Raw genomic sequence first — 72,089 nt, forward strand, 5'->3', positions numbered from 1 at the left:
TGCCTCGTACTGCAGCCAATAAGTGCAGGACGCCTTTGCCCGGCCATGCTAGGGTCCATAGATTGCAGCAAAATACTGGGCAACATTTTGACCAGTATCTTGACCTTACAATTCACTCATGGGGAAAAGCTGCCTCACGAGCCATTGCAAAGGGGAATGCCTATATAGGGTTGCTTCCAGGGTCCTCAGGGCCATTTTGCCCTGAGAGCTTCCCGCCTGCCTGCAATGTACTCTTGCATGAGCTTCTCTCAAACCATTGTGTACTGGGGTCTGAATGGGACTTCTGCATGTGGTCTGCTGATGTGCTTGTTATCCTTTCCAGATCATGATCATGGCAGACCTTCTCAGCATATTCACAGTAAGTGCACAGGAGCCTCATTCAGACCTTCATGCTAAACATGAGAAGGTATGAGTGGAGCTCCAACATTGAGAGGGGCTTGTTTGTGTGCTGCTGTGCCTCTATACAGTTTTAATTCTCTTGCGCTCAGAAGGATACCTAAATAAGGCTTCCATTTCATTTCAAATTCAACTCGGAGGAATTTGCCTATCAATAGCAATAATTAGATATCACATCTTATAGACCTTGATGACCTTCTGAAAAAATCATTCCCTGTGAGTTTATGAACCTTGCTACATCTCTGTTTAAAGCCATGCCCCCCCCCCACTTTAAAAAGCCACCCAGCCTTGAGTTCACCTTGATTTTCTTGCTTTCCCCTGCATTTATCTTTTGAGTTTGACACGGCACAAAATCAAACGTGTATATCTTTATACTTCTTAAGTGGACATCTTGACAAACATTTGTTCCTGACTTGACAAAGCTCTTTTCCCCATGTATTGATAAGCAATCATCATTTGTCTCACAAATAGGCATTTGCCCTACAACTCATGGCGCATCTTGTATCCTCTGAGGCTCAAAATAACAAAGAAACTTTTACCAGCCTCATGGACTCCTCACCTAATCAATGACAAAATAGTTCAGTGCACATTGTATTAGAATCAAATACAGGAATTAGGCACATCCATTTTCAAGCCTTTGAAAATATAAGCTTGGGTGAACTTGACTGTAATGCCAGCAATGTGCAGGGAAAGGCAATGTATGCATAATAAAAATAAAATATATTGAGAGAGAAAATATGGATATTTTAAATGTATACATAAGGAAAAATTGATACTTTGATGTGGGCATAATCCAAACACCAGGATCAATGTGTTTCTTTTTCTCTTCTATGGAAGAAATATATTTCATGCACTCACATGGATCTCTCTCTTGCAAATGTTTACTCTTTCTCTGTATGTCTGAATCTGAGACTTCATATGCTGATCAGATTGTAGGAAAGACAGACTTCCACTGATATCATTTATTTATTTATACACCAGCCTTTCTCAAAAAGAACCCAGTACATTGAACTTGTGAACAAAATCCATTAAATAGTTCTTTTTCTCTATCTATCTATCTATCTATCCACACAGTAAAAAGTGTACAGCTCCATTGAAATAGAAATATGTAACATGACATACCCTCTAACATGTTGAGTCCCAAAAATGGGAGGTGTGTCTTCCCATCCATGCTCCCATGCATGTCACGTGACCTGAGCGAGATCGCAGAGTCCAAAAGATGCACTTTGGGGGGCTGTGCCCCCAAAACACACATTTTGGGGTGCCAGATAAGATCACAGCCCCCTGTGACATCATGCAGAGAAATTGTGTGAGATCGTGCCAACCAAAATGGCCACTGTGCTTCCTGGGGACACATGTGGGGACATGAGGAATACATGTCTTACTCCTCAAACTGTGAAAGCCTAAGCAAATAAAAATGTTTTCCTTAGGTATCTGAAGTCCAAAAACATCCAAAAACGCGGAAGATTATAATCTTATTTCTTTTTTCCATCCCCACCCCCACACCAATCTGCACCGCATGCAAGATATTCCTGACCAAGGGGTATGTTCTGCCTCTGAATACCAATCACATGTAGGCAGAATGCTGTTGTGTTTCCCAGAGGCATCTGGTTGGCCACTATGAGAACAGAATGGGGGGTGAGATGGGCCATTGGCCTGATCCAGCAGGTTCTTCTTAACTTTTCCCAGGACATGATTCTTCAGCAATTATATGGCTTTCTTCAGCTCAATGAGCTATTGCTGAACCTTGTCAGCCTCCACCATTCTTGTTCTGAGCCCATCCCCATGAAATGCACATATTTTAAAAGAGAAAATATGGTGGCTATATTTTTGAACTCAATTCTGTACAGGAAAAGGTAAAGGTAAAGGGACCCCTGACCATTAGGTCCAGTCATGGCCGACTCTGGGGTTGTGGCGCTCATCTCGCTTTATTGGCCAAGGGAGCCGGCGTACAGCTTCCGGGTCATGTGGCCAGCATGACTCAGCCGCTTCTGGCAAACCAAAGCAGCGCATGGAAACACTGTTTACCTTCCCGCCAGAGTGGTACCTATTTATCTACTTGTACTTTGACATGCTTTCGAACTGCTCGGTGGACAGGTGCAGGGACCGAGCAACGGAAGCTCACCCCATCACGGGGATTTGAACCGCTGACCTTCTGATCGGCAAGTTCTAGGCTCTGTGGTTTAACCCACAGTGCCACCCGCTTCCCTTTCTGTACAGGAATACTTGGTGTTAAATCCACCCTAAAAGTAAGGTTCCCAAGGGCAATACCTTTATTGGGTCAACCAAACTTTCACAAAATAGTGTGCCAGCTTGCTTTCTTTTCTCACAAAGGCTTCCACTGTGACCATAGTTTTGGTCACAAACATGTATTTTGGAGTCTTTCTTGTGAGCCAAAATGATTACCATTATTTTTCCATGACCTTCGGTGTAGTTTCATGTTGACTGAAATGAAAAGCATCTCACAGGCTCAAACTAGGCTGACTTTTCAGTCTCCCCCAAGAGGTATTTGAGTAAGTATTTCATGACAAGCCCACATCAATGGAGAGCCAATATTAGTAGTGTAATGTTGACACGTTGGTGATTGCATGATTACCAACATCTGTGGATGGCCATTTCATCAGTTTCACATTCAATCTAAACTATAACCAAATAGAAATGTTGGATTGTATGACTGAACTTCAAACTTAGATGAAAGAGATCTGGGAAATCCAATATGCAAAATGCACTATTTATACGTGGAGAACTTGTCAATCTGGCATTTCCTGAAGAAGTTACTGATCCAATTCAATCCTGAGAAATTGTAAGAGTGTTGTATGGTTCTTCCTCCATTTAATTATATTTGATCCATAACGGAACAGTTTGAGGAAGTGGCTGGTTTTCTCCTTTGTCTATATACAAACAATTCTAGGGGATTTTGCACATCTGGCTGCACTGGGCTTGCTAAAGGCAACAACAGGTTGAAAAAGTACAAATGTATTCAGTTCCATTTACTCATTTATATTTGTTAGGTGGGTTTCAGCTGTTCGTTAATGGATTTACTGCTAATGTTGTTAGTCTCCTATCATAAACACTTGCATGGGTTTCACAAAGTCAGATAGCTACATAATAAATTTTAAAAGATCCATAATGCTTTTCTTTTTATACAGTGAATACTTCTGTCTAAATAGGGCTTTGATTATTTTACTTTATTTTTTCAAAACAACAGCTCTGTACTGATATGACCAAATATATGTACTGATCCAGACAATAATGATAAGTAATTATCTCATTTGCAAATCAATGCACACGTAAGTGCAGCAAATAATCTATATTCCCCAGTTAGAAACATCTGAAAGATGATAATATCCTCTTGACTCTGAAAATAAACCCAATCAGCTATAGTGGTAAGGGCATATTACTCTGGCTTTGATAAGGTGCTTTCTACTGAACGAAAACTATGATAACCTCCTAGATCTGGAAAAATGTTAAAATGTGATTATGCAAGAATTCTTCACTCTTGTACTTTAGTTTCTGGCTCTAGAGTTCAAACCAGAAAAGAATTTTCAAAGACAGATGACTAGATTGAAATGTTGATGAGTGATCATAAGTTTCCCTGAAGCCTGCTTATTCATCTCAATAGGGAGAAGATCACCAAGGGAAGCTGTAATTGGTCCAGGGGCATTTGTATTAACTACAGATTATTACTTCCTGATGTAAAAAAAATTAAAAATTAAAAAATCATCAGTTTGCCCTGTTGGATATAGAGAAAGCTAAACCCTGGGTAGAAGCATTATATGTCTATAGTTACTCATTCTATTTATTCAGTTATGGGAAGAAGATGTGCCATTACTTCAGTAAACTGAACAATAATAAAAATATCTGCAACTTGGTGATTATGCACTTTGACACTGAGCGAAGGTCTTCATTACTGCAGATCAAGACAGTGCCCAAAGCAAGAAAGAAAGGAAATGAGACAGGCCAGACACAATTATGCCCACTTGAAAAGAAGTAGGGTAATTATAAGTCTACCAGTGTACATTATCCTACACATTCCACCCGACTTTGAGCACTGGATGTGAGCCAAATGCAGACCACCATCAACCCTGCTGTGTCTTTGTAGATCCAGAAGATTTTACCATCTGGCTTTGGATCACTGCTTGATCAGGGACTTGATAGTTAGATCTGGAATACGAAGGAACTAATGGGTGAGATCCAACACAGTGTGCCCAGGCATCCATTTGTGCAATGTGTCTCCTCCTTGCTACTCTTCCCCCTTCAGCCCCCCCATGCACTCTGGAACAGGTTTGGGGAGCACCTGTGCAGACTGGAAAGGGGAGAAAAGAAACTGGAAAGCCCATTGTGCAAGTGGAGAGGCATCATTAAATATCATGCCAGGTATCTTTTAATGCAGTTGCCTTTTCCAAGACTGCCTTCAGTTCTGGATTTGATTGCATTGAGAGTATATTCAAGTTTGGTGACATTTAAACTAAAGTAATCTGGAAGAACCTAAAGTTGTTTCCACAAAATGTAACTGTGTAAAGTGGGCTTACCTAACTAGAATTTGCAGAGTTCAACGTAAACCACAATATATTGTTATAAGCATCCAAAATTATTGGTTATGTGAAGCTGTTTATATCAAGTAGTGACTTTGAATTAACAGCCCAAACTGCAGTCTGCCTGTGCTTTGATTGTGCAAAATAAGTCCTCGTAGAGTATAGCACTATACTGTCAATTCCAATTTATTATATTTTACTCTTTGGTCAGTTGAATAAAGTGGTGAGCTTCCATTATAGTATGTACCATGTTATCCATTTTTATTTTTTAAAAAAAATACAATAAATTTGCTTTCTTCTGAATATTCAGATGCTTCAAAAGGTACCCAAAGGATGCAATTAGACCCTAGGGATCTTCACCAAAATGTGCATATATCATATTCAGCATAGACTTTCCATCATCTACATAATTTATGTTTTTCTGCATAATTCCCCCTTTTAATGTTTTATATGTGCGAGAGAGATAATGTAGAAGCCAACTTCCTACCACCAAAAATACAGAAATAAGTCAGTATTCTTACTTCGCCCAATCTGCTTGTGATATACTATGGGGGGGGGGGAGTGCCCCTTGAGAGATCCTTTCATATGCACCAAACTTCAAGGCATGAGGGGGGAAATGTAGAAGGTTCAGGAACCCTTCAGAAATTAAACAGAACCTTGTCCATTCTCACATTCATTTGGGTATTCACTAAAGTCTCTGATGAATAAAGTTAAAATGCTACAGCTTTTAAACTGTTTATAATCCCCTTTTTGGTTTGAAATAAACAAAATAATGTTAAAATCCTGGGATTTTTGAAGCTTGCAGTGGAAGTAGCTTAAATACAACTTTTTTTCTTTCATTGTTAAAAAAAACCAGAAGAGATTAATTACTGGAAGTTTGCTTGTACTTTATCATTAGTATTACTTTATTTGTGGGCAGGCAATTTCTTAGGTTGGATATTATATTACGTGGTAATTTATAAAGCCATGCAATTGTGTCCCCTCTTGGATCCCAATTCACAGAACCCCATGCAAAGTTAACAGACTGTGTATTGTCACACTGTGATATTTGGTAATCTCCTGCAGCTTTGACAGCACCACTTACTTGTGGCGGGATAGGTGGGACGGAAGCAAATGACAAGTCTAGATTAAGAGTTGATCTGCAGATTTTGATAAACCATTTGGCATCAGTTTCCAGGCATTGTAGAATTTGGGACTGCAGGCATTTCATGTGCAAATGCTTCTCTAGATAACAGCAGTCATTCCACCTGTAGAAAGCTGAAGAAATAAACAATTTTTTCTATGCAGTTTTAATGAATGTACACATTTTGCAAGCTTTTCCCGCTAATATAATGCATTTTTGTATGTTCTTTTCACACATACACACATACTGCTTTTTTGCGCATTTCCCCTCAATATAAAGATTTTTGTTTTGTTGGAGAACTGCAACATGAATTTCAATGGATAGCTATGCTTCTGTTCATGTATTGTTCCTGTTTGGCTTTCTAATTGTTTCCAGATTTGGTTCAAAGTGCTGATATTGACCTTTAAAGCCTCAAAGACCACCTTCTCCCATATGAATCCGACTCTTTCTTAACAGAGGCACTAGAAGCCCTGATCTGTGTCATGTAGAAAAGCAAAAGAGTCAGGCCTTCTTGGTGGTGCCACAACTATGGAACGTCACCCTTCTGGTAGAGAATCACCAGCTGTCCTTTGCCATAAGGTAGATAACTCTAAGCCATGATGGCTATGCTTAACAAGGGCCTTCTCTGTAGTGGCTCCCTGTTTGTGGAATGCTCTCCCCAGGGAGGATTGCCTGGCACCTTCATTATATATATTTTAGGTGCCAGGCGAAAACATTTGTCCTCAACCAGGACTTTGGCTGATTAATATTTGACAGCCTTTTAAATGTGTTTGTGGGAAGTGGAGAGTGATTGTTTTGCTATTCATTTTAATTATTTGCTTGTTTTATCCTGTATTTTTTTCTGAGAACCACCCTGAAATTTTATGATGAAGAGCTATCTAGGTATCTATCTATCATCTATCAAATCATCCTCATCAAACCAATGTCATCTAACCTCTCCACAAACTTTTTGCAAACAAATCAGAACAAATGCTCAATAAACAGGTGATTAGCATGTGACCAAAGTATACTTTAGATGCAGGAGGTAAACAACTGTGGAAGTTACTATAACCGCCATGCTCTGTCAGTTTCTCTGAGGCTTCTGCTTCACAACTGTTGGCAATGCAGTGGTGAGCTACATCCAATCATTTGTCCAACCCATCAGGACAATCTGTGTGTTTGTAGGTAAATCATGTTCTCCTCCCAGAGAGCACGCGTTGTGGTGACATCATCAACACTGACCTCACTGCTGTTGTGGGTTGGAGTGATTGGATAGCCACAACAACCCGATTGGTGGTCCCTCGGTTGCTGGGGTAAATCTGGCCAATGGGATCATTTTCATGCATTAACCGAGGGACCTTTATATACCGCTACATGTTGCATTGAACTTCCTCTTTTTGCCTCGTGCATTGGATCACCCGCCCACCCTTCCCTATATTTAGGGTTCATTATGACCTTGCTATGCCGTCATGGGTCATTTGCTTTTGGGGCAGGGTCCCGGTAGGAATTTCCCCATTTGGCTGATTGGCTGTTGTCATTTGGGTTTCACCTGCCATGTAGAAAATTGTCACAATTTTGTAAGGTTTGGCGGTTAGGCATTGGTTCAAGGTGGAGGGGAGGGGAGGGGAGGTTGTCACACCTGCCCCTTCCATGTGCAAAGGGTATTCCATTAAAGGAATCCAGGGGCTCGCCTTGCTTTTGTCCGATCCCCTTCCAGGGGTTAGGGCCACGCCAGAGCCCCTGGGAGCATTTGGGGTGAGCTTGAGTCTGAACCTGGTCCAATGCTCCTCCAGGATGTTTGACTCTGCTGGAGTCCAGGCATCAGTACTGCCCTGCTGAGGTCAGGTGCAGCTACTCGGGAACCAATGCCTAAGCAAACCACTCACAATCTGTAATCAATAAAGTTGTTGCCAAAATTATGTCAATAACCTTAAACTAAATTCCATGTCAATTGTGTCTTTATTTATTGAGGAAGGTCTTAGGGTCTTAACACACAACACTTACAAACATAAGACTATTCTCTAACAAACTAGACATTCCCAAGCAATCACAGGCATGAATATATTAAACACCTTGCAGGGTTAGCCCTAGGATACTGGACTTTTAACTTTCCCACGTGAAGAAGAGACTTGCATTCAGTGATAATGTTAATTGGATGGATAATTATCCAACTGGTTTTTTTAAAAAAAATGAATTGAAGGCAAGGAAACTCATAAGGAAACTGAAATTTTGCCTCTAAGATGTTATTGAAACTCAGCACAGGTTACCTTTCATCTATTAACCATCTTCTGTCTATCATCCCACATAATAAGACTACAGGGTCAAAAAATAATGTGCAGCATCTGAATGCCAAAAGCAGAATATGTTAGCATATGCTTTTAGCAATTTTGGTTGTAAATGATCCTTGTTGTATCTTCTACGCAGATGCTTTTAAAACATATGTCAATGGGCTTTTACGGCATGATATTCTGTTCTGATTAATTAATCATACACTTTTTTTCAACTTCAAATGAACTTTCTAATGAAAAGTATTCATTATTTCTTCTGCTGTTTGTTTATAATGCATCTGTATGCTGCACGGTTTGAGCATATTAATTATAATAAATAAAAAATAAGGAAAGCAGCAGGTGTTCTTCGATGCAGTCTGAAAAGAATTTTATTTTTGCAAGTTTTTTTCCAGAGTTGTTTTGTTCCTGCTGTTACATACTGTACGTTTTGCGATATAAATATTTTTTACGGAAATACATGCATAAAACATAACTAATATATTATAATTGGTGGCCGTACAAAATTGCTCCCTGCATTTCTGAGAGACTGACCTTTGAACACAGAAATGAATATATGTTGCACAGAAGGCTGTGCCCAAAGTTTTATTGCAACGGCGGCTGAAGAAACCATAGCTTCAGCTAAAGCAGCCACTTATAATCTATGAAGCTGCCTCATACTATCAGATCGTTGGCCTACCTAGTATTGTCCAAAGTGGCAACCAACCCCTGCTTATAAAATATAAATCTGCGCAGCAACGGATCATTTTTCTATACTCAGATGAAGGGTGGTATAGAAATGTAATTCATAAAACAACAACAACATCTAGCATCATTTCCAAAAGTGGTGACACCAGCTTCCCAAAATCTTAGGCAAACAGTAGGGGTGTAGTGGCAAATTTGGAAATGAGAACCCCCACAATCATACCCCCAAGAAGAGTCCAAATATGTAGGTGATTGTGTTGATCTGTTTTACACAAACAAATACATTACAGAGCCTCACTACACAGCATAAAACCCAATTTATTAGGAGCAGAATGACTGTGGACTTGGGCATAGTTTCCTGGGAATAAGCTCCATTGAGCTTAATGGTACTTAATTCTGATTGCATAGGTTTCATAAATGTCTTCAGTCAGAGCTGAAATCCAACCTATAGCTAGAAATGCAACTTTGCAAAGAAGTGTTGCTATTTAAACTGCTAGCATGAAGTGTGGGCCCTGTCACAGAACAGGAATCCAGCACTGTTTGACTGTTTTCTCCATTTCCTGTGCCAATCTATCCCAAACAAATGCGAAAGCCTCATTATCTCCACATTCACGTTCCAGGCTATCAATGGCGACGAGCCATGATGGCTCTGCTCTGCCTCCGTGGTCAGAGGCAATAATGATTCTGAATACCAATTGCTGGAAAACCCTCCCCTCGAGCTACAATTCCCAGAATTCCCGGGGAAGAGGAGTTGACTGCTAAAGCACTCTGAAAACTGCACATCTGTGTGAGAAATAGGACTCCCCTAGCAACTTTCAGCATCCCCAAACCACAGCTCATAGGATGTCTTGGGGAAAGCCATGACTGTTTTAAATGGTGTTATATTGCTTTAAATATATATTTTTATTTTCTATAATAGTGTAATTGTTGCATTATATATGTTTTAAGAGAGAGTGAGGATGAGACCTGGGTTTCTCTTTTTTCAAAATTTAAATTTAGCTGTCCATATTTCTGAAGCAAAATATGGCAATTCTCATGAAAATTCACCAGCATTTCAGTGCAAATCTCTCTTTGAAAACATATTTTGTATGCAGTTTTGTCTAACGTATAAGTTTTTGCAAGCAATTCCCCCCAGCACACCTATTTGTATGATATTTTCAGTGATGTGTTCATTTTTATACATGGTTTCCTCTTATATATGCATTTTTGTACATACTGTTTGGTTGGATAAGAGCACTGCAAAATTCAGATAAGTATGAATTCAGGAGGATGGCTGTGTTTTGGCTTTCATATAGTTTTGGCAAGTGTGTGTTTGATCGATTTGCCTCTGTTGCTATTTCTATTTTCTTTACAAATTTATGCGCTGCACTTTCATTAACAAAAAATAACAAGGTGGGATACCTCCGCCCTCGATCCCTGGGATGTATGCTACCACCATGTAAACAGGATCACATTTCTCCTCCATCTCTGCCCAGGAGCAAACAAAATGAGCAGCAAATTGGTGTGGAAGCTGTGCCTGCTGCAATCACAGTGTTCTCAAGAAGTGGACCTCCTCATGAAGTAAAAGGTAGTCACAAGGTTTCAAAATATAGCTAACTATTAATCTCCCACTGATTAGAGTATACATTGCACAGATTTGATGCACTGATACAGTGAAGAAATCCATGATCAATAATGGGCTTCTTGTTGAACAACCCCTTCCTCACTTTTGCTGCTGGGTCCCCTTCTTTTCTTTTTCTTAGCTACCTAATTGCATCTCAGATAAAGTCCATTAAAGCAAAGTCTATTCTATATCCTGTCATTTATATTCCCTTGCAAAGCTGATTGCACCAATCATGTGTACCCCTCCCCGTCTTGCTTTCACTCTTTTTCTCATAGAAAGGCTCGTTCTCTGTTTGTCTGCGGAACATTAGGCGGTTGCTTCATTTATTGCAATCTAAGAATGCATTATTACATTTCTCCATCTGAAATGTGATCTTAAATAACAGCTTGTACAATAATTAAATGTAACTGTGAGAACATTGTTAAAGCCAATGACCCAGCGCATTAGCAGTTTAAACACATTTTAAGCTAAGTGGATTATGGGGAAAGTAATTCAGGAGATGTTAAATAAGCACAAGCAATGTCTATAAGTGTCCAGGAGCAATAAAGTCACTGCTTTCAGTAGCTGCAGTGGTGGGGTCTGTTGTGGTGTAAGGTATCTGGTGTTAGGGCTGAAATCATGGCAGCTTAGCTTCAGTCATAAAGCTCAATGGCTGACTTTGGGCAAGACATTATCTCTTTGCACGTTGTACCTCACAGGCTTGTTGCAATACCTTGAAGTATACGCATGAAATACAAAGTGTTACAGACAAACACTCATTCTGAGGACAACAGCTTTCCTGATTCACCCATAGCTGTGGTAGGAGGGAATATGTCCCTGTTACCGAACCAACCAAGTTTATGTCCCCTGTCTTGGTGCAGTAAACTGGCAAGCATTGAAACTCACCAGAGTGAGATGAATATGAAGCATTAGCATGGATTCCTTGGCAACAGGGATGCATTTGCTTATTTCCCACATACGTACCTCAACACCACCACACAGCATTCTGGAAAAGATAGCTAAAAACAGAAACTCAACATGGGTGTGTGTATGAGAGACAGAGAAGGTTGGTACAGTTGGATCAGCCCCAGTCAGGATTCCTTTAAATAAATTGGAAAGTTCTGTTTTGTGTTAAGTAAGTGTGAGTCTTACGTTTTTCTCCACAGTAGTATGTTCTGTCTCCCATGTCCTCACAGGGAGTTTGTCTTCTATATCTCTAAAAGCATAATACTTACAGAGGACACCAAGAGTTACTGCTCACAATACCTTTTTGTTCTTCAGCAGAGGTACATGAAGGCTGCATGTGCAGTGTGGAAGATACAATGGGAACTTGTTGTGGAAGTCGCGGCACATTTCTGTTGGCTTTTTTGTAATGGCATAGGTAAAGATATGTGGAGGTTCTGGGAATTTTGCCAGACACAAACTTCTCAGGGTCACATTAAACCTATTTGGACATTCAGACTCCTCACATGTAAGTAAACACATGAGAATTTGGGGGAAGCTGAAAAACCCTGCCCTCTCAGTCACATCACAGTTTAGAGTCCTCCACTACTCGCAAAGGCACCCACACTATTATTGTGCCGTGAAAGAATACATTCCACAAACATCCTACTTCAGCACAATGTAACACAACATTATTCAACCAAACATCAGGAGGTCCCCAAATCCTGAATGAATAGGTGTGTCTTAAGTGGAAGATGAAACTGAACTACACATGATGCCTGACACACCTCCATGGGCACCGAGTTCCACAAATAGGCTTTTACAGCTATTCTGGGTCTTTTGAGCCCCAGCCAATGGTGGCACCACAAGACGGGCTCCCTCCACAGATCTTATTAACAAGGTTGGAGCAGCCCAGGAGAGGCAATCCTTCAAACGTTCAGGTCCCAAGCCATTAAGGGGTGACTTTAAAAATGGGGGCTATATCCAGCCAACGTTAAGGCACTGATGCCCCCACGATGGTAGGAAGTCAAGTATAAATGCCTCCAACTGAAATCAATCTGTCTCAATTTGATTAGAGGGTGACCTCGACATGCACTTAAAAAATGTAATGTGCATATCATCCCTGAGGGTTCAAGTTATTGAGGAGAACAGCATCAATGAGCTCTGGTCCATTTATTGCCTGAGCCTTTACCCTTAGCAGCAAAGTTGAATATTCTAGCTGGAACTACAAAGATAGAGTTGTCGCAAGAACAGTGACTACAACTGACAGAACAAATAATGATTATATTTGGCACATTCATAAGCTTCTTATTCATTTCATCCATTTGCCTTTAAAATGAAGTTTGATTCTGAACACATTCCATGTTCATTTTCTCTCACTGATTGGTGATCATATTTGCTCACTTGGCAAGCATATCTAGATGGGGGAGGAGACGTGTGTGTGTGTGTGTGTGACAGAGAGAGAGAGAGAGAGAGAGAGAGAGAGAGAAAGAGAGAGAGAGAGCGCAATTGGCAGTCCTTAGAAACACAACTACCAGGGATCACTGCCAACATGGACTCTTGCTAGCTCAACCAACACTACTAGTAAGTAATAAAAATCCTGAAAACTTGGCTGTTTTAATATTAACAGCATTCAATGGTCCAAAGCAAACCAATCAACCAACAAACCCCCAGCATTCTGATTGGAAATCAAATTGCAAAGGCATTTGCTCGTTCCTCATATGCACATGCTGAGTTATTCCAATGAATGGCATTAAAAAGCAAACAAAACGTTTGCTATCCTTCCACACTTTGGTGAATAGAGTTCAGCACACAGATGTTTATTATGCCCAAGAAGTCCTCTACTTGGCATTCTCTGAAACAGTATCTTGAGCCAGCTGTAATAAATGATGGTGGCTAGGTGGGTAGAAGAGACTCTTGTAATTGATTATTTAGTGCTAAAGAGGAAAAAAATTATCACAGGTGGTGACAGCAGATGTGACAGCCCAGGATACTTGGCAAAATAGGATGCATATTTGATTACTAAGACGCAGAGTCTGATATGGAGCTGACCACTGAACATCTCTTCTTTTCCTTTTTGTCTTTTGCATAGTAATAAGATTCCAACCTTTATTTTTAATTTTTTTTTTATACATCCAGTTAAACTTCTCTCTCTTTGTCTGTCTCTCTCTCACACTCTGTTAAATCATTGTTAATGTCTGATGCATGGAATAAAGTGACTGCAAAATCATTCCAATGCAAGAATGCCAGGAATTAAATGCTTTAATATACCCGTATTGTCAGATCCCAAAATGAACATAGTACTGCATGATCGGCAGTCACCGTCGACACACTATTTGGCATAAGATGTGGATTTCCAAAATATTATTATTATGAAGCACATATTAATTATTTCTGTGGATTTTTCTCCCTCTTTTTTGTCTTTCCAAGTACTGTAAAATAGCTGTCAAAAGCTCCCCACAGAGGCGCAGCTGGTGCATTTTCACTGCACAGTTTCTTTTGTATGCTGAATATTTGCCATTTTACCCTGACCTTTGACACATGAGATGTGTCTTTTTAGGGCTCACCCTATTCTTGTAGTCATAATTTGTTTTAAACTGCTTTCAATGTGGTATTTTAAATTTTTGTGTCCCGCCCTGGGGACTTAGAGTGAAGGGAGAGTTAATGTTGTTGTTGATGATGATAACTTTTGGAAACTGTGAGATAACAGCTTCTCCCGGGACATGATGGGAACCATCAACAGTTGCAAGAATAAAGGATACAACACCACACATGGATTATGAGGAACATTATGAGGAAAATTGTTAAATGCAGGAAAGAATAAGGATTACAGCTAATGTTCCTCACTTGAAACTTTATAAATTACCTATTATACCAACACAAATTGAAATCACAAGATTGTAGCTGTTATATAAGGGATTATTATATCTGAATGGAATAGAATTGAAATTATTAAAATGTAGAAGAATGAACTCCTCAACTCGAGCATGCGAGGGGGCCAGTTTAATTAAATTGTATTATTTGACATTTGAATAATTGGCATTTATAATTGTATTAATTGGATAAAGTTGGTATTGTTATAATGAGGCTGTTATTGGAACGATATTAAAAAACAATTAAAAATATATTTAAAAACAAACAAACAATTGAAGTGTGCAAGCACAATTTGTATTGTTAGGTGTTACGCTAGTTTCCTGTAATGATTACACTATAAATTACGCATCTTTCGATTATCGAGAAGTTTGATAATCCAGCATGGCCAATGATGGACCCTTCTGAATGGTATTTTTGACTCTTGTAGTTGTGAGAACAAATACAAAAACCAATCAGTTAGATAAAAATGTATAGAACAAAGTAAACATCACCTCCAAAGATGTAAGCTGAAGATTTTGATTTGGGGCATAAAGAAAGAAAAATATCTATGTTCTTGGTTGTGCTTGAATTTCCTCAAAGCAGGAATAATCAGGAGATCTCACAAAAAGCACTCATGAAATGGGAGAAATATGTGTCTTTGTCTACAGAGATACTTCCCCTCTTCGCTCAAAACCCTTTCATTTTATAGATGGAGCTTCAATCCATCTTTTTTTTTTTTATCCATCGCCACTCTAATCAGCTTCAGTCAAAATCCGCTTATCAACCTCTCATTCCAATGACTCTTCCAGACACTGGGAAAACAGAGGAGCACAACTCTCCAAGCCAAATGAGATTAAGCAAAACAAAATCCCTGCTGCTCTTCTCAGTGACAATGGCCCTTTATAGCAACAGTAAACACTAACTCCTGCCTTGCTTGTGACCCCCCCTCCCCGCAGTGTTAAAGCCAACCTATAAAATCACATGCAGACTTGGGTTAGAAAACGATGTTCTCCTTTCTATATTAATTCCATGCAACTTTTCCTTCTATTGACAATAGCATATAATACATAATGGGGGATTTGGGGGTGAGGAAATGGCCATACAAATTAGGCAGTCACACACGGGCTTCTGCAGTGAACACCTGCATAACACTTCCCTTCAACCATGCGTAAGTAGCTGGAGAAAAGAGTACAGTGGACAAAAGTGGGTAGGGGTTAGTTCAGTAGCCTTTATTCTTCACTCACCACTGCCTGCCATGTCTCTCTTCAAAAGTGTATCCTCATGCCACTTTTCAGCTTTTCATTGGAGACCTGAGTTCCCAGACCCACCTCATCTGCTCAATCTCTAGGTTAACCCTATTTGACCTGTTACCTTTCCCACTAATGAGAGCCAGAGTGGTGTAGTGGTTAAGAGCGGTAGTCTCGTAATCTGGTGAACCGGATTCGATTCCCCGCTCCTCCACATGCAGCTGCTGGGTGACCTTGGGCTAGTCACACTTCTCTGAAGTCTCTCAGCCCCACTCACCCCACAGAGTGTTTGTTGTGGGGGAGGAAGGGAAAGGAGATTGTTAGCCGCTTTAGGACTCCTTAGGGTAGTGATAAAGCGGGATATCAAATCCAAACTCTTCCAAACTCTAATTTCAAGCAAAACTTGTAAGCATCAACACGTGAATGTTCAATAGCTGCAGGGCAATTCTCCCCTCTGGGTTGCATTTATAGTATTCATGCAAATCTTTTGCTTCCAACTTCATCAGAAGATAAGCATTTTTGCAACGGGGAAAGGGTGCCATTTTTAAAAAAAACAATTTCACACTAATAAATATTTACTGAGAGCTAAGCGGATGCACCACAAATAGGAACAATCACATTTGCGATTTGGTTTGCTGAGAAAGGGCACAAAATTATACAGCAAGCAGATTGATGCTTGGGCTTGGTGCCGTAAGGTACAAGGTTAAATAATAAGCGCTCGCAAACAGAAAAAGGATAGTATAGGCAGTAGAAGCAATTGACCAGTATGTATATAAGGCAACACATTTTCACTTCCATTCCTGAAAAGTATTAGCCGTGCAGCCTTTATGCTATGAGACTTGCTATTATGTAATGTATTTGCTTTCAACAATTTAAGCCACCTTTCCTTTGGAAAATGATGGGTACCAACCCACTTGTGTAACAGAGTTCTACTCATGAGAGAAAGACCTCCCTTTCTCCCTTCTCCCTGCTCTCCAACACCCCCAACCCTCATGCTCCCGAAATCTGTGGTGGTGAGGAATGTTGGGATATCACTAACTATGGCTGAGAATCTCAGGAAGAGATGTGAAATGTTGCTACAGCTTAATGCTTCAGAAGCAGGCTGTTTATTTACATACTTCACCTGTATCACACCTTTCTTTGAAAGAACTCAATGAGGCATCTTTCCCTCCCTGTTTTATCCTCACAACACCCTTGTGAGGCAGGTTAGGCTATGATAGTGATGGGCCCAAGGTCACCGAGTGCCCTTCATGGCTGAGTGGGGGTGGAGCCCTGATGTCTCAGGTCCTAGCCTAACACTAACCACAACACCACAGGAGCTCTGATCTGACACAAGAACATGCACTTGAGAGAGCCTAGACTTGATGCCCAGCTCCCTACAGAGCACCACAATAGACTAGGCATAGCTGAACTACATCATTTGCTTCTACAGGTTGGCAAGTGAGTCTAGGAAGCTTTATTAGATGTAGCTGAGAATCTGTAGCACCGCTTGGTTGTAACAGGTTGTAATCTGCACTTCTTCTGTCTCCTGGATGCTTTGTGGAGGTAGAATTTGGACCACAATGCAACCTATCTCCTTAAGTATATATTCTTGTTGAGACAGAAATGGCACAATGGCTGGATTGGGTTTGTTTTAGTGAGCAAGTTAAACAATAGCAACATTGTTCTGCTCTATATCTACATTTCTTTCTTTCTTTTGTCCATGATGGCGTGTGAAAAATGTGAGCACTGGGGGTTTGCTCTGTTGTTCTTTTCTGTGTCAGTCTGACTTAACAGTTACCTTTCCTGCCTTAGGCTGCAATTCTCAGTGCGCTTGTCATAAAATCAGTGGAATTAGTATCGGATAAAAACGGTTAGGATTGGTGTCCATGTATGTTTCTTCCTTAAGTCCCTGCCTGCCTTCTCAAAAGAGGTTCATTCTTAGGCATTGTCTATCAAATCAGTCTACAAGACAGATGTTCCCATTTAGATTTATTTATTTATTTAATAAAATATATAAACCACCTGATTGTAAAACAACAACACCTCCAAACCCTCAAACTGGTTTACAAAACATTGTAGATGTTTCCAGGATATTTTAAAGCATATTAACTCCAGTAAACACACATTTAACCATTATTGTGACACGTTTCTTATAGAAAACTATGCCATAAAATAACTTGCAATATGCAGAGCAATGGATTGTGATGGTGCAGCAGCACCAAGTCATATGGCATCTCCAACACAATCAGTTTGGACTAGGTTGTGCATTGCCACAGCTTTAAGTGCACCACAACCTAAGTACTCAACCTTACTACTCATTTGCCAGCACTGTGGCTCATAGGATCAGTCCATTAGCTTACCTAGGAAAACAATCACTCTGTATGCTTCCAACTCTCGTTCTCCATGTATTTCATCGTATACCTTCTACAACCATTCACAAACAAGGTTAAGAGTATGTATTTTAGCAGGCTACCAAGAACTGGCATTTTAACACAGCGTTACGTATCACGAATAGCCACTACAGCAACTTCATACTTCCCCTTTCCAGGCATGTTTTAGATGGCTTACAAGCATAATTAAAAGAAGACGAAGAAAGCATGAGAAAGGCCAACTCTGCTCAAATAATTCAAAGACAATGAACAGATGGAGCAAGCATGGGGAGGTACCGGGAGAACAACAAATATCTGTTCCATGTCTACATAAAACTTGCGCCCAATGTTTTGAAAAGGTTAGCAGCCTCTTGTCTTACATCATGCATATTGACCCATTTGAGGAATGTAAAAGTATGTTCTAAAATAATAAGTAAATTGAGCACTGTTAAATTCGTTCCCGGAATATACTCCTGTATCGGATAAAATGGTGTACATTTCCTTTATGCTTAGAAGTCTCCCTTTCACATCTATTTTGCTCTTCTACCCGTTCTGAAACATTCCTGGAGAAACACTTCTTTTTTAGGCTTTTTACAAATTCATGTAGCACTTGCAGGCATTCTGGCAGATTTGTTGAAGCTTGTACATTCTGGAATTTGCAGCGGTACAATATGCCCAACACAAATAGCTTTAGCCCAGAGTATTACAGCTATTTTGCAGGTGGGATGCCAAGATTACTCAGATCTCATCCTGCAACATTTATGGCTTGGCTGACTCTTCCTGCAGCAGAATTAAAATGTCTCCCTCTAATTGTTAGCATCCCTTCTCTCTATATCAGTTTAAATATTCTAAAGATCATGCAAAATTTGCAAGACCCTTGCTTTCAGTGAGCAGAGTTGTATGTTCTGCCAAGCCATCTCTTGTATGTGCATTCATCAGGAGTGGCACAGGCTGAGAGGATGTCACGGGAAATCTAATTTTGGAAGCAGAAGATGCCTGGAAGTCATTGCTTCTGGCTTACCTCCAGAAACCCACTAAAAATCAGGATTGGTAAAGTTCACACCATGAAAACTGAGATGGGCTGTGAAATGTAAAGAAAACATGGGAAATATTACATCTGCTGGGAGGGAATTTCATTAATGTTTCAGGGAGCTAGTGCTGTTGGGAACCATTTCCACCCCATAAAAAACCATGCACATGTGAGACTTGCTCATCCAACATGTTCCTTCTAAAACGGGAGTTGTCTCTATGTATTTGTGTGCCCATGTGTGATTTTTGGTATGCTGAGGCAGAAACGTGTTGATGGTATCCTGCAGTGTGGCTGGCCTTGAATATTTTCCAAGCCTTTGCTTCTGTTGCTCTGCAAGGAATATGGAAAATATTTTTTAACTGGAAGTAAATGGGACGAGCCGCCTAGGCGGTCCCATTCAAAATTTAAATACAATAATGGAATCTCTGAAGTGTCTTCTTTAGAGGCTCTTGCATGCCAACTCTGATTTCACATATCTGGGTTAAAATAGGAAAGCAGTTGGAATTCCCTTTGCCATGAGTCACCTAATGGCCACATTATTCATTTTAGAGAGTTGGCTTTCCATTATGGCACCAATTGGTCAATTAATTCTCAGCCAGACACCAGAAATTAAATTAAATTATATATAAACAATACTCTCCATCAAAATCTGAAACCAGGAATAATCTCAATCAAGGAATGCGTATTGCATTTTTTCCCCTGTTGGGTCTTCTATAACCTTCATTTCCCCAATAAGCACTCTTTTCCAATTTAATAATCTTACATCATAGTCCAACAAATTAGTCAAATAAAAATCTTCAAATGCTTTTGAATGCTTCTTGGGGTAAAAATAGACCTATATCACCTAACCGAAAAATGTCTTTACTTAATATTTCTAAAACAATCTAGATCACATTCCTTACAGCAGACATCCCCAAACTCGGCCCTCCAGCTGTTTTGGGACTACAATTCCCATCATCCCTGACCACTGGTCCTGTTAGCTAGGGCTGATGGGAGTTGTAGTCATAAAACATCCAGAGGGCCGAGTTTTGGGGTTGCCTGCCTTACAACAAGGGTGGGGGGGACCTGTGGCCCTCCAAACCTTGCTGAACTACAGTTTCTCTTAGCCTGAGCCAGCATGGCCAATGATCAGGAATGATGGGATCTGTAGTTCTGCAAAATCTGCAGGACCACACCTTAGCCACCTCTGCCTTACAATAACCTTGTAAGCTTCACCATGCTAGCTGCAAGGTTGGAAATTTCTACACACAGGAAAAGACAACATATGCCAGACATTAACCAATGGCATAAATACCTCTGTAAATTAGCTTTGATGGACAAGCTCATGAAAGAAATTCATGTCCCCACTGGGCAACTGCATACTGACAATTTCACTGAGAATTGGTATCCATTCATACCTTATGCTAACCAACACTCAACCTGTCAGCAGAATGCTAAACCTCATGAGTCATTCTGGCTGGATGTTCTATTCTCATGTAATTTCACACGGCTGCTCCAGAATAACCCCATTTTTCTACCTTCTGGACCTTTATTTCTTCTGCTGTTCTCATTATACCCTTATTATTGCCTTTCTTCTACCACCACCCCCCGGCTTGTTTTTAATTTATTGTCCCTTTGTATTATGAATATTCTTAAGAAAATTAATTTTAACACTTAAAAAACCCCACAAATTAATCACATACTCTTAATTTGTTACTATGTTTCAGTCACAATATCAGAGAGTTTATGGTATAAAAATTAACTGAAGCCAGATGTTCCTCATATGGCTAGCCTTTAAAGATGCTAACCTTGAAGGAAAAGAAATAAAGCAATGAAGATTGTTTAAAACATAATTTTTATTTATTGCATTTGACTCCCATCTTTCCTATCAGGCACTCATGGTGACAGAATGAAGGTCAGTGAGTTGGTACTGACACTTTGTGGAGAGGTGAACATGGGTCACAGTCATAGAAACATATACCAAACATATACCACTGGTCCACCTACTTCAGTATTGTCCACACTCATTGGCAACAGTTCTCCAGGGTTTCTACTACTGAGCTACAGCCCGCCCCCTAGTCCAGATGTGGGGAATGTTTGGACCTTCAGATGTTGCTGAACTACAACTCCCATGAGCTCCAACAAGCATGATCAATGGTCAAGGAGTTGGAGCTCCAGAACATCCTGAGGGCCAAAGTCTCCCCATACCTGCCCCAGTTCAGTTCTTAACCAGTACACACATATGTCTACATATGGTCCATACCATACAACCTCCACAAATGTTGCTCAGCTCTTCACTCAGTAACGTCTCTCTCTCAGTGAGATTTTATGTGGCTTGAGCTTAGACTTGATAGATTCAGATTGAGAATGAAGCACATGCTCATGGTATGTATTATTCCATTTTCCATCCCAGATGCTGTTGGTCTACAACCCGTCATCATCTCATCATCTCCAATCATTGGCTAAGCTGGCTGGGGATGATGTGAGTTACAGTACAGTAACATCTTGTAACCCAAGGTTGAAAAACACGGGATTAGGTTACCACTATTGGGAAAGCTGAGACATCCTTTGGTGCAAAATTCACTCCAGTGAACAAGGGTTGATTTGCCTAGAGAAACGAACTTCCCTATTGTATATACACAACAGGACAGAAAACCATTTGTGCAATCAGGTATCTCCCAGCCCTATCTAGAGATAACGGGGACTGAACCTGGGACTTTATGCATGCAAAACATGGGTTCTGCCAATGAGCCACAGTCATTATAGGTAGAACATTGGATCAAGCCAATTGTATAATGCAGGCTACTTCAGGACAACATTGTAAGATCTGCCCTCTTTTTGAAAGTGTTCAGCGTCAAGCATCAAGTTTAACACAGAAAAAAATGGTCAAGGATAAAAGTATAATATGAATCCATACTTTCATTATTTTGTTGTTGTTGTTGTACGGAGCAAGTATATAGGTTTCAGAAGTAGATGTGTTGCTAATACATTGAGTAAGTAAATGAACTTTTGTCTGCAGGCCAGAAATGTAAATTCAAGGCAAAAGTGGTCAAAACTTATTTATCACCCAATGTTACTCCCCTGTATCTTGTGTGGAGTGCACAAGGTGGTTTCAGACCATTTCTCACTAACCCAGTTGTCCACATCACAGAAACCATTACGGCAACTGACACTAATTGGACCCTGTGTTGGCAGTCTCAGTAGAGAGGTTGAGAATGGGGAATTCCCATTTGATCTCTAACATGTGTTCTTTTGTTAAAGACTTATCACATCCAACTGAATCGATTCCACTGTTAAAAGGAGAAGTGGGAAAGACAACCAAATGTGTAGCATAATAAAAACCAGAGAAAATGGAGGCTTATATTTACACAAAGAGAATAATCTGGCAAAACTAATTTTAATTGAATGGTTGTACAAAACATATCAAATGTTTTATCTCCTTTAAAGCACCTGTCTGCAAATGGTCTGACCTTGTAAAATGCATGTCTCATATGGAAGATATTAGGGCAGCTTTACACCTACATTTGGTTTGCATTTTTCGTCTTCTTCCCAGTGCTCCCCATCATGTAAAGAGAGGCACATGTACAAAAGAGGAGGGCATATGTCTGTTTTAGGAGCATACTAATGAAAAGCAACTACAAATTCAGTTTATTGCACCTTCACTCAATCACACCTCTGCAAAGTGGGCATCATCAAGAAGAAGTGAAGTCCATAGTACACAAGTAAGAGCCTTCTTGTTTTTCAAATACTGGAAAGTCCAGCTAGCTAGCTAGATGTATCATAGGCAGAAGAAATCAAATTCTGGTCAAGGCAATTATTCGACTAATAGGACTCCTTTGCTGTTCTATTGCTATTTCTAAACAGCGGTTAACACAAGTTCCTCTGGGAGTCTTCTTTTTTATATGAACATGTGTGGATTGCTTCATCCTGCTGTTCATGATACATTTTACAAGACATTACAGAAGAGCAGAAGTGGGTGAAGATTTACAAGTCTCTCCTAAAAGATGTTTAGGACTCTACTGTCATTCTGCTCCCAGTAGTTGGTAAACAACTTCATGCTCTGTGTGTGTGTGTGTGTGTGTGTGTGTGTGTGTGATTTTACAAACTCTAGGGTTAATATCATCTAAATTGATGGAGTGCTTGCAGCTAAAACTGTTTTTAAACATCTTCTCCAAAGGGCTGCTGGAGCAAAAGAAACACAGGCCAACAAACCGCAATTTTAAATCATGGCATGTTCTGAACCTGGTATCCATAGTTTTCCTGTTCAAACAACAAGCAACTGTGGTTAACTAGAGATTTAACCATGGTTTTGAAGGGAGGAGCAAAGGATTGTGTGCACAGACAAAATGCCTATTCATATATTCTATTAAGCTGAGATAAGAGCATCTAAAGCAGCCAAAGCACATTATTGCTTTTGCAAAACTATGATTGATGAAAATAAACATGTAGCCATGTAGACTTCTTCCCATAAATCATTTTCACGTAGGAAGTTCATCATGTAGTCAGGGAAGATGGGAGTTGTAGTCCAACAGCATTTGGGAAGTGAGAACAGGTTTTCCATCCCCATCATAAGGAAAAAGAGGCCTGCCTCTAGTAATGTCTTTGCATACAATAATTCCCAGAGTTCTATTCTGCTTTCTGCATCATAGCCTTTTTCTATACAGTGCAACACATCCTACTACATAACCCTTTAAATCAGTGCTATTTTTTTTAAGAAAAAGAGGTGCCAGAACTCACCATGAACACCTCCCTTGTTCTCTTATTATGACAATGGTGCCTGCCTGAGAGATGCCGGAGCTGAGTTCCAGTGAGTTCTGGCTGAAAAAATGCCCTGGTATCAATATTCCTATGATGTCTTAATACAAAACCTTGACCATCACAATTGTATTTGTTGCACACTATCTCTGAGGTCTCCTGAGACTAGTTGATGCCCACATATACCCACTGGAGGTGTGTGTGCTTTGCTGCAGATCCCTAATAAAACTGTGGCCCTTTGCTCAAACTACTGTCCAGAGTGATCATTGGCAGGGGAGAGAATGGTAAAATGTTGAACTTTTTTGAATACTTTATATTTATTGAGGAGCATTCTAGGCTTCTGAAATGCGTACAACATGTCAAAATAGAACTGTGTGTCGAAACATAAAACAAAAGTGAGTGGAGATTGAGCCTTTTAATGACAAAGCAAAACTGGAATATGCATAAAAAATCTTGGCATACAAATATTGGCATCTGAGGTTGACAGGTCACATGGAGATAAGCTGAGTCCAATAGATCCTGGTAGGCTGATTAATGTAATAAATTAGAACCATTTGCTTTCAAATGCCTCTGGCTACAATTGACCATTAGTCAGGTATATTTGATTTGTCACTTTTCCCCATTGACACCAAGGTCCCACATTTTGCTATACCAACACTGACATTCCAAAGGAAAGAAGAGAGAGGAGGCAGCATTTCAAAATGGGTATACTTAACAACTGCACAATTGACATGAAATTTGAGGCCGTTTATTTGTAAATAATTCAGTGAATTGCTGATGTGTCTGGGCCAACAATAGAATTTATATTGTAGTCTTCTGTGAACTAATTGAGAGGCTGGAAGGAACTAAAAACTGTTTTAATGCTTTGTCAATGCACCCTGCTCTATCTCTCTGTTGCACTGTGTAGTAACTCATTTGGCCTCAAGCTCACCTCACTTTGCAGTATGTGGGGGAAATAGTTTGCTGCAGCTCTGGTTATAATAAATCCTTCAAAAGAGAGCCTTATAATGGGAACTCTGACAGGCTCTTACCTACAGCACTGCTAGCAATCTCCGCTAAACACTGGATCACACAAGAGAAAGGAATCTCTTGTATTGGAACTAGAAGCTTCTATTCCTATGACAGGCTTGAAAAATCGCAGTAATCATATAAGTCATTTGGGGGCTGCCCATTCATGAGGGGGAGAAGTCGTGGTCCTTTCAAATAAACATTGCAGGATTGCTTATTTCCTCTTTGATTTAATTGAGAGAAAAATGGCTGTAGCCTTGGTACTCCATCTGTATGACCTATCATATTTCTATATCAAGTACGAGGAAGGGGAAAATATACATCAGCTATCAGTCATTTTCTTTGAAAACTTCACCAACTCCTGGGAAGCTTTATCTATCACAGCAAAAAAAAAAGTTGGAGAAGAACTTCTAAGTCAGTAATGATTGTTTTCCCATAAAAGTTACACATTTCACGGAGATTGTCCCACTGGTTTAAAGGGTGATGGGGAGGGGAGGGGAGATAGCTTACAAAATAAGACCTAAACTATTGATCTAGAATTAGTTCAGATTTAGATGCAGATACGGTGGTTTGATATGACATTCTTCATATTTTGGTTACATCCAAGTACATGGCAGATAAACCTAGGCAAGCTTCTATTATCTAATTACAAAAACCTTCTCGTATTCCCATGAAACTAATTTTAATTTGATGAAAAACAGGCCTCGTGGAAATGGGTTTCATACAACTCAAGAGATAAGGGGTCGTTCCCAGTATGTTTTTAATTTACTAAAGATACCAACACTGGAGTTTTGCATTAATAAAGATCACATGTTCCTAAGGCTGAGTTCCTCCCTGTTATTGCACAAAGTATGGTTTCAGCCTTACCACCACCACTCCCCATGTTAACATCAGCGTGTTAACATTTACTGGTTTCCTCAGGCAGGCTGAGGTATCCAATGAATTCTGTGAAGAATCCAGTGAAATATGTACCTCACCTTTCCTCTGAGAAACTCAGAACTACTCTGTTAGGTATCCCTAGGAAACCAGAAAGTAGAGATTCAGTTTTGGATGCCCTTAATACACAGCATATGCCTGATAGTCACTGATGTACACAATCAATTATATAAACCCAAGTAACCTAGGTAAATTTCCATTAACCACCCTACTTAGGGAAGATACACACTATAGATATAAAGCACATTCAATGCACATTTAAAGCACACAACTACCCTCAAAGAATCCTGGGAACTGTAGTTTTCCCACCACAGAGTTAACATTCCCAGCAAATGCTTCACAAACGACAGCTCCCCGAATTCTTCAATGGGGGAAATGTGCTTTGAAAGGGCTTTAAAGATATAGACTGGACAGAACTTTCACTTTAGTACAATGTTAAATACTTGCATAGTGCGCTTCTGTGACAACATCAAGTCTGTCCATGTGGATGCATTTTGTCCTGTGCACAAGATGGGCTGCGTAGATGCCTCAGTCCCTGTCAAATGGGTTGGCACTTAGGTTAGCTGCCCTTGCCCGCTATAAGCAACCATTTATGTTGGCATTCTTTCTTTCCAGCCAAGAGCAGGCCAGCTGGTGGGAGTCATAAGATGTGTGGTTTTTGTTGTCATGTTAATTGAAGTTAATGGGAATCAGTAGATTTCACCTCTGAGAGGAGAATAATAATGATAATCCATATAATTGCTACATCCTCACTTTTCTCAAACTTAAGAACCATTGGTAACCATTTACACACACACACACACACACACACACACACATGTTTTATCAGTTTGACTTCAGTCTTACCCTCTGGCCTTTATTTAGTAAGAAAGGGACATGAAATTGAGGCATGGCGGTTTCTATTTTTTTAAGGGCAATAAAGATGTGTTTTTAATTTGCCTTTTTAATTGCCTGCCTTTTAATTTTGATATTGGCATTTGGTTGCACGGGAAAATCAAGGTCCTCTGGATCAAATATTGTGGAGGCAGCTGGATCACAAGCATTTCAATGCTGCCTGCCAATGGTTTTAACCTCTAACCTGCAACATTAAGCGTAAGAGATCTTTATGCTTCCACTGTGCAGAACTAGTCCTGGGCTGCAAAATGTGCCAAATGGATGTGTGCTATAGATTGGTGCACACGAAAGGCTTAGCTGAACCATCGCTACACTGTTTACAAGAAGCCTGCCAAATCACTGCAGCACGGAGGTATTATTACCAAAAGTGTAGGTCTTGGCCAGTGGCAGACAGGTTGATTTCATGACTGCCTTTTCACTCGCTGTCAAAAACTACGGGCAATTTTCACCGAATGAAAGCTACTGTTTGAGTTTTGAACTCCCTGTCATGCAAAGATTGGAAGCATTTTCACACATGAGGCTTCAGGTAGCCCTTAATGCACATGCAAAATTGCATTAGATGTCAGTGGTAACCAATTTCCTCTTCCAATTAATTCATTTGTGTCCAAAAGAAAACCACTAGAGGCTGTAAGCTTTAGGATAGTGTAGCATTGCAATGCTTAGCATCGCATAGGAAAACACCTTCACTTCAAACCGTGCTTTGAAGTTTACTCGTTTCAGGCAAACCACTATTAACAGGAACCACAATTTGTATGGCCCAATAAGCTGTTGTTAAATGAAACAGAAGCCAAAGTTTCCAAACTCCCCCTTACTATACGACTGGACGAGCAGAGGGGAGGGGGGTGTCTCAACCCCAAACTCACTGCAATTTGTTCTCATCACACTAAAGCACATGTGGGCAACACCTGTGCCACAGGTCATATGCAGCCTTCGTGTCATATGGATTCCTCAGGCCTTCAGTGGGGCCTGCATGGGTGCCTGAGCTGCCCACTGCTGTGAAATCGAATGCAGATTGGGCTCCTTCCTGGCTGCCAAACAGTTGAACGGGGAGGGGCATGGGAAAACCATCCCTGTGACCTTCCTCTCCATGTAGATTGCACCCATCCCACTCTACCAAACAGCTCAGCAGTGGCTGGGAGGAAGGCTACCATTCCCTTACTGGGGTGAAGTGGGTTCTGTCCTTCTCCACTCCAGCAGCAAGATCAATACACCATCAATACACTAACATTTATAAAACACACATACACTAAATTCTGGTAATCTCTTTTGCTTCTATTCAGATTCATGGGTATCATCTGCAATTCAAATAGGTGCGAAGTGGGGGGGATTTCCTTCTATACTTACTATAAACATGAAAAATCCCATTGTCTACCTTCATTTTTAACATGCTCCCCCAAATGCACAGTGTGATGCAAATTATATCTTGATCCCTGTCAATTACAAGCACAGGAATGTCAGACTGGGTGCGCCATTGCTAGGAGAATTTCTGTCACTGAACTTTGGAATCCTTGCCTTCAACTTTCTTGAGAACATGTTGTGCAAATAGCATCTCTCTTTATCTCTGCCCTCACTATGACCCCATTTCTGGTGTGTCTTTATAGCACTTGTCCTGAAACCAAGAAGAGCTAGTAATGGTACCACACAGAGTTCTTCCCAGCAGCAGGAAATTATTAATAATAATTATTATTAAGCAAGTGGCAGCAATTGATCTGGCTTTTTGATTTGAGTCTCCTAAATGCTATTTTCCATCCTGCTGTGGGATGCTTTTATCACTGCTTTTGTCTGTGGAAACACATATATTGAGACGCAGAAAGCCCGTGAGATTTGTGTCACTAAGCAATTGTGTTATGTCCTTTGGGATCTTTTGCCAGCTGGTTTGTCTGAAGCATTTAAAGTGATCAACCACTGTTTCATTCCATACACCCATCACGCTGATCAGACTAGTACCCACTTCTCTTCAGCAACACCACTGGCCTTTCAATACTATCCCATTTTCCCCCACCCAAAAAAATAAATATATAAACCTTTCCTCCGGCCAGCTTTGCCAAAAGCAATTTTCATTCTCTTGCTTCAAGGCAATAACTCAGTGGGAGAGCATCTGGCAGAACACCCGAGCTCAATTCTCAGCATCTGCAGGTAGGGTTGGGAGAGAACCCTGCCTGAAACCCTAGACTGTGGCTGCTACTCAGTGTAGACAACACTGAGCTACAGGATCTAATTAAGTATAAGGCAGATTCCTATGTTCCCAAGTCTGACATCTCATAAGTGCCCCTCTTCCTGGCAGTAAATTTTCTGCCCTTAGATGACACTCAAACTCTTCCATCCCTTAGGTGTCTTGCTTTATACTTTCCATCTCCTTACTTCCAATATCTGTAATTATACTGAATATGTACATATAAGTGACATATTCAGTTAAAAGATCAACCATTTCATTTTTGCATTATTTAAGAATACTATCCTGCTGCAATCACTTGTTAATTTTTTACTTCTTTTTTTTTTGAATTAGATTTATAACTCCACCCATCCATTATCACCTCTGTTGGGCATAATTCTTCAAAAGCATTCCTAAAAGCTGTGCAGGTAACTCTTTGTGTCTTTTTTCAGTAACTCCTTTTACATGTTTATCATTGAATAGTTCAATTATTATTATTATTATTATTATTATTATTATTATTACCCCCTCTGATGTATCTGAAGGAACATTTTAATTTTATACATTTAGCTACTTATTTCTCATATTCCATATATGAGAGTGAAATTTCCTGAAATGCAGAGATGTACAGTTACAAAAATTATAAAACTTTCATGGAAACAAAGGAGGGGAGGAGGGGAAGTAAGGAGATATAAAAATTCATAAAACATACAGGGTATCCAACCCATAAAACAAATCAAAATAAATGTGTCATATTCCTATATTTACTCCCTTGTCCTTCTTACCCTAGCAGGCTGAGTTATAAATTGAATATGGATGAGGGGGAAGGTAGGCGCTTAGGTAACATATCCCAAGATTTCAAACATAAATATGTAGTTGTAAAAGGAGGAGAACAGCCCATAAGCATCTCCCCCCACTCTCGACTTTTGATAAGCTAATATGTCCTGTTCTTTTTTCTTCTCCTCCCCCCCCCTTTTTTTTTAAGGCAGAGCCTTGTAGCTCAGTCTGACACTATAATCATTTATAGTTCATGAAGGAAAATGGCACCAATCTTCCCGCCCCCCCTCCCTCAGTTTCTCAGGACAGCGACCACATGTCTCTATAAAAAGCTAGGCTGTCATTGATTGCGCTCATGAGTTTTTCCATCCTTGCCATAAAGCATGTGTTTGGAAGCCACTGTGAAGTTATTACTCAACAATGTTCTAATAAGAGTGCACATGTCATGCTAACAAGCCACACAGTCACAGTGTTTATTTCTCACTTCCTAGGGATAACGCTCTTGGCAGCGTGTAAAAATGACTCGCAGGTGAAAAACACACACACACACAAACCCTGAATATAAGCAAACCAAGTGCTTTATCGCACTTCAATACATTTTCTCAGCTGGGCGCTGACCTGCCCCACTCTACTGTAGCTCAGCTTTCCCCAGCTTGGTCCCATCGGCCTCAGGCAGCACAGCTGCAATCTGAAACATGCAGAGGGTGCCAGGTTAGGGAGTGCTGCCACAGGTAACATAAGTAGGTCAGAAATGAAGTTGCTAACTATACGAGGCCAATCTAGGCAATGTGAAGCCATTTTCGAGGGAGAGTTAAACACACAGTTAAATATCTCTCATTGAACTAAATGAGACGTGCAACACAATTCTAAGCATATTTAATCAGAAGCCCTGTTGTGTTCACTGGGGCTTACTCCCAAGCAAGCAAGCCGAGGGCTGCAGCGTTACAGTGTTGATCTAATACATGCCTATTCAGAAATAAATCCAGGGCTTTTTTTTCAGCTGGACCTCACCAGACCTCAGCTCCAGCACCTTTCAGGTGGGCGCTATTGCTAGTCTAAGAAAACAAGGGAGAGGTTCATGGTCAGCTCCAGCACCTCTTTTTCTAGAAAAATAGCACTGAATAAATCCTATTGAGTTCCCAGGAAACTGTGTACAGGAATGCAGCCTACAGGTAAATCTTTGTGTGCTTAATTTACGTTAGATCGTGGCCGGTATGGCTTTTTAATACTCACTAGCCGTAACAAAATAAATTGTTATAGCGTGTGTCTTGATGTTTCATTCAGGAGTTCTTAAGGAAAGAGTTATATCACTATCTTTGTGGAAGATTATATCTCTTTCCTTTTTAGTATTTGTTTTGCCTAGGCATCGAGAGACAATTTACTCTACGCAGTCTAGCTCTTGTTGGTATGGGAGCGAGGTTGCCAAATTATTTGATTTTTAAGGAGAGCTCTAGACTTCACTCCGGATTCAATTTAATCAAGACAGAAAAATGTCTGACATATATGAATTGTCCTGAAGGGGAATCTCTCATGAACATCTCCCCCTGTGATTCAGACTCGTTGCTTTTCACAAGTTTCTAGAACCTTTTCAAAAGGGCGTGGGAACCAATCCTCTTTAGTTGCAATCTTTTTACCGATATTTTCCACATTTCACAATGTATTAAATGTGATTTTATTATATCTAATTGTATTTTTTACATATAGTACCCAATGCTAATTGGAATGGGCTGTAGGTGATCATGGTGCTATATTAATAAAACTATTCATATTGTTTACATCAGTTTAGATTAGTCAACCCAGTGCTCTCCAGATGGTTTGGAGTACAGCCTCCCATCATCCTTGCCCATGGGCCATGATTGTTGGGGATGATGGGAGTTGTAGTTAGGTTTAGATGGTCAATAGTCCACCTGCATTAGGGATATGCAGCACTTTCAAGGATCTGTGAGTGAAATTTCTTCTTGCATGAAAGCCAATAAGGCCACCAATCTGAATATTATTGTTGTTATTTTTTATCATCTAACTGGTTCAGAGACTGTGTTCCAGCTCTCTGCATAGTTTCCTCTGGTGATTTATTCCCTATTCAGCCAATGCTGCATTTCTAAAGTGAGTATATTTCCAGATAAGGACATGGACAGATGAAAGTCATAAATGCAGACTATGAATCATGAAATATAAAGCCCAGCTTCTCACGCACCTGCAAACACTTCTTTCTGAGTAAGTTTTGGGGACCAATGTTCAGCTAAAGCCAACTTTCAATATCCAAGCGGAAGTCATTAATATATATGCCAAAATATTATTGCAGGTATGTAAATTGAAAAGAAAGCACCACAGGCAACTGAAATAATATGTTTCACCTTCATTTCACATATACTTAAGACATGTGGCGCTTAAAATAATCCAGATACAGTATTAGACACCAAAACCCATGCTAAAATAGTAGTACTAGTGATTAACTGCTGTGGGCCAAACATAATCTCTTGTACTTCAGTTGAATCTTATAAGGAGCAGCTACACCTTCACCAGCCTATGCATGGAACCAAGCTGGCCTCCCCCTCATAATGCTATTCTCCTTGGAAGGCAGAGAGTGAAGCCTCACCATTGTCCTGGGTCTCCTGGCCAGTGACAGAGGCCAGAGTTTGCCTTCTGCAGAGTCTGGGGAAAGGGAAACAAACTCCTTGAAGCTGATCCTCCTGTGGCCAATGGATGGGGCCAAGTGGGTCTCCCAATCCTGATCATGCTAGGTTAGGTATTAGTCCATGAGCTAGGTAAGAGAAGATCTCCCAAAAGAATCCACTATGGCCCAATACCAACACAATACCAACAAACTGTACCAGGAGGACTCTAGAAAGCAAAGTCAAGGCAAAGCACAGGAGGTCAGATCCAAATCAAGTTGTAATCCAGAGGCAGCATCAATAAGCTGGAAACAACTGAGATCAAGTACAAAGCAGGGCTAGTCAAGGACTCAGAAGCAGGGAGTTGAAAGGCATAGATTCTTCTGCTGCTGACATTCTCTTTTTTTAAATATATTTTATTAAAGTTTTTAAACATAAATGCAAAAATAAAAAACAGTATAACATATATCATAACATATTTTCGTAACTTCTTTGGACTCCCTCACATCTCCCGCTCCCACTTGCATCATTGTCAATTCTTGCCTGCAATTTATCATCTTGTTTACAATCTTGTATCACATTCATTTAACTCTAATCTGTTAATTCTCCAATAGGTTTATAATTTTTCCTCAACTTACTTGTCATCTTAGTTCCCTCTAATTTAGTGGTGCACAATTATTTATGATCTAGCATCCTTTCTTAACATTCAACCAAATTACAATGTTTTTTTAAATAAATCTTGAATTTCTTCCAGTCTTCTTCAACCCTCTCCTCACCCAGGTCTCGGATTCTGCCAGTCATCTCGGCCAGTTGCATATAGTCCATCAGTTGCATCTGCCACTCTTCCAGTGTGGGTAGATCTTGAGTTTTCCAGTTCTTAGCGATGAGTATCCTTGCTGCCGTTGTTGCATACATAAAAAATGTTCTGTCCTTCTTTAAGACCTTCTGGCCGACAATACCCAGAAGGAAGGCCTCTGGTTTCTTGGTGAAGGTATACTTAAATACCTTTTTCAGCTCATTATATATCATTTCCCAGAAGGCCTTCACCCTAGGGCAAGTCCACCAGAGGTGAAAGAATGTACCTTCATTTTCTTTACATTTCCAACATTTGTTATCAGACAAATGATATATCTTAGCAAGTTTAACTGGGGTCATGTACCACCTATATATCATTTTCATTACATTTTTCTTCAAGGCATTACATGCAGTGAAGTTCAGCCCAGTGGTCCACAACCTTTCCCAGTCCTCAAACATAATGTTATGCCCAATATCCTGTGCCCACTTTATCATAGCCGATTTGACCATTTCATCTTGTGTGTTCCATTTTAACAGCAAGTTATACATTCTTGAAAGTACCTTGGTCTTAGGTTCTAACAGTTCTGTTTCCAACTTCGATTTCTCCACCTGGAACCCTAACTTTTTGTCATTTTTAAAAACTTCTTTAATCTGAGCGTAGTGTAACCAGTCTCGCACTTTATCCTTCATTTTCTCCAAACTCTGCAATTTCCAATTGTCTCCATCTTTTTCTAATATTTCCCAATATTTTGGCCATTTGGCCTCCATATTGGGTCTTTTTCGGGCCTTAGCTTCCAGAGGTGAAAGCCACCTTGGAGTTTTGTTTTCCAATAAGTCTTTGTATTTTGTCCAGACATTAAACACTGCTTTCCTGACAATATGGTTCTTAAAGGCCTTATTAATCTTAACCTTGTCATACCATAAGTATGCATGCCAACCAAAAGCATTGTTGAAACCTTCCAGGTCCAGTACGTCAGTGTCTTCGAGAAGTAGCCAGTCTTTTAGCCAGCAGAAAGCTGCGGCTTCATAGTACAACTTTAGGTCTGGCAGGGCAAAGCCCCCTCTTTCTTTCGCATCAGTTAATATCTTAAACTTAATTCTGGGCTTTTTGCCCTGCCAGACAAACTTAGAAATGTCTCTCTGCCACTTCCGGAAGCACTCCGTCTTGTCCACAATCTGTAGTGTTTGAAACGAAAACAACATTTTTGGCAATACATTCATCTTAATAGCAGCAATTCGGCCTAGCAAAGAAAGTTTTAATTTTGTCCAACTGTCCAAGTCTCTTTTGATTTCAGACCAACATTTTTCATAATTATCCTTAAATAGACTCAGATTTTTTACTGTTATATTAACCCCTAGGTACTTTACTTTTTTAACCACAGTTAGTTCTGTCTCTCTCTGAAACCGTTCTGACTCTGTATCTGTCAATTTTTTTCCCAACACCTTAGTTTTCTGTTTGTTTAATTTAAATCCCGCCACCCGACCAAAGTCTTGAATCAATTGTAATACTCTTTTTGTACTAGATTCTGGCTCCTGCAGGGTCAAAACTAGGTCATCTGCAAAGGCTTTAAGTTTATATTGTTTCACTCCGACCTGAATCCCTTCCACCAACCGGTCCCCTCTGATCATATTCAAGAGCACCTCCAGAACCGAAATAAATAGCAAAGGGGAAATCAGGCAGCCTTGTCGTGTTCCTTTTTCAATTTTGAACTCTTCTGTAACCACATTGTTAACTATCAATTTAGCCTTTCGTTCTGAGTATATTGCATCAATCCCATTCTCAAAACCCCGTCCCACTCCCATTTCTTTTAAATTTCCCTTCATAAATTTCCAAGAGATATTATCAAAGGCCTTCTCCTCATCTATAAAGATTAACACTGCTTTTGTGTTTATGTCTGTTTGCAAAAGTTCCAAAATGTCAATAATGTTCCTTGTGTTAGCGAACATGTGTCTGCCTGGGAGAAAGCCTGCCTGGTCTTTATGAATTACTTCATTTAGAACTTTTTTAAGTCTGCTTGCCAAAACTTCTGCAAATATTTTGTAATCCACATTTAAAAGGGAGATGGGACGATAGTTCTTGAGTTGTGTCTTTTCCGTTTCCAATTTTGGTATCAATGTGATGAAAGCTTCCTTCCACGATTCCGGTGCCCTCTTCCCCTCCATAATTTCATTGCTTACCTCCATCAATGGTTGTATCAAAAAGTCTTTTAGTGTCTTATAATACTTGGAGGTAAGCCCATCTGGCCCTGGAGATTTGCCCAGTTGCATGTTCTGAATGGCTTGTTCAATCTCTTGTCGTGTTATTTTGCTGTTCAGGATTGATCTATTTTCTTGTGACAATTTTGTTAGTCCATTTTTTTCCAAAAATTGTTTAATCTCAACCTCATCTTGCAGCCCTTGGGTATATATTTTTTTAAAATATCTCTGGAAGCACTTTCTGATCTCCGCAGGGTTCTGAATGTTTCTTCCTTCAATTTCTAAATTTGTAACTGTGTTTAATTTTTGTCTCCTCTTCAACTGCCAAACTAGCAGTTTCCCACATTTGTTTGCCGATTCAAAAGTTTTTTGTTTCATTAATTTAATCTTCCACTCTATTTCCTGATTTATCAATTTAGAATATTGTGCTTGGTGAAGTTTGATTTCTCTCAGAATCGGCTGTGACTTCGGATTTGATCTTAATTTCTTCTCTAGTTCTTTAATTTTCTCCAAGATCTTATCTTTCCTCTCATTTTGTGTCCTTTTCTTTACAGCATTCTGTTGTATCAAGAACCCCCTCATCACAGCTTTGCTTGCGTCCCAGATAGTTCTTTTTTCCACCGTAGTGTTCATGTTTATCTCAAAATAATCCTTCAAAGCTTTTTGGGCCTTCTTAATAATCTCCTGATCTCTAAACAAATTGTCATTCATCTTCCATCTAAAGGAACCGGTTGGTAGTAGTGTCATGTCCATCTTCAGTGCGTTATGGTCGGAGCAGGTCTTTGGGCAGATTTCCACCTTTCTGACCTTGGGTGCCAGACCTCTAGTTATCCATATTTGGTCGATTCTTGTCCAAGTCAGCTGGGCTTCAGAGAAAAATGTCCCTTCTCTTCCCAAGGGGTTCTTCGTTCTCCAGATGTCAATCCAATCCATATTGTCTGTCATTTCAAAAAAAGTCTTTGGTAGTCTGCCGTCTTTTGTAACATTTTGGCTTTGTGACTTATCCATGTTAGTTGATACGACCCCATTCATGTCTCCCATCATAATGATGTTGTTATAGTCCAGATAATCCAGCATAATCTCATGCAACTTCTTGTAAAATTCCAATTTCCCCTCGTTTGGCGCATAGATTCCTAATATCAAAATCTTCTCTCCTTGATGTTGTATCTCAATTGCTAAGATTCTTCCATGTTCGTCTTTAAATAAAAATTTAGGTGACAGGCTCTCTTTTGCATATATCACCACGCCTCTCTTCTTTACTCTGTCCGAAGATATGAATTCCTGACCAAGTCTTTTGTTTATTAACACTTTTCTGTGGAGCCTAGTCACATGTGTTTCTTGTAAACAAATAATGTCCAATTGTTCCTTTTTTAATATATGAAAAATTTTCCTCCTTTTTTCCGGGATGTTACAGCCATTTATATTCCAGCTCAAAAGTTGCAGAGACATCCTGAATAAATCTGGTTAATTTCCTGGGGGTGGTACCTTATTCGCTGGATCTTCCGAGTCCAAGGGTGCAGGTACCCCTGGTGCTCCAGGCCCAGAAGGTAGTTCAATTCCTTTTTGAAGGTCCTCTCCGTATGCAGTCAGAAATTTATCTCTGTCTTCCAATGTTCTAATTTTAACCTTCTTCCCTCTAAAAGTGAAGGATAATCCTTGGGGAAATTCCCACCTGAAGATAATTGAATTGCTCCTCAACAATCTAGCCAGTTCCAAATAGTCAGATCTGAGGTCCAGCAGTTGTTTAGGAATGTCCTTGAAAATTTCAATTCTTTTGTCCGAAATGTCCAGTGACTTTCCGTAGTGTAGGCCCAAAATCTTATCCCTTTCCTCCTTTGATCTCAATATTATCAAACAGTCTCTGGGCTTCTCTTTCTTTATGAGTCTTCCAAGCCTAAAAGCTGATACAATTTTAAAGTCCTTTTCCTCTAGTTTCCAAAACTTGGAAAATTCTTTGGTCAAAAACTCAGCTAAGTTGCCTTCTTCCGCTTCTGGTACCGACCTTATCCTTAAGTTACTCTCCCTGTTTCGCAGTTCTAACATAGAAAGATAGGTCTGGTGTTCATCTACTTGTTTACAGAGTGGTCTTACCTCTTGTTCTAACTTTCCAAGTCTTTGGCTGGTATCCTCAGCCAATTTCCGATTTTCACCTGTAGCCGCCGTCAGTTCTCCAATTGCTTGTACGTTCTGTGCTACTTGTCCAGTTAATCTATTTAGACATTCTGTGTTTTGATCAATTTTGGCTGTTTGCTCATCAGCTTTTTTATCCAGAGATTCCACTCTCTTATCCAAAGATTCCAATTTTTCAAAGATTTTCTCTAAAATAGAAGCAGTTGCTCCTGAGGCCATATCTTCCAGTTGTAATTCCTCAGTTTCTCCCTCCCCTGCCCGTGGCAGAGAAGCAGCTTCTTCCTCAGAAGGCAAGGTAGGCACAGATGATCTACGTGTCTGTGAGGCTGCAGTTAAAGTTGTTAAAGTTGTTTGTTTAGCTCTTCCCCTCTTTCTTGCGCCACTCATTCCAGAGTTATCTAAAAGTCAAGGTCAAGCTGAGTTGTTCCCATGAGAAAACAACAGCCCAGATGGTAATAGTCAAACAGGAGGCCGGGAAAAAGAAAGTAAAATAATGTCACTGCTGTGAATCCCAAATCCTCTAGGGGGAGCTTAAAATGTCTTTAGGGAAGAGATTAAAGTCAGATTTAATGTCCAGGAACCTTCAATAGTAAGTTTTAGCAGAGTTAGTATTCACAGCCACAATGTTTCAGATAGTGCATACTGGTATTCCAAATGATGCTTCAAAGTATCAAGTCCAAACTCCCTCAGATTGTTTCAAAGTTTAAATTCAAAGTATCCAAATCTGCAAACTGACTGCTCAGTTACTCAGGCAGCTCCAGCACCTGGGTTTCTTACTTAAATTGTAGTTCCAATAGAAGAAAGGTGTCACAATACAAATAGAAAGCATAAAATCCAACGCTTTAAGTCCTTATTCAACTTACAATGAAGTTCAGTAGGTGCTCAGATCCATTAGGTTAAAAGTTCTCTCTTTGCCTCCACTCCTCCAGCTCTTTGCTTTAAAGTTCAATGACAGCGGAAGACGGACTTCCTGTTTTTCGTCACTCCGCTTTCAGCCAAATTCAGTATTTTTAAGTCCCGAAATTTTAAAGAGTCCTTTATTACTCACGGGTTGTTGCTTTTCCAAGTCAAAAATTTCCAGGAAGAGAGGTCAGCGCTCACCGGCAGCAGCAGCACGGCTTCACTCCGTTGATTACGAAACGACCCACAGCGCCGCTACCCCCTCCCTGTTCCGGAGCCCCTTACGGGGTTCCTTCAACGTTTTGGGGGTTGCTGCTGCTGACATTCTCAAGGGCTGGGCAGTGAGTCAACTTGCCTGCCTGATTCGACTGGGGGCTGCTGTGCTGCAGAGGGGCTGGGAACCCACCCTGACAGTCCTTTCAGGTCATTTTCTAGAAGCAGACCTAGGGAGGTCCTTCCTGGTATACCAGAATCTTCAGAGATGGCATGAGGTGTCTACTCACTTGGGTCTTTGGTCATCAGAAGCTCTGGGTTATCATAGGAAGGTTCACCATCTGAGGTTGTCAGGGTCCACATGACATTCCTTATCAACCCACCTATGACCTTAAACAAAATGCATTTATTATCAACATAAACCAGCTAGTAAGGGATTGCTATAACAACACAACTCTTTTGGCTTATACTCTGGGCACAATCCAAGCTTCCAACTGGAAGCAGCAGGGCTGAACAAGCAGTGAAGCCATCACCACCCCCACATCCCTACTGCTCACAGATGTCAGGGTGGAAGTTGTGGCTAGGGATGCTTGCGCAGTGACTGTGCTGGTTTTCACTGCACAAGCTCCAGGCTGGCACAGCAGTGAGTCAAGATCAGGTCCACTGCTGGTAGCTCCTTTCCCCAAGTGCCCTGTTTCAGGGGCTTACACTGGCTAGAGCTAGCAGGAATACTTCCTATGGAAGCTTCTGTTTGGCTGAGCATTAGGTGGGCACAGCAGGGCCCTTCATAGCAGCAGCTGAACTTCCAGGAACAGGAGAGCAGCACCTTCACAACATCCAAGCCCCATCCAGTATGGTCGATTAGGAAGCAGAGATGGGCGCTCTGTTAATTATTGTCGTGTATCCTTCACTGCCTCAAACCATAGAATTGTAGAGTTGGAAGGGACCCAAAGGGTCATCTAGTCCAAACCCTTGCAATGGGGTATACTATGGTATCCTATTAGGGATATACTATTAGGTATACCATGTAGAGTTCCAGTCCATACAAGAGCATAGCTAAACTCACTCTTGTCCCCATTTACTGTGCAGTTTACTTTTTTGTCTATATAATTTTCAGGGGAAATGAGGGTGAAATGTATAATTAGATCTCCTCCTCTCCCATCTGGATGTCTGGAACAGTTTTAGAAAACCCTAAATTTATCCCAGTGTTTTCTAAATTCTTCCTTATGTTCTAAAGTAAGTCAATCTTCATAACATCTGCCATGGCATGGTTCCTGGATGTGCTTTTATGTTCGATACCTTACAGAGTTAATGAATGTGTTATATAACCACCAACTTCCCTCTTCCCTTTTTTTTTAATTGTTATGAATCCCATGGCAAAATTTCAATCTATTACATAAAATCCCATTTCCAGCCATTCCTAGGACTAAGGCATGTGAGCTCACATGAATAATGCTTCTCTGTATTAATTCTAAGTTCAGCTCACATCCTTTCTCACAATGACCATCCATAAAATGTTTTGATACAATGTGCACTCGATTAATGTGTAGTGTTGTTTTTCTAGAATTCACTGCATTGAGTCCCCACTCCCATTCACACAACACATCTCCCACTTAATGTACTGTACAATTTACCAGCTTTTGTTCATCCTGTAAACTGTTTACACAGTCGTTGTTTACATGACCATTTATTGGCTCTAACATTATGAGAAACTGCAGCATTCGCTCTCTGCAATCCATGTGAAATCTCTGAAACTGGTAAAGAAGCTGAGGTGTTCAAGCAACTCTGGAGCCTTCCTTTTTTTTAATGGCGCAAACCAGCTGAATGCAATAAATTTACAGCCATAGCTACACCGCTGTGCTTACATTCTTATCCAACTACTTTAGTTTTCTTGTCCTTGTTGAGACTAGCATCCCAATTCCCAATCTAGGTGAGTGTCACAGTCCTATACTTGGAATTGGTGCAGGGCATTTTTCCAGTCGGAACTTGATGGAACTCAGTTCCAGCACCTTTCAGGCAGGTGCCATTGCCATTCTAAGAGAGAAAGGATGGTGTTTGTGGTGAGTCCCAGCACCTCTTTTTCTAGAAAGATAGTACTGAGTAAACCCAACCGAGTTCAAACCCAAGTACATGATAACAGCCTAAATCTCCTGAAATTGTTGTATTTTATGTGTGTGTTTTAAGAGCTTCGTGGATTTTAGCTGTGTTTTATCTACAATTTTATTAAGTAAATGCAATGTGCCCATGGGTGCTTAAGAGAGTTCTTACCTGGGCACTTCCTGGGAGTCACTAGGAAGACCAATTTAACTGTTAGCTCATTCAGTTTGCTCTTCAGAGAATCTCTTTCTTTCTTTCTTTCTTTCTTTCTTTCTTTCTTTCTTTCTTTCATAGTGAGCCAAAAAATATGCTGTTGCTATACATGAAACCTCATTTTTTATCATAGAAGTGGAGGAACCCTTACAGCCATCTTGTCTAACTCATGCTTGATGCAGGAAACACAGTGCTGTACCATCCCCAAGAAATGGCCTCCCAGCCCTAATGCTGGGCAGTGGGGACGAGGAAAGAAATAATCAAATAGATGAATCCAGGCTAGTTCACAGATGAAGACTTGAATGTGAGGCTGCCATCCCTTCTGATGCACAAGCAGAATGCCCCGACCATTTCAATGCAGTGGACAGTTCCGTGTGTCCAAAAAGCTGCTTCTTTCATGGAAACAAACGAGGAAGCAATTGCTGCTGGAGAAGCTCTTGGCTTCCATTGGTTCTCCCTAGGCCTGAAGCAAATTGCTGGATCAGAGCCTATATGGCTAGAAATTATACATTTGCCTTGTCCTTAAAACTTAATACATTTATTCAGGAATTTAAACCATGACCTTCATTGTGCAACTTTTACAGTTTACAATAATAAAATCCAAACTGCCTGTGGCACACAGCAAACAGATGATTGGGTTTTTTAAAAAAACAAAACAACAGGTGCTTCTTACATGGAGTTACATTGGTGTGGGACAACATGGGCTTGATGGAATCCTGGAAGATCTGCTCCCTGCCCTGCAGGCCTTTTTCTATCAAGCCTGGGTGATCAGTGCCCGGACTGACTCCAGCTGCACAAGCTGAAGCTGCTGAACAGAACCTTGGGCTAGGGTATTGTTTTGGGGGTTTCTTGCAGTTGTTGATGATAATTTTTTGTGTCTTATTATTTCTGTGGCAATTGTTTTATTTGGTTGCCTCCTTTTCAATTTTTCTTGTTTATGACTACTTTTGTTATGCCTGTAGCTATGTAATTTTTCAAAATATGTTGTAAGCCGCCTTGAGCATGGTTTTAACTGTGGAAAGGCGGCATACAAATAAAATGATTGTTGGATAAGGGAAGTCTGCTTAATTTTCCTACAAGATTTGATACTACTAGAGAATGGAGGACTCTGTTTTGGTGACTGCATTTTTCACTTTCTGCAGGCATTGCTGTCATGGAAATGGCTACACGTCTCCACAAACACACTGAAGTTTCTCCAAGCCAGGAGGTTGCATGCAGCGGGAGAGATGCAACAAATGTTGTTGCCTGTGAAACAGCCCCATGTCTTAAGCAGAAAACAAATTCTCAGGGGTTGTAAAGACTTATGATATTTTATCAACATTGTCAATTGTTTCCGTGTTTGAGCAATATGGAAGCAACATTTCTAGACAGATAAAGCTGGTCCTGCATAACAAAGATAATTAAAAGGGAGTTTTAAAAAAATATCCCTGGCTTTTAACTCTAAATAATGGCTGGCTGTCATCTCAAAGCATCACCTACTGTTAGAAACAGGCAATATGTTCATGGCTATCAATGTCAATGAGGCTTTATGGCTGAGTACTATCTTCCCTGATGGAGGCAGTATGCCTCTGAATGCCAGTTGCTGGGGAGCAAAAGTGGGCAGAGCGCTGTTGTGTTCATGTCCTGCTTCTAGGTTTTCCACAGGCATCTGGTTGGCCATTGTGAGAACAGGGTGCGGGATTGGATGGGTCTTTCAAGAAAAAGAGGTACCTGAACTCACCATGAACACCTGTCTTGTTGTCTTAGGATGGCAATAGCGCCCACCTGAGAGGGGTGCCAGAATTGAGTTCTGGTAATAATAATAATAATAATAATAATAATAATAATAATAATAATTTATTATTTATACCCCGCCCATCTGGCTGAGTTTCCCCAGCCGCTCTGGGCGGCTCCCAATCAGTGTTAAAAACAGTACAGCATTACATATTAAAAACTTCCCTGAACAGGGCTGCCTTAAGATGTCTTCTGAACGTCAGGTAATTCTTTATCTCTTTGACATCTGATGGGAGGGCGTTCCACAGGGCGGGGGCCACTACCGAGAAGTTCTGGTTGGGGGGAGGAAGCCATGGATTGGTCTGATCCAGCAGGTTTATATTCTTAAATAAGAATATTAACGTATTTTCCCGTGTATAACATGTCCCCGTGTTTAAGACGTCCCCTATTTGGGGTAATTCAAAATTAAGAAAATGGGGGGGGAAATCCCCCAAAGTTGTTGAGCTTCTTTTGGGAAGGATTACCCAGAATAGTTGAGCTTTTTTTTCCGGGGGGGGGGGCAGAGTTGTTGAGCTTTTTTCCCCTTGTCGACAAAAGCAACAAATCAACAGCCCATTTGCCAAAACAACAGCCACTTGACACCAACCCTTGCCACAGCCACAAATAACAAACTCCTAGTAGTGAGAACAACCAATCCCACATTCCCACAATGCACTACCCATGTATAAGACGACCTCAAATTTTTAACAGGACCTCGGAATAAAAGTACCTAGTCTTATACACAGAAAAGTACCTTATATTCCTTTCATTCCTTAGCACAGATTTCTTCTTTCTCCCACCTGAATCCTCTGCAAATAGTATATTTTACCAAACATCTATGTTCAAACCTAGATGTTAAATCATCCATTAATTTGCTCATAGTACTTGTTCAGTTTATAGAGCAGGAGTGAATCTCTGTCACACACTTGAAGATAAAATATGTATGTTGCTTTTTGAAATGAGCATGTATTAACACATGCATATTACACACAAGTCAAAATACTTAGTATGTGGTTCTTCTTTGAAAGAAACCTAACATATTGCACACACATATTAAATCTTCCAAAGCAAAAACTTGTGTATGTTCAGTAGCTGGACAAAAAAAAAGAATGAATTAAGTTTGCTGTATAAAATTATATATTGCATAGGTATACAGATATATAGAATATATATTATATCGAGAGAGTGGTGTGTGCCGTTATATTGTTATCCCGACCTGTATAACACAGCATTTGATTTGAAGGAGAAAGTCTGTAAATCTGCAGTAACCGGGAAATAACAGAAGGTGCAGTAGCATTCTTTATGTTAGTCTATATTGATCGACTCTAATGAGCACCAGTGGAGCTGTAGCTAATGGTGGTATGTCTGGTGTTAAGGGCAAATGTGGGAGAAGATTATCAACCCAAGGGGTTTAACAGTAGCTGGACTGCCCTCAGCCCTCAGGGCAATGATGCACTTGAGAGGTCACTGTATCAAATGAGGGAAAAGATTCGGCTTGTGCTGCTGGAAGAAATGCAGCAGGAACTGTATTTTAGCCGAGACTCAAGGCATCAACAAAACTGTTAGCGTATGTCGTTCGAGGCTCCCCCACCCCAAGCACAGATGAGGCTATTCTCTACCTGCTACTGCATTTCTAATTAAGAATCATAGCAACAGCTACTTAAGTTGCAGTGAATATTAATTAATATTAAAGCAGTGCGTTTCACTCTCCATTGGTATAACAATAGTAATAAGGATAGCAATGCATCAGCTCTTTCTAATCAGAGAAAGGGCCTAACATGAAAAGTGCAGGGAGAGTGGGGAGTCGTAGCTTTGGGTGCTTTCTCCATGATCTGTTTATTACGGGAGGGGACAGGAGAGGTGGCACGCACGTTCCCATTTGATCTGCCGGCTTGATATTTCATTCGCTGTGGTGCTTGGCACCCCCCACCAGAGATCTGAAAGGGCCAATGTGAGTGACCACAAGAGACGAGACGGCCATGGGCGTTTGAAGGAGACTTAACTGGCAAAAAGTATAAAATGCTCGCAGTGAAATGTTAGTGTAGAAAGGAAGCTACAGGTATTGGAAAAGATGAAAATGTACTGAGAGATGCCTTGAGGTGGAAAGCATGTTGCACATTCTCTTCTTTAATAGTGCAATGGAATAAATTGCAGCATGTAAGGCTTCCTAAGAAAGTGAGGAGAAAGAGTCTCTTCTTTGCCTTTTGTGTGTGAAATCTCAGTCATTTGCAACAACAAGGGCCAAGTTGGGAAAAGAACGAACACAACAGAATGTTCAGTTTAACGATACAAAGAAACAATTCAAATACAATGTGGGATTTTGTTTCAGGTTGGGGTTTTTTTTAGTCTTGGAGATTTTTAATGTGCCCAGACATATTTCCGCCCTCAGTTTTGGTCACGATTAAACTGATCTTTTCTTATTTTGCAGTGATAACTCTTGCAATTTAAAAGGATATCTGGTCAAAAGGCAGAAACTCCACATAAACTGATGCCTCCTGTTTGTGGAGGGCAATGCAGCTGAACTTTAACCATCTCCTACGCCAATTAGAAACATGAAACGTGGCAAATTTATAACCAATTAGATGTAATCGGGGATAAAATGGATGCAGGTCAGTTCTTGCAGATTATATTATAATCTCACATCCCCAACAAAGTGCCCATGTGTGTGCTCTTCTTGACGCATCAAATCTCAACAAGGCTATACCATAGGAGCCAAGGCCTGCCTTTAAGGCAGCAGACATTCTTGAGCATTCTTGAAGGGGCCCATTGTCACTGGGAGATAGGGACAATCTATTGGTTCCTACGTTGACCATCCTTGACACAGAGAACCTCTATTTTAATAGGCGTCACCTTCTTTCCCCTGTCTATGGAGTGTTGAGTTCATATGATAAAGAAGCAAGGACACATAAATTCATCTATTCCCCCACAACAGAAGACTCTCCACCACCACCACCCCAAAAAAGTTTGGCTTTTCTTGAACTTCTATTGTTTTTATAAGACAGCTGTGTAGGTAGCAAGTGTAAATGAAGTTGTTGTTTTATTCGGCTATGCCTCCCAAAGATTCTTCCTTGGTATAATAGTTGTAAATACACCTACAGGCCCAACTCTGAAATCTCATGGAAAGTTAACTTTACAGTCTACCCATAATGTCACTGGTAAAGGAATAGACAGTTCTTCATTCTCATTATTGTATCAGTCCATTGGTAGCAGCTGGATGGTATGATTCCCTGGGAGGCTCCTTGAAAAGATGGGGTTAATGCAGAGTCTTACAAGGGTAGAAAATCCTTCCTAGCCTAACTCAAAAATAGTGGGGCAGGAAGGACAATTTGATCCCTCTAGAAGACAGTCAGGGGATTCTAAGGCATGTGCAAATGTAAACTTTTAATGATCAGGTTTGTAGAAATAACAAACCCAACATGGTCAGTTTTCCAGAGCTTTTACAATTTGATTGACAGGGATATATAGCAGGGAGGCATGTTGAAACTGATTTTGAAAATTTTGCCCCCCGCAAAAAAAAGCATGTGAAAAAAAATCTTATGTTTTATATATATATAAATGCAGACATTTCAAGATCTTCTTTATAGGGACAGGGTTGTTTTTTATTTTAGAAATCCTTTGTTTAGTTTGGTTTTTCTAGTGGGAAAACTGCTAAGAGCTGGTTCAATTCAACTACAATAAAAGCCATGCAAAAGTTTCCTGGCTTGCCTCTCCCCTCCTACACAGGACATCTCTGAGGTTTGGAAAAGTGAGATTTGCTTTGTTATTTTCTAGCATCCCTGTCCATTCCACAAGGACCCAAAGCAGAAATCAAATATGCCAACTGAAGGTTCTTCTTGCAGTGATCTCTTTGACACAGGAAATATCAGTAAAGCTACTCTTGAAAAGAAGGGCTTTTCCTGCAGGATCCCCAATCCTGTTGGAGATGGAGATGGTTTTCTAAAAACCTGCGGTCAGAACCTCAGCGATTAGGTATCAGTATGGCTCCTTTCATTCAGCAAAGACAATGGCTGACACCAATAATTTAAACTAGCAATGATTAGCCTATGGTTAACCCTGTAACTTTTGATTGTGCCATCGCATAGGTCAAGAAGAATACTTTTAAAGAAAGGGAACTGAATCCTATAATTAAAAAAAAAAAATACAGGATTCTTTTTATACTTGGAACTTGTCCTGTTTAGGGAAGTTTTTAAGGATTGGTGTTTTTATCATGTTTTTAGATATGTTGTAAGCTACCCAGAGTGGCTGGGGAAACCAAGCCAAAATTGTTGTTGTTGTTGTTGTTAATCTTGCAATCTTACAGCTCTTAGCAGGGCTGGCTGAAAACCCAATCTTATGTTTTCACCTAATCGAGTGCAAGAATGGGTCTCAGGCTCACAGGCTCTTCATCCCACTACGTATAAAACATTGAAAGTGAAGTGTGGCTCATATACTAGCCATTCATTTACGAGAAGACACTGTTCACTTGATCAATCCATGGGAGAAAGGAGAGGATTAGATCATCCCATTCTGCCAAAACTTACACATTTAACATTACATTTAGTTTACCCCTAAGACCATGTTTGCTTTATTCCATAATTAATGAACATTTGTGAAAAGAGTTTCTGCCCATTTTCACTAGTGATCTCTTAAAAGTGGCAAGTAGTGGGCATTTCAATGCTCAGTGTTACCTCATAGGAATACATCACATTCACAGTAACAGAATATAACATTGCCTTAAAGAACTTTTTTTTACTAACAAATATATTATTGTGTTTAAATTCAACCAGGAAGTGCTATCAATTTAGATTTTGCCTTACTACAGAACGTGGAAAGAGACACTTATTGCAAACTTTTGTTCTCAAAAGGCTGCCTATATTTTATTTGGGCTGCCAATATTTTATTTGGGGAAAGTATTTGCAATATAGTCACTGAGCTGATGTTTAAAGGGGCTGAGTAAATAGAAAAGAACATTAATTAACAGTTGCAAACTTAGATACTGCAGATGAGAGAGATGAACTAGGTACATCTGAATCATTTGTATAAAATTCGGATATTTGCCTGTTCACAGAAAAAAGAAACCAATCTTATCTGACATTTTAGAAGTTCTCCTTAAAACTTTATTGAAACATGAAATGTAATGGCCTATTGATGCTTAATTACAGTTATGAATTCACATATGGGAGGTACTTTAGATTAATTCCTCAAGAGCAAAATTTCATTCACTTCAGCAAGAGGCATTCAGAACCTATTCATCTAATGCAGGGCATTTAAAAAAAAACAAACTAACTAACAACACACAACCTAGCACTTTAGTATTGTGCCATTGTGTTCACCCTTTACGACAACTCTGTGATGTAAATCATTGGTTGCACTCCTTTATTCAAATAGAAAACTGAGCCTAAGAGAAAGTGAGTTGCCAGGGGCCATACAGTAAGCCTGTGGCAGACACGGGTTTTAAGGAGGTCCTCAAATGTCAATTCCATTCTTAACTGTTCTTAGGCCTGCTATAGTACTAGTGAGTCAGCCTCCATAGCTTTGTTTGATTCATGGTTCTGCTCTGGGAATAATAAGCTGTCACTCATACTCCTTCCTCCCTACTCTACGTTATCCAAGCTAGCCAACAGGTTTCCCAAACAAAAACCAAAAAACCACAAGCACACAAACAGAATGCATCTTCTGTAAATCACATTCTTTCAAGTGGCTGCTAATTGCCTAATCCTATACATTGACTTGGAAGTAAATCCCGAAATGTTAAATGCGGATTAATTCCTTGAAAGATCGTAGCTAAAACCTTCTCAAAAACCCATTTTTTTGTGCTGAGATGTGAAAATGCAATTGTGTGTTCTAGCGAAAAAGCAAAAAAATAAAGAAGAGAGGGTCAGTTTAACAACTACCTCTTTTGTCTTGTTTGCTGCAAAATATCTAACATGATTACTCTTTGGGAATTTGTTCCTAATAAAAAGTAACTGTAGTTCTTACCACAATTACATAAAATGAAAGACTATATGAGGGCTGGAATAAAGCTGATTGACATGCGGTAGAGAGCAGTGCTTTTGAGTGGGGAAAAACAAAAGGTAATGTTGTGTCATTCCATAAAATTCATTAGTACCACAAGAATATAAAGGGCGAAAAATATCCAGTGTATTGCTGAATCATGAAAGGAGACAGCAGATCAAGGTCTTTTCATCTATGAAATCTTTAGCAAGGAAAAGAGAGAGCATCATTCTGATATTATTTCCAATTATTTCTCAAATTGGAACAAAGAAAGGAAAATAAAACACACACACACAATGACTTGGTGTTGCTGGAGTTTGTAGCTGGAAGGAAAGTCCTTGCTTATATTGAAGTAAAGTTCTGAAAATAAGCAAAGAACAGATTTATTGATTTTTGGTGAAGTCTGGGTGTAAAAAAGAGAAAGAATAAAGAAGTGCTCTTTGCCCGCTATGTCCAAATGACATCCCAAGTGGCCTTCTTAATGGTGGGGGAGGGGAGGGGGCAGGTGTCTACCCCAGCACATGGATAGAACTGCCCTAAGGCTAGGGCTAATGGTATTGGCTGAGCCTGCTGTAAGCCTCTCTTTTCTAATAGCCAACTTTCTGTGTGCAGGAAGACAGACAGGTATTGATTGGTCCAAATGCCCTTGAGTTGACAACATCTGAAATGAAAATCCACAAGGCTAGCACAAACTTTCTGCAAGTTCAATTTCTGGAATCTGATTATGAGACTGGACTGTGAAACCACTCAGACATGTAAAAGGTCTCCTCTTTGTATTATTATTTTCTTTTGCACTGTAATTATTAGGAGGTAAGTAACTCCTTCAGATTTGTTAGACAAACAGCAATTTTAAGAGGCAATCTAAAGATAATAGTGTTTTGATTAAAAGGAGCGAAAGAGAGATCTTCACCGAAAGGTTTAATGACAAAAGGATGTAATTCTCAAAGACACCAGTCACATTTTCTGCCTCTAAGCAGTAATTAGATAGAAATAAATAAAATATTAATTCTCTTTTCAGTTTTTCTTTTAAATAAGAAGTGCTTTTAGGAATGATTTGATGATCATGGAGATGGTCGGGTAGCAAAAGCTGTAAAAATTAAGAGTTCATCTTTCAGAAGAGTGGTTTAACCCAGAGCGAATGTATGCTTTTTCAAACTGGCCATTTTTCTAATGGCTTTCAGTGAATTAAAATGCTGAAGTTACAATTCACAAATGCTGTGGGCTGGGAATTGCAAACACCACTGGAGTTTATTTGTATCTTATTAAACATTCTCCTGTATTCTACAAATTCCTCCCCAATCAATACATTGACTACAGTATAAACCTTAAATAAAGCATTATTAAACTGGATGCAGTGTTCATGTCTTGGTGGGTTATTTAGTAGCATAAAAGATACACTCTTAGGAAACAAACCCACACCACATTTTCTGCAGATGGAATACACGTTAAATTTATTCAGGCATTGATTTGTAATGTTGATCCTCTATGGCTTCATGTTTCTTTCCTCATTAATCTTAGTTAACCCTCTAAAAACAATGCCAGAGCTGTCATTTGATGTGCCGAAGATCCAGCAAGCAAAGGATGTTGCTTTTCAGGACAACATGAGCTGGTCTCAAGCTGCACTCCTGGGCAACCTTGCTTTCGCTTTGATGTTAAAACCTAAGTTGGCTTTCTCGCAGAAACCCAAACATTTGTCTCAAGAAACTGCATGGATTTGAAATGTTTTAGATGAGAACACCTCTTTAAGGGGGGGATGCTTCTTGCAAGCTCCACAGAAGAAGGAGCAATTCCAGTTGCCTAAGCAATGTTTAATAGGAAGGTTAAGACGCAGGTGGCGCTGTGGGGGACGCAGGTGGCGCTGTGGGTTAAAGCCTCAGCGCCTAGGACTTGCCGATTGAAAGGTCGGCGGTTCGAATCCCTGCGGCGAGGTGCGCTCCCGCTGCTCGGTCCCAGCGCCTGCCAACCTAGCAGTTCGAAAGCACCCCCGGGTGCAAGTAGATAAATAGGGACCGCTTACCAGCGGGAAGGTAAACGGCGTTTCCGTGTGCGGCTCTGGCTCGCCAGAGCAGCGATGTCACGCTGGCCACGTGACCCGGAAGTGTCTCCGGACAGCGCTGGCCCCTGGCCTCTTGAGTGAGATGGGCGCACAACCCCAGAGTCTGTCAAGACTGGCCCGTACGGGCAGGGGTACCTTTACCTTTACCTTAAGGTGTAGCACTATTTCCTTTGCTTCTGTAAGGACCCCCCATCTGGATCAGCCATCTGGGCTCAGACTCCAACACTGACTGCATATACAGTAGACATTGAAAGCACATTTAAAGCACAGGATCTCCCCCCCCCCAAGAATCATGGGAACTTTAGTTTGTTAAGTGTGGTGGGAATTGTAACTCTATGAAGGGTAAAGTACAGTTCACAGGATCCTTTGCACACAGCTTTGGAGAAGAAGGGGCCACCCAGACCCAGCAGACAAGCAGCACCAGAAGCTGAAAGCCCACATCTCAGTAGTAGAGCTCATACTCTGCATAGAAAATAGTTCCAGGTTCAATTCCTGATGTTTCCATGTGTGTGTCAGTAGTTGCATTCAATACTAGAGAGGCGAAATGAAGACTGAAACTCAAGATGTCAGGAACACGTTGACAGAGGCGATGATGCCATGTAATGAGAAAGTTTTGATCTCAATCCAACAATACTCAGGAGTAGATGTGTTTTGCCCAGGCAGGCGCATACCAGTGGTTCACAAATACAGTGGAAGTAACTCAAACTGGACACCAGTGTTGGGTGAAATCGGGCTGAAACTCTGACTAACAGCAAGTAAGTGGAGTTTGCATGGCAGTAGGCCAAGGATCAATTCCTTATTTAGCTCAGCCCAGTGCCCTCTATGTGTCAAGCACCCCACTGAGGCAATCAGGGAAAGAGAATCCAGCCAGGTAGAGGCCCCACCTGGACTCAAGGCATGCCTTGACCCAATCATCGTGATATTTTGTGGCATGCAGGCATTTATTTTTATTTATTTTTAAAATCTCTCAGGAGTTGGGTCACATATACTTTTTATAGCCGGGATTAGTAGCAGGACATACCAAGGCCGGATCTGGTCCAGTTGGTTCTCCAGTAGAGGGGGGGGAGAGAACACTTGACCTAAAGGACTGGAGGCTGGTTGAGGGTGGACAGGGAAAAGAAGCCGAGCCTCCAAAGGGTGCTGGAATACACGGGGCTTTTATTGTGGGATATAAAAAAGCCCAACTCATTTCAGTCCATGCCTTCCTCAGAGACAAAAAAATGAATTCTGAGAAAATACGTTTTGTATCAAGAACCATCGTTCATGATGCCTTTTTGAATCATTCTAAGAATTGTGTTTTGACCCTAAAGATGCTTTTGACCGAAATGCACTGGTCTTTTTATATCCCAAAATAGAGTTTACCATGCATCCCAGCACCTTTCTGAGGCTCTGCTCTTTTGTTACTGGAGCAACCCTCTGTTTTCCATTTTCCCTGCGTGCAGTGAGGGTGGGAAAACAACTGACCACCACCCCTGCTCAAAACATCCCTTTTTATAAAGCTAATTGCCAATTGGGCCTTCACAGCACATGAAAACTATACTTAAGGTTGCGGCAACAGATGAGGCCACCCTGAGCAGACAGTAACATTAACAGAATTTTTAAAATGTTATCCTTTCACACTGAAGTGTCAGGTTTTGATTCCTGTCTTACCAGAAATGCCATGAGGAATACTTTTCATATTACATACTCAAGAGTTCAGATCCACATAAATTGCTATGTCCCGCCAATTGCTGCGCTTGCAATTGTGTGTGTGTGTGCGCGCGCGCACGCACACTTAAAATTCCCTCACATGGAAAACTCAATGAATGCTATCTTGTTCCTATTCTTTATCTTTATTATTACTACAATAAGGCAGCACTTCTCTATACCACTATAAAGGATGATAGGCGAGACAGACTGCAGTAGCTGCAGGGGATCCTATGCCTGTTGACTGCTAACGCTGCTTACTACTTAAGAACTGATCAACTGCCCCCCAAGGCAACAGCTTAACAAGCCCCAGTAGAAGAGGGCTCGAGATTTCTTCCTCAGCTAAGAAAATGAAACCATTTACCTGGTATGACCAATATCTAGAAATCAAGTGCAACAATATCAGCTTATTAGTTCCTTAACGGTTGCTGAGGTAGAGGGGGGAAGGAGTGGCTTAAAGGGATCGTTTTACAACACAGAAAGGCAATAAATAGTGGCTAGATTGCACACATAAAAATAAAGGAGGGCTATTTATTGAATATAGAAGCCTGTGGTGGGACGGACGGACACCAAATTATTGAATATGGGTGCTTATTTTGGACTCACTGTTATTGTCCCCCCGCCCACCAAAAAAATCAAATTTGTGCTTTCAAATGACAAAGAAATCCAGTATATTAGTGCCTTAACATGGCGTTCACATGCAGGCTGGGGAAGTATGTTTCCATTATGCCCTATATTCATCTGCAGGTACAATTAGCTCCCTCGCTCTCTCTTTCTTACACTCCTATAAATAATATACAGGCATATACTGAGTACTGAAATGTAGTTCCTTAGGGGTGAAATGTGGCAGCTGTTTAACAGCACAAGGCAATTCTAGGCAACGGTTTAGGACAGGAAATGAAGAACACCATTGTGAGTTGAAACTACATAAGGGAAGGGAGGAATTTAGGAAGACAGAATTTAATTACCCAAAGCTGGAATTGGTCCAGGACACCACAGCTAACACCTTTGCTCATGGAAAAAAAAAAATGTTAGGGGATCTTTAATGGCAACAAATGGTCAGGACCTTGATTTTAGGTGCCATCTGTAAGATAACACCTCCTAGAGCTATTCATCTCACTACCCAAATTGCTTTTGTCTATAAGACTGAAAAACCTCGTGAGAGTGGGTTCTCTTATAAGACTGCCAGCCAAAAGCAAATTTACTCAAAAGTAAGTCCCACTGTGTTCCATGGAGCTTACTCCTAGGGAAGCAGGTCTAGGACTTGCAACCTTAGACCATTTGATGTAGAAATTATAACTCAGAAAGGATTGTTTTAAACTTTCGGTTTCTGAATACTTTAAAACATATAACACAAGTAAACAATTAGAGCAGGAAGCAGGAAGTACAAGTATCAGGCAATAAAAGCAGAACACAGACTCTGAGAATGAGTGTGAATTTTCGTGGAAATACAAGGTATATGGGAAAAGATGAAAACAATCATTTCCCAACATCCTGCTGCAGCTTAAAATGAAAGCACACACCGGTGCTCAGTTCACCCACAGCTCAGCAGAGAATATGCGAGCTTTAAGATACATATTTTTATTTACACATATATAAAACCTGAGCATAAGATGGATGGACCTACATCATTGACACCCCAAAAGATCTTACTTCTCCATTAGCTGCAACTTTGAATCCAGCACAGAGCATGTCTCTGTGTCTCCAGCTTCCAACCTGCTTCCAACTCCACTCCTTTGGCTGTTCTACCACTTAGCCACTAGGTAAGGAGGGCCAAAGACCCACCTACATTTGTTCTACAGTACAGAGCAACTTATTTGGTTATGCTAATCGTGGGGCTTAACTAGTCAGCCAAAGCCATTACATAGACAAGGGAGCTGCTTTGGCAAGCTTGCTCCCATACATCCTACCACCACAGATACAGGATCCCAAGAACTGGAAAGGACTCAGTGTATCATCCAGACTGACCCCCAAACTCATAACATTAACATTAGTTGCTCTGCTTACTTCTGCTCCTGGCTTCCCCACTTCTGGCTCCAGCCCTGTCCACCACTATCATTCAGGCTCCAGAAGGCTGCCCATGAGTGAATGTGCCTCTTGAGCTTGAAGGGTTTCCCAGTGTTGCTTTATACTTGGCTACCACCACCCAAATTAAACACTTAAAATGTGTGAGCACACCAACCATGTACCCCAATAAACTTTAATGCACCTGCAAGGACAATTGAACTTTTAACTCTTTTTCTTTGGGGATTTTCTTCAATAACTTTACTAGTCTCCAAAGTTGTGCTGCCAGATTCGGTAAATTTTCCTAGGCTTACTCATGCATGCTCCAAGGTCTCCAGAATGTCAAGGCACTGATGATCTTATTGAACCCATGGTGTGCTACATAGCCCCATGTATTATTTATTTTTTATAAATACTGATAAATTGCTCACATTTCTGAGTATCAAAGCAGTGTACGGGGGGTGGAGGGCAAGTACAGAATATATACCACAAATAATACAATTAAACTAACTGTACAACTCCAGCAATTTCATGGCAGTGTTTTGCACTAGCTGCCGCTTCTGAACCAACCTTAAGAGCACATAACCAGTCTTTGGAATACCAATACATGGACCACTTTGGCCAGATTATTCCTGCCCAGAAATGGCCATCACTGCGATATTCCATCTCAAGAATTTCAGCAGACTAGTGAGAGTAGCTAAGTCCCCATTTGAAGTGGCAGCAAGTTGCTTTGTTTGTTTGTTTGTTTGTTTGTTTGTTTGTTTGTTTGTTTACGTTGGGGGGAAGAGGTGAGAACCCTCAGCCACTTTGTCTTGGAAAAAGCAAGAACCTAAAAAAGCCCACACCCAAAATCAAATAACGCTACCACCCACCACCCTGCCATTTCATGGATGGCACCTGGAAACTGATGGTTGGTGGAGATATTTATTTAAATTTAAAATGTTTATTTATACCACTTCATTTTTAAAAATAAAATAAAATAAAGCAGTATACAGCATAAAGACAATGAGTTGCATTCAGTGTTGCTGCTGCACACATTCAACAGAGATCCACTTACACAACAGAACTTGCCCCCCTCCAGCCCCAGCCCCCCCCCCCATGCATCCTCAAAATCTGCTCTAAACAGTTGGAGGACGCCCCTGGAGCATATTTTGGAGGCTTACAAGGAGAGGAGAGGAAGAGGAAGCCACTCGCACAGCGCTGGATATAACCCAATGAATCTCTATAAAACCATAAATTTGGCACCTCTTTAAAAAGAATGTGATGAAGTTGTGCTTCTGAAGCTAAACTAAAAGCCACCTGTCAGGGACAGAAGCCTGCGAACAGCATGTAAGCTGGTCTGAGATCTTTGGAGGAAGACAATGTGAACGGAAATAAATATATAAGTGTAATGAAATAAACGCTGGTAGTGAGAATGCAGCCAAGAATACCATCAGGGCAGAGAAATTATGAACATGCAGTCGATGGATTTAAAGGTTTGGGGATACGGTTTAACAAACTGAACAACCAAACACAGGGGTCCATGTTTAGTCTCCCTAACCTAAACCGCTTTGACATGAATTTCTAGGCTTGGTAGCTGCCTAGCTGCTGTGACAGTAAATGAAATGTGAACTCTGTGTCTGCTTGCACCAGGAGGAATTCCTTATCACAAGCCCTAATGATTTCTATTGCTTCATTGCAGGAACCTCTGTAAGAAGACACAACAATGGATCAATGTAGTCATTGACTAACTCACTCTGTGGATAAAGAAAGGGTTGTGCATTAATACAGTTTAAACCTACATGGAGTGTTTCTAATAGCATAACAATCTGACCTCCAAATTTAACCTTTAGCAACAGCTGTGTTAACTTTTCGTCTAAGAAATAAGGAAGAAGTATGGATCTTCCTGGCCCTGCATTCATTCCTCGTCCCACATGAACCATCAATCACATGGAGAAAAGCTTCAACCTTGCAGGCTTAGAGATGGGCAGAAATTGATATAAGCACTCAAGCCATGCCTGCTTCAATTATAAGAAAGGAGTCACTAACACAGAGGACCTCTCCAAATAATCCCATGTACAAGGTTACTGATCTGGACTAATGATAATATAAGAGTTTTGCAGCTAAAAGGACTGTCATCCATTTGCTGCTGCTTTCAATGGATTAATTAACATTCAGACAAAATATAAATTCCACAATATTTTAATTTTATTTGTTTGAAGCTATTATATAGCACTTTCCTTCACAGCAGCTCAATATGAAAGGTGTATTCAATGATGATTGTATCTACTCTTAACTAAGGCTTAACTCCTGTGTATACTTCTTGGGAGAATTTACTCAGATTTATTTCTGAATAAATATGTGTGGGAACAGGCTGTAAATATTGTTTGGGAAAGTCTCCTGCATGCATTACCTGAATGCAAAGGTGGACAGAGAATGATCGCAACAATGTAATAAACTCAGAACACCCTTTCAGCTGTAATCTGATTTCTTTTTTTTCTTCTTCATCTTCTTCTTCTTTGGCGATCACTCATAGCCGAGTAAGATTGTCTTCCATAAACACGGTTGTAATCTGATTTAAATCCACTTTAACTGATGAATTGCCCTGACTAATCAATTGATTCATGCAGCCTAATTAGTAAGTAAGATCGCACATTTCTACCAAGTGTCATGCTAGTGAAATTTTAGAGATGAGGCCAGCCATTAGTTCTGAATACAGACACACCTGTGCAGATCAGGAACTCAGCCTCTGCATCAATGCACATTTTATAGTCCTACCATGTTGGACGAGAATGATTAAGAGCCAATACTGTACTCAATCTTCAACCTTTTAGCCTCAATGGTAAGGACTCACTGTTATCCTAGGCCACTGTTATCCTAGACATTTCGGAGGAAGAAAGAGGAACTAGCCCCATTGTATATCAGGAGTTTACCTTCGTGAAGACCTCACTTGGAAAAACAATATAACTCAAGTGGTTAGCAAGGCCCAACAGAGACTCAGTTTTCTCAGGGTCTTGTGAAAGAACAATGTTAAACAACAATTGATGACCTCCTTCTACCGGTCCACAATGGAAGGTGTCCTCTCATATTGTATCACAGTGTGGTATGTTGGCTTGACAGCCACGGACAGAAAGTCTCTACAGAGGGTGGTGAACACAGCACATGATATCATGGGCTGTCCACTGAGCCCACTAGATGACATCGCAAGGGATCGTTGCCTTAGGAGAGTGAGAAACATTCTCAGGGACGATTCACAACCCGGCCAGCACCTCTTTAATCTTCTACCCTCGGGCAGGAGATATAGAAGTATAATCAGTCATACCAACAGGCTAAAAAACAATTTCTATCTATGGGCTGTTAGGCTACTGAATGGAAAATAATGTAGTGCAACTGACTTTCGGGTTGGTGTGTTGTGCGACAAGCACACAGAGTGCAATGAGATTGAGTGTTTGTGGGGAGGGGAGGCTCGGTTAACTTCATTGTACACAGGTTGTACATTGACAATAAAGTATTATATTATTAGATATTAGATATTAGATTACCTTTGACCCTCCAGATGTTGCTGAATGACAACTCCCATCAATCCCAGCAAGAACAGTCTATGGCCAGGAATTATGGGAGTGGTAGTTCAGCAACATCTGGAGAGTCAAAGGTTCCACACATCTGTCCTGGACAGCTGAAAAATTCCTTGAACACCTTCCACAGTTCCCTTATTCAGTTGGTGAAAGCTGCCAGCACAGCCCAGATGTATGTGTCACCAACATTTGTTCTCTGCTGAAGGCTGTCTTAGGCAAAACCTGACCTTTTGGTCAAGAAAGCAGTCTTTAGATATTTAACAGCTTGCCTTATTAAACGGAAGCTGAATATAAGGGTCATCCTCATCCTAAAGGAGCGTAACAATAATACTGTTTGTTTCCAGAGAAAACTAAAGAACTGGTCTGCTTACATTTATTTTTGTTTTGTCTTATTTAATAAAATCAACAGTTTTAAAAACAAATATACATAATAAATTTACATGCCTGGGTAGGCATATTTAATAATAATAAAAATATTAGCAGGCATCAGAAACAGTACAATAAAGGTGTCTGCCTCATATTAACAGGCAGGGCATAGATCAACCTAAAGTGTTGGGGAATGAGGGCTTCCTTCCTATCTACCTCCTGGCCTCCATATATTTTGAAATAATCCATGGCTGATCTACCAGCATTGTCAGAACTTGTGTGTGCCAGCATACTAGCCTCCAAAACATGCCCAGGCACTGAAACTGAAGCTGTCCTGCTTCCCAGATCTCTGCCTCACTGCCACGTGCCAATATCTGTGAGTTCCAGGAATTAACTCAACTTCTCATTAAAGCCCTAAATGTAAACTCTCAATCATCTGTCCCACAGGAGAATGGGGTGTCACTTGTTCATCAACACAGCTAGCCCACACCGGCTTGATGGCCACAGAACTGTATTTATGTTTTATTCTATATAATATTTTTCTGGGAGGGGGGATTAAAATGTTTTTCATGTTTTCTGTTTCATATAATTTAACTAAGTTGTGACAAGAATGTGGCTAAAAGGGGGGGTGTCCAGCCCTTTCTCTATGTATCGCTGCCAACCCTATAACACAAATCTTACAGAGTACAAATGAATGCCGTCCATTTAGTCATTAACTTTATGTGTTTTATAGCAATGCATGCCAATGTACGGTGGGGAGGGAGAGAGGGGGAGAGAGAGAGAGAGAGAGAGAGAGAGAGAGAGAGAGAGAGAGAGAGAAAATGGGGCCCTACAAGTGTTGAGTTGCTCCACTTCCATGGAAGAGTTTCCAAAATAGGAAACCCCTGTGCTCACATATGCAATCAATACCTCTGTCCAAATGATACCCAGTGGGCAGTTGTACATTTTAGATGTGCTTTGGGCAAAGTACCAGGCAACCGATAAACTCATCATGCCATGGAAACAGAAATGATTCATAAACGTAAGCTCGGAAAACAAGACTTCTAACCCTAACCCTTATTTCTTCCACAGTGTTTCTCTTAAATATTGGTTGGGTTGTTGTACACATCCATTTTCTGCACACCCACATGCACAGAGAAATGGAGGAAAGCTAACTGCTCTGTACTGCAGGGAATATATACATATATAAAAATAGGATTGAATTTCCTGGAAGAGGTTTAACCTTTCGACATACAGAACCAGTAAACAATGCTGCAGATTGTATTTTTCCTGCTGTTAACTTTTTTTGTGCCTTAAAACAATTATTAAACTCAGTTTGGGATGCAAATATTTCTAACTACTGAGTTGTAGGATGATATGTAATTAGAGCACAGGTAAATGAAAGGTGTTGCGATGGAAGTTTTTTCTTCTTCCTTTATTGAACTATATAGTTCTGTACTGAATTACTATATAATTTGGCAGGCAATTGATTTTGGCATAGGACTAGCTAAATCATTCCAAATGCTCAATATGGTATAAAAATATACACTGGGTGTTTGAGGGAAACACAGTTTTGTTCTCTTTTAGTAGTTAAAATAATACCATTTCTCATTCAATCAAACCAGAGCAATGGACTCATCATTTTTGACACCAGCTCTATATGCCATACACTCTTCCTTATGTTACAATCAAGGGGCGCCATTAGCTCTGATCAAACTTTAAGTAAGAATGTAAAGTATAATCCAGACCCCCCCCCCGAATTAAATCTGAAGTGTCTTGCCTTAATTAATTTGGCATGCAATCTTTGAACATTTGGAGGGAATCACATTTTTCATGTAGGTCCTTTTAACCAGTGGTTTAGTATGCACAGTACAAATATCAGAACCATTATCTAAACTACATGTATTTGAAGAAATGACAAGAATTCTTTAATATAAAATCAGTTGCAAAATCCTCTTCTCAACTTCAAATGCATGACACTGATCAGTACATCTTTTCGGTTATACATCATTTCCATCAATTATTCTGGATACAATGCAGCCGAATGGTTTACTTTAATGCCGTTGATTTCTATAGTATTTAAGGGCACTGTTAAATGCTTAAGAGCCTCAAACTTAACCATCTTTATTTGAAGTTAAGCCCAGTACATAGGTTGCTACAGCAAAGGGTAGAGGGAAGAACTCCCCTAGGGCTAAATCCTACTTTTGGCCACTAGCATGTAGATGGAAGAACCACATGCGCAGGAAGAATGATGAGATTTCATTCTGCACACTGGCCCTACCCTCCTAATTTTTCAGTGATGCAATTTAAATTTCATTATCTCCTATTCATTTCGTAGTGGGGATGAGCAAGTATGTCAATCTGAGTTTCCCTCATTTTTTCCTGTCTTAAATTCATTTCTCCATATTTTCACATTTTTTAATTTTTATTTTTAGTCCTCATGAAAATTCATTACCATTTTACCGCAAATTTCTCCTAATATTACATATTCTGTGCAATTTTGTCTTCCAGCTAACATTATCTATCTATCTATCTATCTATCTATCTATCTATCTATCTATCTACCATCTATCTATCTATCTATCTGGTGTTCTCTTGTGGCTGTACTTTCTTGTGAGCAACCTTACATGAGCCACACACTGACAGAGGGTGAGGACAGATAATTTTTTAAAAAGGGGATGTGACTGCCGCCTTTGTACATTAGGCTACATTCTAGCCATGCTGAGTTCAGCGGTATCTACATACACACAGACCCACCTGCCTCTTCTTCCCCCATTGAGGCAAGAAAGAGGCATTATCAAGAACACAATCCAGCAAAACAAAAGCACTTGAAGAGAACACAGTGCAGAGTCAATGTTTGGTGAATACTGAGGATTTAGATCCCAGGCCTGAGGTTCCTCCCTTCTGCACTAGAGGCAGGAGCGTCTTGCCCATAGAGGCAAGTTTTGCGGGGCGCCGGGGTGCCAAGTTCTGGAGGGCACTAGGGAAGAGGCAGAGGCTGGATGTGGTACCTCTCAGCATCAGCTTGCTGCCCTCGCCCACCTCCACATGCCATGCCGAAGAAGCACTGTGCCCGGAGCCTCCGCCTGCCGTGGCCACCATGGCATGGGCACCAGGGAAGAGGCAGAGGCTGGGTGCGGCACCTCCCGGCGTCAGCTCGCTGCCCTCACCCACCTCACTGAAGCAGCACCGCACCCGGAGCCTCCACCTCTTCCCCACCAGAGGAGCCGCCCTTCAGCCACTGCCAGCCTTCTCCAGCCCCACAAAGCTGCCAGCAGCACCGTAAAAATGTTAGTAACTCTAGGAAACAGGGAGGGGGGGCGCTGGAGGGATCTTTGCACCACAGCACCGGATATACATAAGACAGCCCTGACTAGAGGCATCAGCAAATCTAAGGATGTTTAAAGGTTATGCAAGGGCAGCCCCAAGCCCTTACATTCTGTTAGATGCAATGCTGGTCTCCTTTTTATATTTATTTAGCAATCCTCTTTTAAAGATTTATATTTGTCGTGGAAAGCATCCAGACAGTTTTCCCAAACTTGCCATATTCCTTGAACCCTTAGCATTAAAAAAAACCTTTTTCCTCTTACATTTTAGGATCACATCTCAGATGCAACAATCATATCTCTCACTCTAACCCTAATCCGCAAGCCCAGCCTTCAATTACTGCTCCCTCCAGGTACAACAATGATGTCACTGTAAATCCGGGCAACACATCTGGACGAACCTTTCAATGGCATCATCTGGTTCTTATTCTTTTATTAGAAATCCCATAAATATGCGTGCAATTTTACAGATACCAAAATAATAAAAAAGAGTACTGAGACAAGTACATTTCAAAACCTTCTTAGCTGAAATGGTTCAAAAAGGATTGAACAGCTGCATTTGGTAAGTTTTCTCCCAGAGCAAGCCCATGACAGGAGACTTAACTGCCCACCTCTTTATTTTACCCACCAACCTCAACTGAGCCTTATAAACCTGGACAGTTTGTTTAACTTTCTGAGGGTCTGGGTGAGTATATTACCAGTGGAAGTGACCCCACTTTCCCAAGTTCCCAAGGCCAGCCAAATTATTTTGGCCCCAAGGCAAAAATCCCATATGCATCTCTTCCCTTCTGCAACAGTAAGAATGAAACAATAATATAGTAAATAACTAACCATTTGCTGTCCTTTCATGATACTCAAACTCAGCTGCCTGAGCCAGCCCCCTCACTTTGCCTAATGGTAGGGCCAGTTATTAGTAGGATTATTTATTAAATTCCTATACTGTCCTTCATCACAAGGCAGTTTACAATACAAAAACACATAAATGCACACCATATTAACACACAATAACCCCTCCCCACACCGTTTAGAAAGCCATAATTGTTTAATTGGCAATCAGTCTATTTTATCATCAATTCCACTTGTACTGTCTTTTCTTTCATAGAGAGATATACTTTGTTAAGTGATCATCACCCCTTAGAGAAAATGCTGGTATATAAATTCAAAAATAAAATAAAATAAAATGCTGGTGTTTTTTGGTAATCCCCTTGAAATATTATGGAAATTCAAGTGGATTTGTTTTAACTCTACTGGATCTGATTTTCGTGTTTTTTTTAACCAGAGCCCACTGAAAAAGCAATGTCTTGCTTTCTCTCTTTTTGTCTTGGTATAAGGGTGGGAGGGGGAAACTGGCACAGGAAGGAGAAAGAAAAGCAACCTAAAACGGGTGAGACAATGACATTCTCTCAATGGATGCAAAAAAAGAGAAGATAATTGACTCCTGACAAGGCGTATTGACTCCTATTTTAAGCTAGAAAAAAACAAAATGGGAAAGCTCCAGTGTAGATAGGAAAGTGGTTTTCTCCCAGTGCCAATGGCTGACACAAGAAGCCCAAGCCAGTTTGAATCTGCAGAGGGAGCTAAAGTCCCCCTTGTACCCCACCACGGGCTTCAATCCAGCCCCCTACATCTGTGTCAAAGGCAGCTGTCTACCTGCTCCACCTGGTACGCCAGCTGAGACCCTACCTACCAACCTGCGGCCTGCCTCACCAGAGTGGTACATGCTATGGTTATCTCCCATCTTCCTACTGAACCTTGGAAAATATAGTGCTCTTTTTGTTTAATTGTTTTTTAAAAGAAATCATATGACAAGGTTTTTTAGGATTTAAGCAAACTATAAAACATCAAGCATGTCATTTTTCCTCCTTGGGCAATCTCAAGAAATAGATTCCAGCTGCCCCTATATATGAGTCTGAGAGATGCACTTTTGCCCAGTGCAAGTCATCTTTAAAGTAGTCAACTCAGTTTGGTCTAATCAACGAGCAGCATGAACTGGATCACCAAGGGATTGACAAGAGTCAGAAACAGCATTTAGCACTTTACTGACCTTGAGTCCACCTTTTCAAAACTCCTTCTGGAACCACGATTTTTTCCAGCCATTTTCAAGTGATTTTTCCACCTCCTCCTGAGAATAAAGCACTTGATTGACCATTAATGTTAAAGCCCAATTCTCGCACTGGGGGGGGGGGGAGACTGATAATAATCCAAAGTAAAGTAATATTCATAAACTCTCTTTTGGAAGTTGCAAATAAATGCTTTAGTGTTATTTAGTGAGCAGTGTTTCATTATTATTGCCATCATAATTATTTCCACTTAACTGAAAACCAGATCCTGGGAAAGAGGTACACAAACCAAAATGTAAAAAGACAGAAAATATGTCAGAACTCTATTTTCAAAACCATAGCTATGTGAAATGTAGACACTACATTAATTTTAGTGCCAAGAGACAATATTTATGGGTAATAGTATGCTAAGGGTTAAAGCTTTATATAACAAGCACAAACTATTAGCAATAACCAAAGGAGAATTATGTCCTCTGTTTTATATTTTCTTATCTATTTGGAAAGAAGATTAACTATTGCAAACCTGCTGAATGTAAAGGGAGCCCTGTTTTGGAACGGTGGTTGCTACTTCCTAATACAGTAAGAAGCTTTACATATGCGGGTATTTAGAAGGTGCAATTTCTCCGACTTCAATTCAGCGGTGACCCATTCATTTAGCACTGAATTTGACCTAGAGACGCTTCATCTAATTAATGGATCCTTCATAGTCCCCTTTGGCTGACTTCACCAGCATAAAGAAACATAAACTACCTAAATCTGGACACAAGAGAATGAAAAGCTGGACCATAAAGAGTTCTTCTGGTGGGAGAAAGCTGGAGTAATAATACTGAACTCCTGTTTTCCACACAGTAGGGTACATTCCAAGGTTATGATGACTTTCAAAACAAAATGTGGTCACAGAATAACTGTATTTTGATTCTCTTTCATTAGTTGAAGAGCCATTTGTGCCAGGCTCGAAATAAAACTTTAAATTAGTTTAAATTAACTTGAATATTTTAGGTGTATTCAAGCAGACAAGAATTTCCAATCATTTTAATGTGGGCAAGAAAGGGGGGCGGGAGGAGGGGGGAGAGAAAAGCCAAACCTGGGTATTATTGTTATTTGTTTGAAGATTATTTGAAGATTTCAGCTACCGTCAAATGCGAAAGACTACACCTTGAACGAATATTGTCTAATCTCTTCACTGAGTTTCTATTGTGTTCTTCCGAGGTCTTGTGTCAGCCCCCAACTCCATGCTGCTAGACACATCCTTGAAAATTCATGCAACAAATAATTTCGCTGTTGCAAAAGTGTGTGTGTGTGTGTTGTGTGTGTGTTGGGATTTAGTTAAAGTCTAGGACACTCAGACTTAGCAACAGCAATCCTTGTTTAAAAAGTGTTGCCATAGCATCATTACTGTAAAAGAAAGCCTGAAAAATCAACTGATTGCAACAGTTTACAGAATAAATACTCTATTTCTTTTAAAATTTTATTTCATTCCTTACTACTCCACCCTATCAAAAGCACCGCATAGAAGAACTAGGTGTTTTAGGAAGTGAAATCATATTGAAAACATATTTGACAGGGATAATGTAAGTCCCATCAAATTCAGTGGCGCTTACTCCCTGGTAAGTAGGGGTAGCACTGCAGCCTTAGTCTTCTATGTGCAATGGACGTATTCAGCATTTAGAAACTTTCGTTTCCAAGTGATCCAGTCCAGAAAAGCATCACCCCAAGCTTTTTCTGAATGTATAAATCAGCTCCAAATAAACATCAAACAAGAAGAGGCGGGGGTCCAGCTGCAAGACCATTAGAGAGGAGTTTGCCTTCTCTTCTCAAACTGTGCTGTAGGAATCCTGTGGAGCTGATTTTTTTTAAAAAAATGTATAATATACTACCATGAGATCTTCAATTATAATTGTTTATAGTACTACTATTTCAGGAATACCATATGCTCAAGTAATTAGAATCTGCATTGTAGAAAAGGTCAAAATTAATGTTGCAGTTCTTCATAGCAAAATCTGCAGCTCATAGAAAACGAGGAGACACTTCAAACTGAGGAGTAGTGTGTGGGGTTTTTTTCATTACCCTTAATATCTTTTTTCTTCCTCCCTTAAGTACATGCAAAGCCTTCTCATACCTCCCAGCTGTGCTAATTTAGGGCTAATTCATAAGGCCATTGACCACAAGCCAAGGTAGCCACAAAGCAAGCCTTGAAAGCGGGACATTGTGTGTGTGTGTGTGTGTGTATGTGCGCGCACACACACGCACGTGCGCTCTATGCCTGTGGCTGGTCATAATTTCTCTATTCTTAGCCACTCTTGCATGTGGCATGGTAGGTCATAGCCAAGGAATCAAGTTTTTTTTAAGCAGTCAAGTCACCACCCACTGGATAGCCAAGTTGAAAGGATCTTAATCAAAACACTAAACATTTTTTAAAACCATACCAGGTTTAAAAGAAAAATGAAAACCTGGTACCAAGTGTTTCACTATTTGCAGTAATCCAGTAGGAAAAGCTGGTAGAAATAGCTAAATCTTACTTGAACACTGTTGTGGCCTCCATTCTCACAGCGGTAGCCTAGGGGGTGCTGCTTGCCCTACTAGCATTTGGTGCCTGAGGCCTAATGGTAGAACCAGCTCTGAACCAAATCTCTTCTCTTCTCTTCCTCTGACTGTCTAAGTTGTTCAGTACAGAATGGACCTTTCAGCAATTTGGGAGCCAGTTTTGGCACACTCTAGAGCCAGCCAGATAAGTTAGTGAATGAACAGACAAAGATAATGTGCCATTTGAAGCTCCTTTATTTGTCTTCATTTCCCTTTTTATTTATGAAATATCCAGTATTGTTACTCACTTCCTCACCTTGCAGACTTCAAAACAGTGCGCTGACATGTTCAGAGGTGTTCTCTACACTACAGAAATGCAAGTCTGCTCATTGTGGTGGTGACAACTACAGAATTTTTTAGATATAGTAATTCGTGGTGTATGGATTTAAGATTACTGAGACAAGTGGCATCCAGGAGTTGCAGTGCTCTGGGACAGGAGGCAATCTTTTACTTAACAGATATCTCTTTCACATAAAGATATAGTACTTATCTTGAGCCAAAATTCAAGGAAAACATATACAGTCAGTATTGAGACCTCTTTCGGTGCTGGACCAAAGCTTCTGAGCATTCACAAAATATATTCCCCGTGACTTGGGGGGGGGGGACACAGCCTGCTTCACATGTGTAGTACAGTGGTACCTCAGGTTAAGAACTTAATTCGTTCTGGAGGTCTGCTCTTAACCTGAAACTGTTCTTAACCTGAGGTACCACTTTAGCTAATAGGGCCTCCTGCCGCCGCCACACGATTTCTGTTCTCATCCTGAAGCAAAGTTCTTAACCTGAGGTACTATTTCTGGGTTAGTGGAGTCTGTAACCTGAAGCGTCTGTAACCCGAGGTACCACTGTATTAAGAAATAGGCCTTCCATGTCAGAAGATGCAAGTTCCAGGCAGCTATGATGATCTTGCAATAACTTTCTTTTTCAGTATTAATTACTAGGACATACCAACCATTCCTCTCCCCTAATTACAACTCTGGGTTTTGGAACAACACTGTATGTGCTTCTCAAAAATGTCAATTAAAAAAAGCTCAGTTGAGTAGAACATGAGACTTTTAATCTCAGAGTCCTGGGTTCAAGCCCCACGTTGGGCAAAAGATGCCTGCATTGCAGGGGTTGGACTAGATGACCCCCATGTTCCCTCTACAGTTCTAAGATTCTATGAACACTTAGCACATTGGGCTGTTGCTTTTTCCCATGGAAGCAGCTGTAATTTGTCGGATATCAGAGGGCGCAACTTCTAGGTAGAACAAGACACGTTAGACCATTTCTCATGAACTTGACTCTCTAATCTGATGATTGTCATGTACAATAGAATTCACTTCTTGTTCAAATGAGCTAGCTATCAGCAAAGGAATTATAAAGGAAGGGATCAGACTACCTGTTCTCACTTTGTAAGGGCAAACCTTAGTATTCAGGCCAGTGGCAGAAAGCCTAGTCCCAATGATCCAAGAAGCTTTCATAAGCCCTCTGGCAAGCAATTTAATGACTTCAGCTACCCTTTAAACTAAGTGACCAATCGCTGCCGATGCCTTTGTTATTCATTGTAATAACATTTATCACGATGAGCGCTGTTGGTATTAATATGGATGTAATATATACCCTTTTAATTATAGAACAAGAAAATCCAATTAGCCCTTTGCCTCATCAAAGTTCTTTGCTAACCATTACTATTTAAACACACAGTATGAAACATTTAAACAAAAGACTTATGTGCAACTCTCATGCCGCTCTCCAGTCTTTCTCACCATATGTTTCAATAGGAGCTGAAAAATTCTCAGGGCCAGCTCTATCTGATGTGACGGGAAAAGTCACGTAAATTAATTATTAGCTTGAAGCCACCCCACCCACCCCCAAAAATGATAACGCTGACCAAAAAGCTTGGAAGTATTTGTATGTGAGGAACTGAAGAAGGCAACTGTAGGGATTCTGAGGAGAGCAGAGGAAGTTAAGTGAGTAAGAAAGAGAGGCTGTGTACACGCTATACCTTTAAAGCACATTCAAAGCACGTTTTTCCCCTCAGAGAATTCTGGGTACTGTAGTTCACCCCTTACACAGTTGCAATTCCCAGCAACTCTTAACAAACGACAGTGCCCAAAATTCTTTGAAGGGGGAAACGTGCTTCAAATATGTTCTAAAGATAGTGTGTACACAGATTAGATAGAATTCATAAAGAAGGAGCAAACATTGTCAAGGGAATCCGGAGAGTATATGATGATAACGGCCAGGCAATTCTACAGCCTTGTTGAATGAGGCAGAAGAGGCACAGGGCTGGTGATGGCCAATTATTTTATAGAGAGCTGAAGGCGATCTGAAAGAGGGCTCACTGCTCAGGATGCATTCACAGGGGCAAAGCGATGAATCGTGGGGCAAAAGAATCCTAAACACACCTGTGATTGCCCAGGGAAGAGGTACTGGGGTCATGGTGGTTTAATGCACTGTGAGTCTCAAGCTGGGACACAGCTCAGCGGGTCTTACTCCTAGAGCCACTGGGGCAATTTGCAAGTGGAGAAAGCTGCTGGTCTCATGTCAGCTATCTTGCACCAACCACCACTGAAAATAGCAGGGAATGCTACTGCAGTTCTCAGTGGGATCACACGACACATAGCCCCAATCTGCTGCAGGTCTGGCTCAGTTCTAGGCCTATATAGACATTCACAAACATCAGTCGGCCATCTTAAAAGATAAGCAGATCAGAGCCCTATATCCTGCCTTGAGAAATTAACTAAAATTTCCTCTCGCCTCTGATAATTTTCGAGTGCAATTTCTCTTCTCATCCTTTGGTGGAGAATTGTCAGCGGGAGAAACTTTTGCCACAACAGATTTAGAAATCTAGGGTATAGAGGCCACCATTTTAGGACTATAGTTAATAAGGGATTGCTGCTGCTGCTGCTGCTGCTCTGTTTCCTGCTTTCAAATGAGTCCAGTATTAACACCCAAAGTTTCTCACATTCAGACATTCCCCTGTTCTACAAGTTGGGGAATGCTCAACCAGACAATGGGGGATCCATTATTCACTGGCAGCACCCCATAGAACCTTGGATCATTCTAATTATCATTTAACAAGTGAAAGCAAAGTTTAATAAGATTGCCACTCCCAGCTCTCCTACCTGTGTAAGTTAATTAGGAGAAACAATAATTGGAAGTGATGTGCAGTAACTGATCCAGAACGGAATGTCCACATGTTTAAGCAATCTAGCAAGAGCTGTAGTTTATCCCATGAAAAACAAAATGTTTGAGCTCAGCCCAAGAAAATGCTGTCGTTTAACGTACCTTAGAGAGAGTTCAACTTAACTATGTCTTCATTCCTGTTTTAATCCTGTCCTTAAATTTAATCTCATTGTAAAATCCTATACTGCCTCCCACTCCTCTTTTATATATCTGTGTTGTTCATAAGCTAGGAACTAGCAGAACCTCACTCAGACTCCGAATAAAATAAACAGCTCAATCCATATGATGACCAATGAACATACTGATTTTAGCTCAATAGACAGTAAGGTATGTAGCCAAAACTAGCCATTAAAAAAAATCAATCCTGGCTTGAATGGCTGAAATCTCCCTGGAAAATATTTGCCTTGCATATTCAAGTCATATAAGTGTGAAATAATTCTTGATGATTAATAGTGTTAGAAGCTTTAAGGGATTCGTTTAACTTTATATGGTATTGAAGTACATTAAACAACCAGAAGCTTTCTGCGAGTGGGACATCATGGGTTCTAGAGGCATCTGGGTTCCTAGCTAAGAAACAGATTTAGGTTTCTTGAAAATACAAAGGAAGCAATGTCATCAGTTTCCATTGGAAAAGCAGATGTTATGTAACCTCAACAATTCCAATTTCTGTGTGGGTCTTTCTTTTTTGTATGGGGGCCCTTGGTTCTCATAGAGAAGCCCTCAGTTCTTTTATTACTGTGGTCAAGGTAAAGGTAAAGGGACCCCTGACCATTAGGTCCAGTCATGACCGACTGTGGGGTTGCGGCGCTCATCTCGCTTTATTGGCCGAGGGAGCCAGCGTACAGCTTCCAGGTCATGTGGCCAGCATGACTAAGCAGCTTCTGGCAAACCAGAGCAGAGCACGGAAACGCTATTTACCTTCCCGCCAGAGCGGTACCTATTCATCTACTTGCACTTTGACGTGCTTTCGAACTGCTAGGTTGGCAGGAGCAGGGACTGAGCAACGGGAGCTCACCCCGTCATGGGGATTCGAACTGCTGACCTTCTGATCGGCAAAGTCCTAGGCTCTGTGGTTTAATCCACAGCACCACCCGCGTCCCTTCATTGTGGTCAAACCCTAAACTAAATGTACCTCGCAAGCAGGGGAGGTTTTCAACCGGAGCTCAGCTCTGGCAACTGTAAGTTGGGTGTCATGGTGAGCTCCCACGCCTCTTTTTCTAAGAAAATAGCACTGATCACAACCTTCCTAAAGTTGGGTATTGAAAGACAATGACAACACAGTCCTAAGCAATTTCCATCTCAATACGATTACACTTCTTCCAACTGAATAAAGCCTTAAAAAATAAATTGCGTATTCTTCCATATTTATTACATAGTGTCATACATTTGGGACAAGTTGCATTCAGATATAAGGTTTTTTGCACTAGCTATAATGCCAACACTTCTGTCCCAGTTTCGTGCACTACTCTTACACGGCATTACCTGTTACATTATGGAACTGTGGCTTTTTAATTGATATACTGCCATGTCACACTAAATTTCATTCGTACCTGCAGGTGTGGTATGACACAACAGCAGGTGTTATTGGACACCTCGCCGCCACCTTGTATGCACATACAAGCTTTTGTTCCCCCATTATTTCCCCCATGAAAATGGAAGGAAATAAATGTATGCCAGAATACCGGCCCAAATTTTGGCACATGAGTGGTGGTGACGTCCTTCATGAAAACCATGTGAACTCCTTGGATTTTCCTGGTTAACAGAGTTGGAAATGGTTTTGTTTTTTTTCTGGAAGCAACTCACACAGAAATTAGCAATAAACATCCACTAGAATCTGCTAGATTTCCCCAAGTGGCTTTTATGTCATAGGAATGATAACATAAAACACATAAATTATCAGGTAAGGAAACGTCAGGAAAGTAGAAAAAAGGGTTGTCTGAATGTAGCCAAAGACTAGAAAAAGTGCAAGATAATATGCTGGGTGACCTGCAAGCACAGGCATAGGCAACCTCGGCTCTCCAGATGTTTGGGGACTACAACTCCCATCATCCCTAGCTAACAGGACCAGTGGTCAGGGATGATGGGAATTTTAGTCTCAAAACATCTGGAGGCTGAGTTTGCCTATCCCTGTGCTAGCAGAATGTCATGGCACGTGGTATAAAGGGCTTTAGCTGGAAAAGGCAATTCACAGATTCAGAGAAGCCCCTTGGGTGAATAGAGGAGCCTCCTGCTCACACAAACAACCCTTAGGATCCAACCCAGTATGCCTAATATTTAGGGGCTTTTTTTCAGCCAGAACTCAGTTCCAACACCTCATGGGTGGACGCCATTGCCATTGTTCATGGTGAGTCCCAACACCTCTTTTCTAGAAAAACAGGGGGTGTGGGTGGGTGGGTGTTTCAACTAAATTGGTTTCCTATTATGACATTTTAACATGAGCATAAATCCTCCACAGAATTAAGTCCACCAATTGTATTTTAAGCCTGTGTGTCTGTCTGTCTGTGTGTGTGTGTGTGTGTGTGTGTGTTATAGATGTCCTTGATCACAAAAGTTACAATGAAGGCAGCATACCTTTGTATTCACACAGCTCTGTAGGCAGTATCTGAGAGAATATAGAATGAATTGTCTATTTCCATATAGATTATGAACTGCAATTAAGCAGAGACAGACAGAACACTATGCAGTCGTTCTCTGTCTGATACATTACATCAACAAACCTTTCGCAACTAATTATAAAGTTTCCCTTATCTCTATTGACTTTATTTTTTAAAGAAACTAGCGTTGCACAAGTACAGTGCGAAATTTTGACCCAACCCCTCCACCCTCTAATTTTAATTCTACGTGAGGCAGTATAGAATAAAGATGTTTTAAATGTATTAAACATTGGTCGTTCTTTTAAAATTACATGACAAAACCTT

Source organism: Podarcis gaigeae (genome assembly GCF_964106915.1).
Source record: "Podarcis gaigeae genome assembly, chromosome: 5".
Classification (NCBI taxonomy): Eukaryota; Metazoa; Chordata; class Lepidosauria; order Squamata; family Lacertidae; genus Podarcis; species Podarcis gaigeae.